This window comes from Manis javanica, chromosome X (genome assembly GCF_040802235.1).
Source record: "Manis javanica isolate MJ-LG chromosome X, MJ_LKY, whole genome shotgun sequence".
Lineage (NCBI taxonomy): Eukaryota > Metazoa > Chordata > Mammalia > Pholidota > Manidae > Manis > Manis javanica.
In genome coordinates, this window is record NC_133174.1 from 93,927,070 (window position 1) to 93,998,384 (window position 71,315).

At 43.8% G+C, this 71,315-nt stretch overlaps 1 long non-coding RNA gene across 1 annotated transcript; it reads right to left on the minus strand.

Moving 5' to 3' along the window:
- Window positions 1-15,898: 15,898 nt before the first annotated feature.
- On the minus strand, window positions 15,899-51,537 carry LOC118972976 (uncharacterized). Its single transcript, XR_005062151.2, has 3 exons — window positions 51,296-51,537; window positions 16,222-16,282; window positions 15,899-16,111 (listed from the first exon to the last, which is right to left on the minus strand). It is a non-coding gene; the product is annotated as an uncharacterized lncRNA (long non-coding RNA).
- Between the last annotated feature and the right edge of the window lie 19,778 nt (window positions 51,538-71,315).

The window sequence follows — 71,315 nt, forward strand, 5'->3', positions numbered from 1 at the left end:
CTAGTTCAACCATTGTGGAAAGCAATATGGAGCTTCCTCAAAAAACTAAAAATAGAAATACCATTTGACCCATGAATTCCACTCTAGGTATTTACCCAAAGAAAAAAACTTCTCAGATTCAAAAAGACATATACACCCTTATGTTTATCGCAGCACTATTTACAATAGCCAAGAAATGGGAGCAACCTAAGTGTCCATCAGTAGATGAATGGATAAAGAAGATGTGGTGTATACACACAATGAAATACTATTCATCCATAAGAAAGAAACAAATCCTTCCATTTGCAGCAATGTGGATGGGGCTAGAGGGTATTATACACAGTGAAATAAGCCAGGTGAAGACGGACAAGTACTAAGTGATATCACTCACTTGTGGAGTATAACAAAGTAAAACTGAAGGAGCAAGACACAAGCATGCTAACAGAATCCAAGAAGGAACTAGCATTTATTTACCAAAGGGAAGGTGGTGGGGAGGGTGGATGGGAAAGTAAGGATAAAGGGAAAAAGTGGCATTATGATTAGCACACATTATTTAGGGGGGTCATGGGGAAAGCAGTATGTCACTGAGAAGACAAGTAGTGACTATAACATCTTACTATGTTGATAGACAGTGACTGCAATGGGTTATGGGGGTACTTGATAATAAGGGTTAATGTAATAACCACATTATCTTTCTTGTGAAACCTTCATAAGCGTGTATATCAGTGATACCTTAAAAAAGAAAAAAAGGAAAAAAAAAGAATATAGGATTCCAGATTCAAAAAGGCATGCACCCCTATGTTTATCACAGCACTATTTACAAGAGCCAAGAAATGGAAGCAACCTAACTATCCATCAGTAGATGAATGGATGAAGAAGAGGTGGTACATATACACAATGGAATATTATTCAGCCATAAGAAGAAAAAATCCTACCATTTGCTACAACATGGATGGAGCTAGAGGGTATTATGCTCAGTGAAATAAGCCAGGTGGAGAAAGACAAGTAGCAAATGATTTCACTCATATGTAGAGCATAAGAACACAGCAAAAACTGAAGGAACAAAACAGCAGCAGAATCACAGAACCCAGGAATGGACTAATAGTTACCAAAGGGAAAGGGACTGGAGAGGGTGGGTGGAAGGGGAAGGTAAGGGACTAAGGGGCATTATGATTAGCACACATAATATAGGGGGGGTATGGGGAAAGAAGTATAGCACAGAGAAAACAAGTAGTAACTCTACAGCATCTGACTATGCTGATGGACAGTGACTGTAATGGGGTATGTGGTGTGGACTTGATAATGGGGGGGATATAACCACAATGTTGCTTATGTGATTGAATATTAATGATACCACAGTAAAAGAAAGGACATTACTGGGGAAAATGAAGAAACCTGAATGTGGAATGTACATTAGATACTATTATATCAGTATTAAATGTCTTGATTTTGACCAATAAAAAAAATATATGAGACCACTTAACAAGTCCACACCTCTAGCCCTTTGTCATTCCTGAAAAATCCTTAAAAGGGGGAACCTCCAACCTTTCAAGGCACTCTTCTCTCTCTGAGGTCACCTGCATTTTTTCTCTAAGTAACTTTAAATAAAACTACTCTGCTTCACTTCTGTGTCTCTGCCCTTCAATTTTCTGTTGCGGCAGGGACAAGAACCAAGGAAAATACAGAGTGCTCTACTTCTGTTTTGGGGCTTCATCAGGTCCTACTGTTACCAGGAGGTAGATTATGGAATTCCTCAGTTCTTTTCTGCTCAAAGGAAATAATTCAGTTGAGATACCAAGCACAGAGTTAAAGCCACAGGGTTTTTTGTTTTTTAGCAAAGCAAAAGGAAAGTAAGCTCCAGAGACAGAGGAGCAGATTGACCCTGAGTGTGGGTAGTTGCTCACTGGGTTTTACATTGTGTCTTCGGTGGGGGTTTATTTGATTTCCTCTCTCCCAATTTGTCATTCTCACACTACCTTTTGGATCACATTGCTCCCTCCCCTTCAAGCCTCTACACTAGTTTGTTTTCATCATTCTTCCCATGAGTGTCTATGAGAAACCCACAGTGGGGATGTTAGGCAGAAAGACAGAAACGAGAGGGATGAAAAGCAGACGGCGCCCCCCAAAAAATGACTGAGGAAGTTGACAAGATAGAGCCAGAGAGCCATAAATGACTCAGAGAGTTAATCAGATGAATCCACAGGGTCCAAGAGTGACTGAGGAAAAGTCCAGTGTCTCCCCAGACAAGAGACATCAGATGCACAGGCACAGCACAGCCCATATCCTCATTTCACCAATCAGAGCAAGCCTAGAGAGCTAAGAGCTGTCAATCAGGGACTTCTATGCCCTGCCAAAACCACATAAAAGAAGCCTCAGAATGAGCATATGGGCCTGTCTCACCTTAGGCAGGCCCACTCTGTTACTCTATGCAGAGTGCAGTAAAACTTACTTTGCTTTCTTGACTCTGGTTTTTGTCTCACTGTATCAGACTTCTTTGCAACACTGAGCCAAGTTCCTTCCTTCCTAACAGGGACAAAACCGTAATGTTAATGGTATAATAATGATATTATGATGGCCCCAGGGTCATTAGCAACAAGGTCTTTAAGTGCATATGCTCTAAAATCAGGAAGGTCTCAGTAATCCATATATTTTGCTTATCACTTTGTGCTGACCTGCAAACGGGGCTGGTCTAAGGGAGACAGGGCAGTGTCTTGGTGGAGACTGGGTGGTGTGCTATCCTTCTTTCTCCCCTCCTGCTCATATCTATCTAACTGCCTACTATAACACTACCAGCATATGTACAAGCTGATAAAGATCTGTCAGCCCAGGATTATAGGCCTTGATGAGGACTCTAAATTCTCCAGAAAACTTTTGGGGATCATCCTTGGGTTTAAGAAATTCTTTAACTATGGCCCTTAGTTTGGTCTTTGACCAAAGAGTAGAAGATACCTGAAGAAGATTTCCTGAATCAGTGGGTGGTCTTATTTTAAAAGGTAACTGTTTAGGGGGATTCTGGGAAGATGGAGTAGAGAGAGACTGAATTTACCTTCTCCCATCTATATACCTATGTACAGAGACTCTCACCCTGGAAAAGAACAGACTCAAGTGAACAGCATTTATACAAGGAGGGTCAGAAAGATCAAATTGTTTAGAAAGCCCAAAACTGCAAGAGAGGTAGAGACATGGTAACTGCAAGAAGCCCACCCCAGCAGAGCTGATGGCAGAGGGGTGTGGAGGGATATCACTGGGAGAGCCAGGCCTGGACTCCTTGTCCTGAGGTGCAGGAAAAAATCCCTGTGTTTTAAAGTGTACCTAAACCACGAATAAAAGAACCTAAGTTTCAAAACTAAACATCCACCACTTGGCAAGGGAACTGTTGGAGGAAATACAGAATTGGAGGAGTTAACCAGCACCATATTGTGCTCCTTCCCCACATCTTGGTGTGGCTGAGAGCAGGATCTTGGCACATCCCAGCAGTCCCACCTTATGGTCTGCTGTTATCCACCAACAAAGCCCCCATCAGCAGGACCGGAAGGCTCCCTGGGAGCCTGGGAGGTTCCTTGGCTCAGAGGGAGTGCATGAATCTGCAGGCTGGTGCCACCAAGGCAGCTCCCCAGAGCAAGTGGTGAACACATGTGCTGGACCTGGCCCCAGGTTGCAGGTGTTACCCCACAGGCCACAGGCACTGTTTCAGGAATTCCCTGAGGCAGCTCAGAGCACACAGGGGCCAAGGGAAATGTGTGCTCATGGTGCCTGAGCCCAGTGGCTGGCAGGACAGACAGGTCCCACCACAGTAGTGCACTTGGGCTGCAAGGAGATATGCACACATGGTGCCTAGATCCCACCACCTGGCATTGTAGGCTGGTGCTGATGCAGGAATTCACCTGAGCAGCCCAGCACACAAGAGTGCTAAATCCTACCAGTGGACTGGTTATTGCTGATGTGGGAATTCTCAGAAGTAGCCCAGGGCATGCAGTGGGGAAGCATGAACACACAGTACCTGATCCCAGCAAGCAGCAGGGTCCATGGGCACCTATGTGGGAATTCTTAGGAACAGTTCAAATCACTCAGTGACCAAGAAGGAATGTGCACAAAACCTGACTATACACAACGAGAAGATTCTGGTGGGCACCTAAGGCAGGAATTCCCCAGAGTGGTCCCAAGTGGCCCAGCATACATTTGGTTGAGGAAGCACAGGGAATTCAGCAGGAGTTATCAGGAATGTGCCCCCAGTGTTCTGCTGGCTCACCATCCTCCCTCCACCAGCATAGAATGCACCAATATCCACCAAGAAGCCCCTCAAAAAGGGGTCCCAAGGCTGCACCCCCAGGACCACACTCTGGGAACTCCAGCACCAGGAAAAACCCATATCACACTTACTTGGCCTCCAGTTGCCAAAATCATGAGGCACATGAAGCCTACACAGGAACTCTCCTACACAAGACCAGTCCTTTAAGACTGGGAGAGTGAGTGTTTCAACTAATTCATAGAACCAAGCACAGAAAGTCATACAAAATGAGGAGACAAAGGAATGCCCTGCAAATGACAGAACAAGAGAAAAACCAGTGAAAAAAGCTAAATGAAACAGAGTTAACCAATCTGCCTGATAGTTTAAATAGTGCCTATAAAAATACTCACTAGACTTGACAAAACAATAGCAGAACTCAAGGCAGTCCTTAACAAAGGGATTGAAAGTCTAAAAAAAAGAACCAATTGGAGATGAAGAATTCAATAAATGGAATAGGAGGGAATGAAGAGCAGACTAGAGGATGCAGAAGAATGGATCAGTGACTTAGAGCAATGGAAAACACTTAAGCTAAACAGAAGAGGGAAGAAAGAATTAAATAATAGACAAGATATCTCTGGTATAACATCAAACATCCTAATATCCATATTATAGGAGTCCGAGAAGGAGAAGGGGAGGAAAAGGAACAGAAAATTTGTTTGATGAGGTAACAGCTTAAAACTTCCTAAACTTGGGAAGGAAACAGTCTACCAGATCCAGGAAGCTTGGAGAGCTCCAAACCAGAAGAACCCAAGGAGATCCACATGAAGATACATCATAATCAAAATGTCAAAGATCAAAGACAAAGAGAGAATCTTAAAAAGAGCAAGAGAAAAGCAACAAATTACATAAAAGAGAAACCTCATAACATTATCAGCTGACTGTTCTGCAGAAACTCTACAGGCCAGAAAGGAATGGCATGGGATATTTAAAATGATGAACAGAAAAAAATCCAAACAAGAATATTCTACTTATGAATGTTATCACACAAAATTGAATGAGAAAGAAAGAGCTCTACAGATAAAACATAAGTTAAAAGAATTCAGTACTACTAAACCAGTCTTACAAGAAATGTTAAAGGCACTCCTTTAAGAGGAAAAGAAAAGGCCCTAAGTAGGAGCAAGAAATTTAAGAAAGGGAAAATTTTCTCCTGGTAAAGCAATCATATAGCAGAGGCAGTAGATCATTTACTTGAAAACTAGTATGAAGGTCAAGAAGTCAAAAATGACAAAAGCAATTTTATCTAAAAATTACTTAAAGGAATCTATACATAAAGGTGTAAAAGAAGCTATTATATACATCAAATGGGGAAGAGGGGGAGTAAAACGTATAGTGCTGTTAGAATGCGTTTGAATGTAAGTGACCATCAGCTTATTATAGATTGTTATATTCCTATGATGTCATATTAGAACCCTATGGTAACCACAAATCAAATACTTATAATAAATACACAAAAAAGAAAGAAGGGAACCCAATCACAACACTAAGAAACTCATAAAACACAAGAGAAGAGAGCAAGATATTAAAGCAACCTGTTTCCATCAATAGATGAATGGATAAAGATGTGTTACATATATACAGTGGAATACTATTCAGCCATAAAAAAAGAAATCCTGCCATCTACAACAACATGGATGGACCTAGAGGGCATTATGTTAAGTGAAATTATCCAGGTGGAGAAAGACAAATACCATATGGTTTCACTTATCAATGGAATATAATAACAAATCATAACAAAATGAACAAAATCAGTAGACTTACAGACACTTTGAAGTGAATGGTGGTTACTATGGGAGACAGGTTGTGTAGGTGTGTGCTCAGGTACCCCTCTACTGCCTCAGGCATCACCTCCACCTCCTCCCAGTCCTGGGGCAGGTCCCAGTCCTCTAGAAGGTAAGCCACCTCAGACCACATGCCTACTGGGGGATACTCGAATGTCTCTCCATCCATAGGGGCAGCCTGATGAAGCCCCCCTCCCATAAGGGCAGCCTGTTCCATTCTTTGGCTTACAATGAATCCTGCCTACCATGCCAATTGTCTTGCCTGAGGGTTTCAGCTCTGGGCAAGTTCACCATGGATTCAGTAAGACCAAGAAATGATAACAGAACGTTCTTGGGGTAAAAGGATTTATGCCTGGATTTGTTCTCCTGGTGGTAGGTCAAGCATGAGAATTATGTCTGCATTCATCTGTCTTCAGGTCTACAATCCAAGTCCATCTCTGCCTTCACCCAGAGTACTGGGAAGAGCTCTTCATATAGTGACTCAGTCAATAATAACTTATGGCCTATGAGTGTGGAAAGATTAGACTAGCATTAGGCCAGTTATATCATCAAGTAGTTTAGGGTCAGGTAAGGATCCTGGCCATAGGAACTTCCATTTTCCCCACATTCTGCAAAAATGATATAGGAGGGCAGTTGGTATCTCTAAAAGCAAGATACTTTTGCTCATATAAAATAAATAGATAACACAAAAGATAAAAACTGGGATCACAAAGCACATGAAACAAAAAGAAATAGGGGTATGATTTTAATCCTCAACCAATGGGTGATTAGAATATAAAAACCTGGTCATGCTTTTCCTAACAAAAGGCATCAGAATTGGCAATGACAGACACCAGTTTTACCCAAAAGGGGTAGAGACTTTTGCCTGTTCTACCCTGACTCATTTCCTGTGACCTCAAGCCCTGCCCAGTTTTGACTGAGTGGGTAGGTGATTTTTGACATAGAACATAGATACAGGGATTACAAAAGAAGCATGAGACATTAGGAGAGCCTGGTATGGTGGCTGTATGGCAATTATGTCCCTAAATAAGTGATATCTGAAATTCTTTCCCCAAGATCCCAGTACCCACATGCTCGTGTCTGAAAATCTGTCTCTTGCAGTATTTCTGTGGGTAAAAAGATAGTAAATACTACTCAAAAAATGACAGATGATTTCGTTTCAGCTGGTGCAAGGAACAGAGTTACCCTGCACAGAAAACAATAAGAAGATGACCTCTGTTGACTTCCCATAGGTAGTGAGCCCCAACTGATAGTGATGAAGATGGAGAATAGGGGTGAAGTAAGTAGATGTGTTGCATTTGGACCTTCTGTGGGTATCAGACCCTTTACCAACTTCTTCATGACACTTAGAATGTTCTTAATCAAGAGGATTCCTGGTTCTCACCTGCAGATATCAACAGCATGGAGGCTGTCCAGGAGGTGCTTATCTGAAGGATCTTTGTGGATGTAATTAAGATAGAGATCTTAAAATTATATCAGTCTGGATTAGGGTGGACCCTAAATCCAATAATAAGATTCCTTATAAGAAACAAAAAAGAAGACAGAGACAGGGAAGAAGGCCATGTGAAGATGGAGGCAGAGATTTGAGTTATGCTGTCACAAGGCAAGGAAACCTCAGAGCCACCAGAAGCTGAAAGAGGCAAGAGGGATGCTCCCCTAGAACTTTTAGAGAAATCATGGCTCTGCTGACACCTTGACTTTGGATTCCCAGCCGCCAGAAATGTGATAGAATTATTTTCTGTTCTTTAAGATATTTCATTTGTGGTACTTTGTTATAGTAGTCCTAGGAAGCTGTAACTCTGGGGGATGGGGGGAAATAAGTTCCCAGCCTGGGGCAAATTGCCTTTGAAGCCAAAATCAGTCAAAGGGAGAAATAAAGTGGGATAAACCCATTTATTGCTTCCTGGCAGTCGTCCACTTCTGTGTGAACTTGTGTCTCACAACCCAGCTGCCAAAAGGGACTCCACAAAAACTTTCTGGTCCAGATATACCCTGGCTCTCCCCACCCTTGTAATAACCTATTGATATGGATATGGACTACTTCTCTCCACCCCTGGAAGCACCTATTGATATGGAGATGCACTAAGGCGAGGCAAGAGATTCTGGAAATATTGCAATATTACCCACAGCCCACCCCTCCAGAAATCTCACCTCACAGTCTACTCACTCCCCATCTTCCACAATGGCCCCTGTGTGAGAAAACTGGAGCAAGGTAACCAGACTAATAACATACAATAACAACAGCAATAAAATCAGGATAATCCTCAAACTAGAGGATTCAGCTAGGTTCAAAGTCCTATGCAGATTAAGTCCATACCTCGCCCATTCCACAAGCACCAGTAGCTGAATGGATAGGGAGTTCACAATAATGAAAATGCAGCAGCTGCAGCCAGGGGAAGAGTCCAGGCCACAGAGACTGAAGATGAAAATAACCTTAAGGGCGATAAGATACACATTTTAATGACATCAGCATAGGAAAATCTTGTCCATCAGGAAGGATGCATGCAAGAAAGTGGTCCTATGATAGGAATGGATTCTCATCATGGTCCAGTAGACCAGACCTTCACCCCCTCCCTGTGGTATTTACAGATGGGTCAAAATATAGGGCTATGGGAGATACGTGTACTGGCCATAAAGATAGAACAAAACATCCCTGTAGGATGCTTTTACCTCCTGGATGTTTTGGGTAAACTACCGTGATCTTTAGGGGCCACTCTGCTGTTACTCCAGGAATACACATGAGGTCAGCTTCCAGGCCTTTTCCTCAAGGTGCCAAAAGGGCCAGCCATCACTGGTCCATGTGTCAAAATATCCATAGCCACGTCTACTCAATAGAGTCTCTTGGGTTTAATGCAGTTGGGGCTGGCAGCAGGATGTTGCTATATGGCCAAATCCTGGCTTCAATAACTCTTCTTTGGTTTGCACATACAGTTGTATAGGAGACGCAGTAATGTGTGCTGGCATGTTCACAGGGCTCAAGGATTCTTTTAGGGGCTTCTCATTCAAATGCCGTAGCACTGTCCATAAACAAACTGACCATCCCTGTAGACTATTGGTATCTGATTTCAGGCCAAATTGCAATAAACTGTCGTATATCTGTATCATGCCTGCACCAGCAGGGTTATAGGGTACATGAAATTTCCACTTTATTCCTAATTGCTGCACCCATTCTTATAATGCATGTCCAGTAGAGTGGGTGCCTTGATCACTCTCAATCACCTGTGGCCAGCCATAGGCTGCAAAGAGACACTCTAGTCCCTTTTGATGGTTTGTTGATCTGTACTATGTGCAGGAAAAGCAACAAACAGTTCAGTAGCTGTGTCCACACAAGTCATGGCATACTGATATCCTTCTGATATGGGCAGAGGCCCAATATAGTCTATCTTTCACTTGACAAGGAGTAATGGCCCCTTTACTGTTTTCCCATGTTGCTGTGGGACTTGGTGTATGCCCCTCTCAGAGCACACAAGGCACTCCTTCTGGGCTCTGCTGATTCCTTCAAAAGTTAACAGCAAGCCCCACTGACAGGCTACAGCCCACATTGTCTTTTGCCCCACGTGCAACAAATGCTGATGTAAACATTGGACTACATCAGAGGCAGATTTTCTTTCTAGCCAATGCATCTGGGCCAATGCGACTGCTTCATAATTTCCCGGGAATGCCAAAGGCAAATGGCCAGTGACATGATATATGGTAACTCTCTTAGTCTGACCAGAGGCCCATAGGTCTTGCTACAACTCTTGCCCCAAAAGGGGCTGGTAACCAACCATCCAGCTGGCATGGTACCATGTTGGTAGCCACAGGCTCAAGCCCTGAAAGATGGCCCAGTTGTCAGTGCAGACAACTATATGGGAGAGCTCCTACATGAGCACGAGCCATACTGCCCACAATTCAGCCCATTGACTGCTATTCCCCTCTCCATCCTCCATGCCTATTATTTCAGTCTGAGGATAGAAAGCCACAGATCTCCACTCTGTGGCCTTTGAGTCCAGTCTTGCACCCACCCCACAATGGGGCAGGTATTCATTACCTTTGCCACAACTATTTCAGTGATGGGCTCCGTAGCCAGCAAGGCATGGTACATGGAAGCTAGTTGCTTCTCTATCATGGTGTACTGGACCTCTGTTCCTTTCCATAATTGTGACCAGAATCTGAAAGGATGGCGGGTCTGTTCAAGCCACTGCCAAAGGTTCCATCTATAACCATCTACGGTTACATGAGCATCTAGCTCACAGGGCCTTAATGAGTCTATTACACTCAAGGCCTTTATGGCCTTTACTGCTCGCTTAGCAGCAGTAAAAGCAGCTATACATGTTTTATCCCAGTCCAACCAGTATAAGGGCTTCAGAATTTGTGCAAAGTTCAGGATAAACACTCTCCAGTAGCCCAAAAGACCCAAAAACTCTTGTGGTACTGCCACAGTGGTAGGGGTATGGAAAGCCTGAACTTTGTCTATTACTGCTTCTGGGATAACTTTAGTTTTACCCAACCAGAAAACCTCCAAGAACTTTTCTGACAAACTAGGTCCCTGAAGGTTGTTCATTCACAGCCCATCCTTTCTCCTGCAGATGTTGCAGCAGTCTAAGAACTGACCCGTCTAAATATGCAAGAGAACCAGACATGAACATGATATCCTCTATATAATGATACAGTCCATCATTGGCACTTTCTCCCATGCTGCCAAGTCCTGAGCTACAAATCCATGACAAATGGTGGGATTGCGAAGGTATCCCTATGGTAGGACAGCGAGTGTTCACTGCCATCCTTCCCATGTGAAGGCAAACTGTTACTGACTTTCCTGTGCTATATCAATAGAGAAGAAAGCATTAGCAAGGCCTACAACATAATGATATGTCCCTAGTTCATGACTGAGGGTGTCCATAATAGCTACTATAGAAGGGACAGCAGCATGCAAAGTGGATATGACTTTATTCAATTCCCTGTAATCCATGGTCATATGCCAGGAGCCATCTGGCTTTTTCAGTGGCCACACTGGAGAATTAAGAGGACTATGAGTAGGCTTTATGATGCCCAACTTCTCCAATTTCTGGACAGTGTCTCCAATTTCATTGTGCCCCCAGGCAATTTATACTGCTTAGTATTTGTCACCTGCCAAGGTACAGGAAGAGCTACAGGTGGGTGCTTAGGGTATCCCCTCAGAACTGCCTTTACCACATGTACCCTCAGTTTGAACTCACCTGCAGTGGTCTGTAGCCACAGGCCTTAAAGTATATCTATGCCCAAAATATATTCAGGGATGGGAGAAATATACATGGTGTACTCCTTTGGGGGTAAACGCCCTATCCCCAATGAGATTTGGGCTTTCTTCACTCTAATTGCCTTACTCCTGTGGCCAACTATCACAGCAGGGGTCCCGGTAAAATGCGCAGTGTTGCCATAAGTCAAAGAACACTCAGCTCCTGTGTCCACCAGTGCTAATTCTACATGTAGCCTATGGTCCCCACCATGTCCCACAAGGTGGGGGCCTTGATCCTCCCCTCAGTCAAACTGCAATGCCCAATCCTTTGTGAGGGTGGTGTGGGGGTGAGGGCCCAGAGTGGAGCCTGAGTAGTCTCTCAGGATGTCTTGCAGAGACACAGGCCAGACATGGAGCTTTGCCTCCGGCTTCCATGTCCTGGACCTCAGCAGCTAAAACTGTTGCTCTGGCTTTAATTGTTGCCACAGTGCTGACAAGATCCAATTGGGCTGCCCATTCAGGTTTTTCTTTCACAACCCCCACTTTTATCAAATCAACCCACATTTGGATCCTTGGGACCTTCACGGGGCCATTTGCACTTCTCCTTTCAGTTGTAGCCTATACTCTCTTCCATGCTCTAATTGTTTCAGCCTTCCCCAGATCTGCTAAATTATGAGTAACCTCACTTATAGGTCGCCCTATGTGGGGGGCAAGAATAGTCAGTAGGGACCTAAAGAGAGATGGGGTAGCTGTATGGAGCACCAGATTTCTCATTCCTATGGTGATCAGCTCCTCATCTGGGCCCTGGGCATCCATATGATAGATGATATTTTTCATTCCCAGCTCCCGTAACACCTCCTGGAGCTCTGCATTTGTTTTCGAGCTAGGGGGTAACTATGGTAAATCACCCTGATTAGGTCAAACTGCCCTGATGGCTGCTGTCAGCCATATAGAACCGCCTGATTCCCTGAGGTATGACGGGCACTGTTCAGCCTCTGCCAGAGGGAAGGGTGAGTCATCAGGGAAGCCATTCTACCCTTCTACCCATTTTAGAACAGGACATAACAATATTTTCACCCCCATATCGCAGAGACACAAAAGCCATGTAGGCAGAAGTTTCGGTGGCTCTGCCGAAACCAGAGGCTCATGTCCATCAGCTCATCCTGGGTATAGGGGTGAAGCATGGAGTGCTCTCCAACTTGGGGAGGGGACTGCACCTCCACTTGAGGAGCCCACTGTTATTGCATTTTTACTTTCTTAATTACAACCATGTGGGCCTTTCATATGTGAGGAGCTGGTGCCTCAGGCATTGGCCTCATCAACAGTTCTGCCCTCATCTCCACACCCTCATCCTTCTTCAACATCTCCTCTACCATCTCTGGGGCTGAAGGCACTGCTCTTTCCTTCCTCTCCCCAATGGCCTCCTGCAATGTGGATTTCCCTGCTGCCTCCTCCCTTGCTGCTAATGTATCTTCCAGGAGTGTAACCCATCTTCTCAATAACTGTCTCTCTTTCTTAAGGGCATCCCATAGGTGATGCAAAGTGTGTTTCCATCCTGCCACAGTGTGTTTCTCTCCTCAATAACACTTTTTACTTTCTCAAGAAACAAACATCCCACTCAGGGCCTCTAAGCAGTCTTCGTTTTCACAGAGGTAGATATTCCACAGCTTCTGGGGTCTCTAACCTTCCCCAATTCTTGGGAAAGGCCAACCCATCTAGGTGGTGCTTTACACTAGACCAATTTCTCACTAGGGGCTTCCAAATTGGAATCCCCACAGACAGTGGGCAACCTGAAGTTGCACCATCTACTGCTTCAGCCACCAGGGCCTCCCCACCATCCCTAGGGGCAACCTGCCCAAGCGTCACACCTGTGAAGACATATTTTGGGTTTAGGGATCCTGCTGACTATGCTAGCTGTTACTCCAGTGAGAAAATAAATTACCAGCCTGGGGCAAGTTACCTTTGAAGCCAAAATCAGTGAAAGGGAGAAGTAAAGTGGGAGAAAGCTGTTTATTGCTTACAAATAATCAACCACTTCTGCTCGCCCGTGTCTGTCATGACCTGGTGCAAAAAGTCACCCCACTAAACCTGTCTGGTTCAGATATACTCTCGTTCCCCCCACCCTTATAACCACCTATGATATAGAAATGGACTATTTCTCTCCACCCCTTGGAAACACCTATTGATATGGAGATGCACTAAGACCAGGTGAGAGATTCTGGAAATACTTCAATTTTACACACAGAAACTAATGCATATCTTGATAACAGGAATAGGGTGCTGTGTCAGCTAATGCCTAAGAATGTGAAAGTAGCTTTAGAATCTTGGAATGGTTAGAGAATGGAAGAATTTTGAAGTACATGATAGAAAAGACCTAGGTGGTTTTGAGGAGACTGTTGATGGAAATATGGAGATTAGAGGTGTTCTGGTGAGGTCTCAGAAATGAAGAATATATTGGAAAATTTAGCAAAGTCTATCCTTGTTATCAGATTGGAGAAAACTTTGCTGAATTATGTTTTGTTGGGTGGAAAGCAGAATTTATAAGCAATGGACTCGTATATTTAGCAGAGATTTTGAAGGAATAGGTTTCTTCTTGTTTATAGTAGACAGCCTGGTTTTATTTGCTGTTTGTAATAAAAGGTGAGAGGAAAGAGTTACATTGAGGAAAGAACTGTTCAGTAAAAAGGAACCAATGCTTGATGATTTGGAAATTTTTCAGCCTATTTAAGTTGCAGAATATTTTAAGTGTGCTCTGGATAAAGAGCCAAGAGTGTGGCTGGACACCATTTGCTGAATATATTATATGTGTGATGAATGACTCCAATCAACCCTCTCAGCAGAATCCAGGAACAGAGATGAGGTTATCTAGTTAATATCTGTGGAGAACCTGCTCATCTGATGGCATGGATCCCCTAGATATGTATGGGAGACCCAGAAGATTTTGGAGAATAATGTTATGCAATGAAAAACACTTCCAGCTTGCCTAGACTTCTAGGGTTCTAGGGTTCTAAGGGTAGGAAACAGGTTGATAGAACTACTTGGCTTTTAACATGTTTCATCCTTCATTTAAAAAAAAAAGGAAGAATGACCCTGAGGGCAAAGACACAGATAGAGAGGCAGAGTCCGGAGAGGGCAGGGCTGCTTCTTGTTCTCTGCCTATCCAAGTTATTCTTGGATGTTGATACCTAACAAAATTCTGCCTGCTGGGTTTCAAACTGGCCTGGTACCAGTGACTCCTTTAAATCCTTTCATACTTTCCCCTTCAGAGTAAGAATGTGTACCATATGCCTCTCCCACCATTGTACTTTGGAAACACATATCTTGTTTTCTAGTTTTACAGGTCCACAGATGGAGAGAAATTTTACCTGCACATGTATCATAGCCAGAGATTCACCTATACCTGATTTAGATGATGAGATTTAGGACATTTTGAGTCAATATTTAGATGAGATATTTGACTTAGAGTTGATATGGAATTCATTAAGACTTTTGGGGATGGTGAGATGAGGTGAATATATTTTCCCATGGGATGGATGTGAATTTTGGGGAGACATACAGAAGAATGGAGGAGGTTGAATAGTGGCATTCAAAAGATACATTTATCTGGATACTCAGAATGTGACTTTGCTTGGAATAAAGGTCTTTGCAGATAAAATTAAGGTAGAATTCTCAAGAAGAAATCAACCTGAATTAGAGTACACTGTAAGTCCAGAGATGGGTGATCTTATAAGACACAGAAAGGGAAATACATATAAACAGGGAAGAAGGCCATGTGAAGATGGAGACAGAGGTAAAAGTTATGTCTGCCATAAGCCAAAAAACAGCAGGAGCAACCAGATCTGAAAGAGGCAAGATTCTCCCCTAGAGCCTTTGAAAGAGTATGGCCCTGATGGCACCTTAGTTTTGGTGTCTAGCCTCCAGAACAGAGAGAGAACAAACTTCTGTTGTTTTAAGCTATCCACTTTTGTTATGTCAGCCCAAGGACACAAATGCATCAGTATAGAGACATATGCATGCATGCATGAGTTTTTCTGAAAATAAAATGTTTTCTTATTGAGTACCTTATCTCCAAGGTTGCAGTTGCGGCTTTGAAGGTTATTATGGTTGGATAGCTTTTCATATATATCTTGGGCATTCTTACTGCTTTTAATAACAGTTCTCAATTGATTTCGGTTTCCCTTTTCTCTACTGGTTTCTTTATATGTCAAGGATATTAATACAATGTTAGTCATATATGAGGACAATTTTTTCTTTCCAGGTTATCTTGTACTCTTTAATGTTGTTTTCCCCAAATGGATTATTTTAAAACTTGAATAGATTTGTATGGCTAAGAAAGTAATACTGTTTCCCACATAAAAACATATTTGACTAATACACTAGGGGAACAGAAACACCAAACCGAGGTTTACCAGGTTTAGAGAGCATCTCCTAGCTCACAGTCACATGGCCCTGGGGAGCACACCACACACAGCCTGGGCTGTGGTTGGAGGATTGGTCCAGGATTTGGGACTCTACCTCACAGTTCCTCAGGAGTCGCTGACCCTTTCTGAATTACCCTTTCTTCTTCTGAAGTACAAAAATGCCTGCCTCAAACGGATTTTGCATGGATTTGACATAACATGGAACATCATTCTTTATTATTGAAAGAATCAGGGATCCTGGGTGGGACAAGTGCATAGAACAACTTGTCCTTCCAGCTGGGACCAGACCTCCTGGCTCAGTCTCAGGGATGTACTCATAATGGAGGGAAAAGGCAATAGAGATGATGAGGATGAAGGTAAAGACACCCAAGAGTTTCTCGTCAGGGCTGTGTTGTCAGGATTCTGAATTAGTCTGTGTGTGAGCTTCCTCTGGGATCTTGTGCTTGGTCTGGAGGAAATGAAGGGGGATAGTTAGCAGATTAGTAGAGCCAGGAGCCCTGAGTTTTATCTCTTAGCCACCCAGTCTCCCCTTGTTTCTCCTGAGCATCTAGTACTCACCTTGGGCAGAGTGAGCACCTGTGTGGCCCTGGTGCAGTCCCAGTCGTTATCATGAAAGTACCTGGGGTGGAGGAAAGACAGGTGACACCCATTAGGACCAAAGTGGAGAGTTTCACACCAGACGGTGCCATTTCCTAATCTGTGTGACAGAAACATGCCTGCACATTTACTGGGATATATGCAGCAGAATGAGCCCCGTGACACAGTGTGTCATGGGAAGCTCTCCTAAAACCCAAATATTGTCAATAAATGAATGAGGTCCATGAAATTCACAAAAGTAATGCACACCTGTTCAAAACCACTGGGTAGCTTAGCATGCATGGACACGGAAATGTTCAGGCTGATAATGAGTGCAAGAAAGAAGCAAACAAGTCACCTGCAAGTTCCCATTATTCACTCCTCCCCGGCAGCTCCCTCATATCCCCGTGTACACCCAGCACTCACTTCTGAGACTACTGGATGTTCATCCCAGACTGGGTGGAGAAAGCCTGCACCATTTCCTGCTGCTCCTGGGAGAGGGTGGGCATGGTACTGCAGCAGGATGTGGGCACTAGGATGCAGAACACACTCCGAGTCTCAATGCCCCTGGCGTCCCTCACAAACAGCTCATCATTCACAATGTAGAGACTGCAGGACAAATGGGTCCTCAGACAACCAGACAGACAGACAACAGCACACCTCCAACAATGATCCTGTGCCCACTGCCACTGAGCAGTCAGATTCCCTCCATACTCCTGCTGTGCCTGCCCCCCAGATGCCTTGGCTGGTACCTTTGCCCGTCTCACTGATCCTACCTTTGGGGAGATTGTCTGCCAGTTTCACTAGATTTATAGGCTTATCCCCAAAGCAGGCACAGTTCTGCACCTGCATTTACACTTTACAACAACCCAATGAGGTGGATGGCTTAATCCTCCTTTTCTAAGGAAGACAGACCCACAGATAGGTCATGCAACTTAACCAAGGTCACACACCTAGTGAGTGTTAGGTTCAAACAAGAGGCCCATATTCTGATTCCAAAGCCCACACTCTAGGCCGCTAGGCTAACTGCTCCTTGGCTCTAGCTGTTGGTTTTCCACAATACTGAGAAAACCTCCAGGATATGCACCACCACATTCCCACACCCCTGGCCCCAGGCTGGACTAGATGTTCCCATGTTGCACCCACAACACAGCTCACCTGGAATAGCTGGCAAGGGTAGTGATGAATTCCAGGTGAAGGTACAAACAGATAAATGTACAAATGTTATATGTTATTTATATCTCAATAAAGCTGGGGGTGGGGGAAGAAGGTACAAACAGGACCCTGAGAATTTCCTTTCACTTCAGCAACAATAAACAGCAACACACTCTAAGAGTTTCAGATGTTTTACATGCTCCTAAGCTATTTTCCTGATTCGATATTCATGCTGAAGGGGACACTTGTTCCCTGGGAGTCAGAGTATTGGGAATGGGGAGGACAACAAAATAGGAGCAATCTTCTCCCAGTGACAGGGCCTCTACTATGTGCTATGACAACCACTGCACAATTTTATTGGACTAATTTTTTGCAGGTGCTCAAGAGATGGGTACTATTAGCCACATTTTGCAAATGAAGAGAATGAGAAGTTAAGTAACAGGCCCAAAGCCACACCTTAAGGACCTACTGTGTGAACCATCAAACTCCACACCCTAACACCAAGGGTGTGCAGGGCAGAAGGCATGGGAACAAAGGCAGGTCTCTGCCCTAGTATTACTGCTGTCAGCTATGTCTAGGTTAAAGGGGAGTATCTAGAGGGGAGTATTTAGAGTATCTAAAGAGCTTTCTGGGAGACTTCATAGCATTGCTCATGGTCACCTGCAGAGAGAGATGGAGTGAGCCACCCTGATGGTGTGGTAGTGATCAGCAGTTGGGGGCGGGGAGGGAAAGAGGTGGGTCTGGTTGTGGGCATCCAATGTGCCTGGAGTTAGCATTATGTTTAGTTGCTCCATTTCTCCTGGCTCCAACTTATTCTACACAGGGTGGGGTTCAGCAGGACTGGCAAGAATAGGTATCTTCAGGAGGGACTGAGGCAAGTAGCAAGCCTCCTGCCATTGTCCTAGATGTGCCCCTGATGCACACCTTTTGGGTCTGGTCACAGATCTTGTTGCTGATACTCTTCAATGCAGAGGCAGTGCTAACATCCTGGATGAAACACTGGGCCTACATTATCACGTAGTGGAACTACAGGGAGCAGAAGCAACAGCAAAGTGTTGGAAGACAAGCTCCCACTTTCTCTGTGTCCACTAACCTGGGTTCACCATCCTCTCCTACATGAACTAGGATGCAACAGTGGTGCAGTACTGAATTCAGTAAACATTTTTATTCATACTTTGTGCCATAATGAACCTAGGGGTGAAAGAAAGGTTGGAAGAGAAGAGTGATAACACGGAATTAGGACTTGAGAACACATCCTTTTCCAACCATCTGCTAAGCTTTAAAGAAACTTCTAAAAAATGGACCATTGACATAATTTATTATTTTATGCCAAATATGGATTTCCTAAATCCCCTTTCTTTCTATTCAAGTCTCTCCTCCAAATAATCAACTTAAGATTTTATACATGATATCCTTTTTATAAAGTTCCAGGATATCTTACCTAATGTAGCCCTGACTGCCCCTTCGACAAGCTCCAGAGACATGACCCCCATCTACCACACTCAGCTTCAGCCAAACTGAGGCATCCAGTGTGCAGATGCTCCATCTCCTTGGATGTAGTTTCTATGTTTGTCTTTAGACAGTCTTCCCCATTCTCCCTGTATATCAGCTCTCTGAACCTGCCCTTAGATGACTAATGTTGGTAACTCCTAATTTTAAAGAAGTTACATTTCCTTTCCCCAGCAAAGTAACCTTGAGTCTCTATACAAGTAAGTTGCCCTTGACCTGCCTCTCATGCACACTCTAGTATTTTACTAGAACAATCACCATGATTTTGAACCAGGTCTCCACAGTTTCAGCCTGCTAGTTCACCCTCATTTCTCCCTCTGGAGGAATTCTCTCTTTCTACACATCTACATTAGGATGGACATGGCCTTGATATGCTACTGACCTGTCCTATGGTAGGGGTAGTTGACTTAATGGGTACTATGGATAAGTGGAGAGAAGGAAGGAGTCAGTTAATTCTGAAAAAGTCTTCTACACTTGTTTGCTCTACCAATACCAGGGCTACAGTTAGGATTGCCCAACCATTTGATCTAGTTCCTCAAACTGTCATGTTGTAGAAAAAAAAGAATGATATAGTTAACTACAGGGCTACATATTCCACTGCCTAGTCCATGCCAACTGTGCTGACTTGTCACTTACTATCTTATTTAAGGCCCATGTGAGTATCACTCATTGGTGCTTCTCCATCTTGTTCATGAATGCATGAAGGATAAATGCCAGAAATACCTTGTTTATAGCAATTTTCACACTTCAAGGGAAAAACCCAGGTATCTAGCTCTTCTTTGAAAGGAGGTGTGACTGTCATATTCTGAAATTAAGAACAGAATAAAGCAAAAAAACTACAACTAAGTCAAGGTGAAAAACCATCAGTGGCCTGAATAACAAAATCCTGTGATGACTATTATGGCTAATGAAAATATACCACTGACTATTTAAATCTAAAAAGAAATACAACTTTAAAAGTGCTTGAAAAGTTGGAAGACTCCACTGTAGACACCTCCTGGGAGATTAGAGGTGGGGAGCATTCTCATCCTAAGAAAGAGCAAACACAGGAATTGTGTTGGGCAGATCCTGAATAACATCCTGAGATGTTATTCCTACTCTGCTGTTTCAGGCTGGGTGACCTGGGACAAATTAATTAATGTCTAACCCTCACTTACTCATTGAAATCTAGGCCAATAATACCATCTGCCTTGAGTGTGTAGTGTCTGTTTCAAGATTCAAAGGCAAATTCCCACCTGGATATAAATGGAAAACAAGTCAGAAGAAATATCTAGAATTAAGCCTGGTTAGACAAAATGAATGATCCTGAAAGAAAGAGGGCAAAAGTTAAAGATGATACAGGGAATAACACTAACAGGTGTCTAGTTGGTCCCAGAAAGAAGGAGGGAGAACAATGCGGCAGAAGTATTTTTAAAAATGGCAGTTGGGAAGTTTCCAAAAGTGACAAAAGATATTACATCACAAATTCATGTTTGTCAAGTCTAGAGGGGTATGAGGAAAACCAAACCTAGGCCTAGCCTAGTAATACTGTTGACACCCAAAGGAGAAAGCAGATACTCAAAGCTGAGAAAGGAAGGCAAGACAGATCACCCTCAAAGAAGCAACACTCAGACTGGCATCTAATCTCTCAGAAGAGATAATGGTACCTTGAAATGAGTGAATGCATATCTTCCCAGTGCAAAAGGAAACCTAGAATTCCATATTTAGAAAGAAGTATCTTTCAAAAATGGAAAAGAGTCATTTTAATGAAACAAACTGTTAGACAGAAAGGCAGAGATGAGCAGAATGAAAAAGAGAGAAGGGCCCATCAAAAATGACTGAAAGAGTTTATTAGATGAAGCCAGAGAGCCAGAAATGACTCAGAGAGTTAATCAGATGAAGTGTCAGGGTCCAAGAGTGAGTCAACAAATGTCCAGGATCTCTCCAAATAAGAAACATCAGAAGTACAGGCACAACCTGAAGGGCCCCCACCAGTAAGATGGCAAACTTCCGGCTTCTTTTCGGGGTCCTCGGTTCCCGCCGGTGCCACATGAAGCCCAATCACCTCTCGCCCCCCTCCCAATCCCAGCACCTAGCCAACAGCCACCAGCCCCATAGAAGTAACACCACAATTACCCCATGCCCCTTCCTATATAACCCAGCACCTTTCCCTAATAAAGCGGAATTCTCCGGTGAATTGCTGCTGTGTGTCACTCCTTTCCTTTCATTGGTGCCGAAACCCGGGGGACAGGACACCCCAACTGGTCCCCGTCTTCCCCCTGACACCAGCAGCAGCTTGCCCTCGTCCTCTTTGTCTGGCGCTGGCTCATCACACTCACCACTCCTCTCTGGCCTTTAGGTAAGTTTTCCCCCCGGAGTGGGCCACTCTTCCCCGAGCTATCACAGTGCCATTGACTGTGATCGTCCGGCAAGGCCCTGATGCTCGGGGATGAGGAGGGAACTCTCCCTGCCTCAGGCCTTCACGGCTGCGGCGGACCCTCAGGCCCCTCCTCCAACAGTCATAAATGCACTCACCGTACCTTCCATCAGTGCCAAAACTTTTTAAGCAAAATTTCCCCGGGGTGGGCCACTCTTCCACGAGCTATTGCAGTGCCATTGACCGTGATCATCCGGCAAGGCCCTGACGCTCGGGGACGAGGAGGAAACTCTCCCCACCTCAGGCCTTCACGGCTGCGGCAGACCCTCAGGCCCTTCCTCCAACAGCCATAAACGAGGAGACTCCTTTGCAGATGAGAACGCTCCCTTTTCCCCACCTCCTCCTTCTGTTCCGTCCACCGAAATCTGTTCTGTCTGCCGAAAATTCCTAGTGCTAGGTACCTCGTGACTCCGGCAAACTGCCTTCTTAGGGAAGTCTGGGTGACGACCCACACTTCCTAAGAAATTCCGACTTCTATACGAGTTTCCGCAGACCACCAAGGATCACCGGGGACGCCCTTTGTCTCCTTGTGGTCTGCTTCCAGTCCGAGGATCTCCGTTCGTCTTCCCCTGTTTGTCTCCTTCTCTGTCCTTTAGCCATGGGAGCCTCCTCATCTCTCCCTGAAAGTTCACCTCTTGAATGCCTGCTTAAGCATCTGGCTACCCTCTCCATGACGCCTGATATAAAACCAAAACTTCTCCGTAAATATTGCTCCCAAGATTGGCCAACATACCCCCTAGACAATAACAACCAATGGCCCGCAGGGGGAACTCTTGATCCTAACATCACTCATGATCTTTTTAACTACTGCCAGCGCCTGAAAAAATGGAAGGAGATTCCCTATATCGAAGCTTTCTGTCTCCTCCTACCGCCGCCGCCTCACAAGTTCTCCTAGCCTGCAAGCCGCCACCCCTGCAGAAGCCTCCCATTCACTCCCTTCCCCTTCTTCTCCTACAACAGCCCTTCTCCCTTCCTCCCCCACCATGTCCTCCCACATCTCACCTCCTCTGCATTCGTCCACCGCAGATTAAGCCTGAGACTTTCAGCCCCCCCTTTAACTAGGTCTCGGAAGCCTCCTCCGTTTTTGCCCTCATCACCTGTTTCTCCCCTGTTAGGGACCACCTTTGTCTTCTCACATGTTTGTAGGGAGAATGGGAATGCACCTTCCCCCATGTCTGAACGCAGCATGGGAAAGCACAAGCTAGAGAACAAACAGTGCAGTCCTTGGAAGTTATCTGTCCACAAAAACATATCTTGTCCTCGAAGATGAGCCAAGACTCCTCACTCTGAAAATAGGGAGACCTTGAAGATGTGTAGAAACACTGCCCCTGCTTCTAGCTATGCCCTTCCCCCACTTGCCGATGTGGCAGGAATGGAGAACAAAGAACATTCTATTTACACATTCCATAAGCAATTAACTGGAGCCCTGCTGTAGCTCAGTTAGTAGAGCATGGGACTCTTAACCTCAGAGTCATGAGTTCAAGCCCAACCAGAGTAGCAGAGGCAAGCAGCTGGGCTGCTGGCTGGCAACACGAGGGTCCAATTCTTTCTTTATTTTCTTTGCCCCCCTTCCTCACTTCAGGACCTGCTTGACTAGGCACGACTAGACCGCATCACTCCCCCACAGACTGAGCCAGAACCCTTCAGTCCCCCTCAGACTCGGTCCCGAGGGCCTCCCAAAATTATCGCCCCCTTCCGGGAGGTAGCAGGATCCGAAGGCATTGTACGCGTTCACGTCCCTTTCTCCATAGGAGATTTAGCCCAACTAGAGAAACGCCTAGGTTCCTTTTCCACTGATCCCATGACATACATCAGAGAGTTTCAATGGACTCTCCAGTCTTACAGCCTCACGCATCATGACATTTTCATGCTCCTGGCCAATACTCTCCTCCCTGAAGAGCATAGACGAGTTTGGGACCTTGCCCAAACGCACGCTACCGAAACCCACAGGACTGACCCCACCTATCCCCGTGGCCCCACTGCTGTCCCTGAACAAGACCCACACTGAGATTATAACACCGCCATGGGTCTCCGCTCTCGAGATATTTTTGCCTCCTGCTTAATAGCAGGTCTGAAAAAGGCAGCTCGTAAAGTAGTCAATTTTCAAAAGCTCCAAGACATAATTCAAAAGAGAGACGAAACCCCCTCTGAGTTCTTAGACAGACTCACTCAAGCCCTATTACTGTATTCCAACCTGGACCCAGAAACACCTGAAGGAAGACATGTCCTTATGACACACTTCCTAGCTCAAAGCTACCCCGACATTAAAGCTAAACTCAAAAAGTTAGAACAGGGCCCCGCTACCCCACAGACTGAGATCCTAACAGTAGCCTTTAAAGTCTTCCATAACCGGGAGGAGGAGAAAGAATGCCATAAACAAAAGGCTGATCAGGCCAATTTCCAAATGTTGGCCCAGCTGATAAAACCACAACCTGGGCACCCCTCTACAAACAAGCCCCCCCCAGGAGCTTGTTTCAAGTGCGGAAAAGAGGGACATTGGTCAAGGGTGTGCCCCTCCCCCAGATCTCCTACCACCCCATGCCCCAGATGCCACAAAAAGGGCCACTGGGGGTCTGATTGCCCAACCACCCGAAGGGGAGGCTGGACGAACAACCCCTATCCTAAGCCCGCCGTAGTGGGGCTGGCAGAAGAAGATTGATGGGGCCCGGGGGCTTCTCGCCCGACCATTTCCATCACCAAACAGGAGCCCAGGGTTACTTTAACAGTAGACAGTCGCCCCATCTCCTTCCTCCTAGATACAGGAGCCACCTTCTCAGTCTTGCGAGAATACCGGGGCCCTACCACGCCAGCCATTACTCCTATAGTCGGGGTAGGAGGTAAACAGATTTTCCATTAAACTCCCCCCAACTTTTATGCACAATCCTAGACAATCCCATACCTTTCTCCCACTACTTCCTGGTTATGCCCCAGTGTCCCATCCCTTTACTAGGACGAGACATCCTTTCCCTCCTCCATGTTTCCATAACTATATCCACTCCCACAGCCCCCAGTACTCCCTTTCTGATGGCCCTCATAGCTGATGACCCCCCTATACCCAATGAAAGCTCCGGTTCCTCCCTCATGCACCCTGTAAATCCCAAAGTTTAGGACATTACAAGCCCCTCCGTGGCCCTATGTCCCCCTGCCTCTATCAAATTACGATGTAGATGATCTTCTACTCTGCAGTCCCTCGTGGGAACAGTCTCAACTTCACACTGCCTCTCTACTTAACCTTCTAGCTTCCAGAAGTTACCAGGTATCCCCTGTCAAAGCTCTAATCTCTTCCCCTCCTGTCACTTACCTTGGATTCCTTCTGTCTCAACAAAGAAAGTCCATTACCTTAGACAGAAAACTACTCCTCTCTGACCTGCCCGTTCCCAAAACCAAGACAGAGATCCTTTCCTTTCTAGGACTGGCTGGGTATTTTAGAGCGTGGATCCCTAACTTCTCCATGTTGGCAAGACCCCTACACGATCTCAGCAAAGGCGCCCCTAAAGAACCATTATCCTCCTCACCCCGACACTCCTTCATTAAGCTCCGTCAAGCCCTTGTGGAAGCCCCAGCTCTCCATCTTCCTGATTTGTTGAAGCCCTTCTCATTATACATTCATGAGAGGTCCAGTCAAGCTCTAGGAGTCCTAGGCCAATATTATGGCCCATCCTTTGCCCCAGTAGCTTATCTCTCCAAGCAATTAGACCCCACAGTTTGGGGATGGGCCCCCTGCCTACGACCATTAGCCGCTAGACAGCTCTTGCTGAAGGAAGCTCATAAACTGACATTCAGGGAACCCCTTACCATTCTGTCCCCACATCCCCTAAAAGATCTCTTAACCTACAAAAGTTTACAGACTCTCCCTCCCTCCAGACTACTGACCTTACTGTCCTCTTTCCTCCAAAATCCCGTTCAGCCCCTTTGCCATCCATACCCAAATCATGACTTTTTCCTCCTTTCCTGCTCTCTCGCTTTTTTTCCTCATTCCTATTGTCTTCCCCGCCACCCCAGCCTCCTTTGTATGGCGATTCAAAGTCAGACAGACTTACACACAGCATCAAACAAAAGTTACTGCCCTCATTGCCACACCAGACTGCCCTCTGAAAAGCTGCTCTGAGCCTTTATACCTCCACTTTCCTCCCTCCACTGAAGTGTTCACTAGCAGCTACCCTTATTCTCCCTACCTCTGCTTCCTCTATGACCAAAAACAAGCCTATTGCAGGCGATGGCCAGACACCTACAGGAGATGTCCCTACTGGTCTTGCGCCATTCACTACATGAGTAACTTCCAGTACCCACAATATTACTCCTCCAACCGTTTCATGAAATATCCCAACGGCTCATTCTCCTTATCAATCCCAGATCCCTGGGACTCTCGATGGGCTGCCAGAGTCACAGCCTCAGTTTACTACGTGGGGTCCTCAACCCCCCACGGTACCCTTCTTATCTCTCAAAAGTATGTTCCCTCTCATTCCCAGATCTCTCAAGTTGCATCAGATAGCAGACATTCCGAAAAAGTCATTATCCAAACTCTTGAAGGTGCCTCTTCATCTTCTTATCCCCACCCCTCTTCCCATTTCTCCTACTCTTTGTTACAGCTCATTCAGGACACCACCATCTTTCTCAACCACACCCTTAACACTGCCAATTGTTTCTTGTGCGCATCACTACAGCGCCCACTGCTGGCCACCGTGCCCCTTAATATTTCCAACTACTCCTTCCATGCAGAAAGACAACCCCTCTGCCCCCTGGCAGACATACCCCTATGGGAACCAGAATACGCAGATAACCTCACCATCCACCACTGTGTAGGCCCAACTCCACCCCCTCAAGTGCACTTCACTGCCTCTCTATCTACACCCCTACCTTCAGCTCTAAGACTTATACGCAACCGGGACACTTCTTTTGGTGTAATGGCAGTCTTTTCAACTCACTGCCTCTCAACTCCGATATACCCTGCATTCTCGTCACCCTAATCCCACAGCTTACACTTTACAGCATGGCAGAATTTCTTGAGCTACAACCTCCCTTGCCCTCGTGCATAAAAAGAGCTGCTTTCCTTCCCATCATGGTCGGTATCACTTTGATCACCTCAGCCATTGGGGCAGGGTTTTCGGGAGAAGCCTTGGGTCACTCTCTATGGGCAGTTAGAGATCTCAACGCCAAACTTGAGGGAGCCCTGACATCCACTGCCGATTCCCTAGCCTCTCTCCAAAGATAGGTCACTTCTCTAGCTAAGGTCACCCTTCAAAACCGGCAGGCCCTAGATCTGCTTACAGCCGAGAAGGGCGGCACCTGCATCTTCCTCCGGGAAGAGTGCTGCTATTACATCAACGAATGTGGCATTGTAGAAACTGACATCACCAAACTCACTGACCTTGCCTCCAGCCTCCACTCTGCTTCCAATTCCAACCCATTCTCTTCAATACTAACAAACCCCCTCCTCACCTAGCTCTGGCCCATTGCAGGCCCCATAATAATCATTCTTCTCGCCTGTCTCTTCTTACCCTGTATAATAAAGTTCATCAAATCCCAAGTCGGAAAAATCTCTAATCAAGCTTTCAACCAGCTTTTACTCAGGAACTACCAGCTTCTGGCCACAGAAGATCCCTCACCCTCACGTGACCTCCTCACCACACGCTGAGATGGACCCCTCTCTCCACTGGAGACTGTTCCTGGAAACAATGGCCACAGACGCCTGGCTCCTGACACCCATATCCTCTTGGCACCATTGGAATCAGCAGGTCCTCGACCTATGGTTATAGAGAACCTTCATTGATTTCCAAACCTGAAGAAGTCCACATCTACTCATCCTTACTGTGGAGAGTCCTATCAACCCTTTCCTCCCAATCCTCAAGCCCTCACTCCCTTCTCCGCCCCTGTTCAGCAGGAAGTAGCCAGAGAGAAAGCAACGTCCACAACCCCATAGAGGAGAAAGGGGGAATGAAGGGCCCCCACCAGTAAGATGGCAAACTTCCGGCTTCTCTTTGGCGGTCCTCGGTTCCCGCCGGCGCCACCTGAAGCCCAATCACCTCTCACCCCCCCCCCCACAATCCCAGCACCTAGCCACCAGCCACCAGCCCTGTAGAAGTAACACCACAATTACCCCATGCCCCTTCCTATATAACCCAGCACCTTTCCCTAATAAAGCAGAATTCTCCAGTGAATTGCTGCTGTGTGTCGCTCCTTTCCTTTCACAACACAGCCCACGTCCTCATTTCACCAATCAGAACAGGCCTACAGGAATAAGAGCTGTCAATCAAGGTCTTCTCTTGCCTCCAAAACGTTATACAAGAAGCCTCAGAATAAGCAGCCGGGGCTAACTTTAGGCAGTCATGCTGTTACTCTGTGCAGGGTGCAGTAAAACTTACTTTGCTTTCTTGACTTTGGTCTCATGCCTAACTCTATCTGACTACCCTGAGACACCGAACTGAGTTCCTTTCTTCCTAACAAAACCAGGCAAATTAATCACTAAAAGTCTCAAAGTAAAGGAAATATGAAGGTTTCTTCTGCAAGCAGAAGAAATATGACTCCAGGTGGAAAGACAGATGAGGAAAAGAAAGAAGAATGACACTGGTGAATATGTAGACATATCCAAATGAGTATTAACTATATAGCACAGTGAAAATGATTTCTTCTGGGGATTTATATATATATATATATATATATATATATATATATATATATAGAGAGAGAGAGAGAGAGAGAGAGAGAGAGAGAGAATTAAAATACAGAACAGTAACTTGGGAAAAGTAAAATGCAGTCAAAGTTCTATGTCCCTCGTGTTTTCTGATAATATGTAAATAAAGCAATTTACACATAACAGTGTATATTGTAATCTCAAGGGTAAACAGTACAATAATGACAATGACAAAAGAATGTGTCACTAACTTGCCAAATTAGGTAAAAATCAAATAGTTAAAACTGATTATTTCAAAAAAGAGGAAAGGAAAAGGTAATAAGAGCAGGTAAAATAAGTGTGAATAAAATGTTAGGATGGCATGTTTAAACCAAATTATATCTGTAATTACATATAAACAGAAAAAATATTCCAACTAGAAAGGCAAAAGTTATCAGACTAGATAAAAAACATTCCATCAAATGGGCCTTAAGAGTCTCATGTAAACTTAAAGATACATAAAATTTTTTAAAATGGCATTTTAAACATTAACCAACTAAAATATAGAATACCCTTATAAATAACATAAAAATACACTTTGAAAGAAAAACATTACTAGAGATAAGAGGGAGATTTCATAATGATAAAAGGTTCAATTAAAGAAGATATTAATAAAACAATTCTAAATTTATTTGCACCTCTATGTAGAGCCAAAATATACCAACCTGTGATATTGTGATTTATGGTAAGAAATGTAAATTTGGTCTTTGTTCCTCCTGGCACAAAGCTCCTAAAAGTCTTGGAATTTTCTGGAATGAGAATGGTTAATGTTCCTTTTGTTATGTTAATGAGGTGGCTTTTGGAAACCACCTAAGGTTGAGGGCTGGTTGGCAGAAGAATCACCATGTGGTTAGAGGGTTGAAACTTTCAGTCCAGGAATCCACTGACCTCCCAGGACGGGAGAGGAGCTGGAGACTGAGTTCAAATGCCAATGGTCAATGATTTAATCAACCATGGCCATGAATGAAGCCTCCACACAAACTGAATAGGACTGGGTTCAGAACTGCCAGGTTGGTAAACCAGAATGCATCCATGTGCCACCAAGTCGTACCCCAAACTCCATGAAGACCAAATCTTCTTTGTTTGGGGCCTCGCTGTATGTATTTCTTCATCTAGATGTTGATTCATATTCTTAATATGCTTTGTAATAAACCAGTAATCTAGTGAGTAAACAGGTTTCCCAAATTCTGTGAACCACTCAGGCAAATTAGCCAAACCCACAGGGTCATAGGAACCTCTAATTTATAGCCACTCAATCAGCAGCACAGGTAACAACCTGAACTTGTACTTGGCATTTAAAATGGAAGGCAGTCTTGTGGGACTGAGCCCTTAACCTGTGGAATCTCATGCTCTTTCTGGATAGACAGTGTCAGAATTTGAGTTAATTTGTGGGACACCCAGCTGGTATAGCAGAATTGCTTGGGTGTGTGTTGGGAAAACCCTACACATTGAAATTGGGTACAGAATATTAAAAGCCAAACCTAGCAGAAGTAAATGGAGAAGGGGACAAATCCACTCTCACACTGTGAAATTATAACACACCTCACTGAGTGATAGATATGACAGGAGGACAAAAATTCAGTTAGGTGGATTAGATATAAACAATGTTAGTAACAAATTTACTTAATTGACATGGAACAATGCAAATGACAACCACGCATGAAACACTTCAGAGTCAATGCTATGCTGGGCCATAAAGGAAACTTTTGAGAAATTTCCATGAGCATAATGCAATCTACCCTGAATGGTTGGTATGAAGATTCAAGGGTCATGCTGGGTTCTTGCCCCTCTCCTACCCTCACATGAATCCCAAGAATGTTAATTTCATCAAACTGCCAACTCTAGGTGATCTTCTCCATCCTCCAAACTCTGGACTGACAGGAGTACACCACTCAGACATACCCCTCAAATAGATATTTAAAAATATACCTGGGATTTGCTTCAATTCAAGTATGGTAAGATGACAGACACAGAGATAACTTCCTTTAAAAAGGAATTTATTACATACAGCCCCCAAGTGGAGGGGGCTATGGCACACAGGGCCACATGAGGAAGCACCTGGGTTGGACCAGAGACAGATGGAGTGAAAGGAAAACATGGACCAGAATCTTTACTCTGGCTTCATGAAAAGCAATGGGAGAGGCAGGATAACTATGCTGAGTAATCTTCAGATTGAATAGTTTGAATAATTTCGGTGGGCTCAGGCTAGAGGAGTTGTCCCTAGTTATTCATTATCTGGCCTTGGGCTAATTTAGGGCAGGGAGAATATTGGATTGTTCTGTGAAACTTTGAGAAAGGAAGTGGTGGTTGGGGTTATGTGGTTATGTGTTCTGCATTTGTTGGTTTGCATATCAAAGCCACACTCATAGGTAAGTTGATTGCTATCTCTAGGAATTATCTCACCCTGGCAGAAGCAGTCCCTCACGGGGTCTACAAGGTCTCTATGGTGTCAAAGCATTATAAGATGTAGTTAATAGAAAACATGATTAAAAAACCATGGGGAATTTTTCACCTCAGTCAAGCCACAGGAGGGGAGGTTTTCCACATAGAACCAGGATACATTTGTCGGGCCCCATTGTGGTCATGTCCTCAGAAGAATGGAAAACACTCAGCCTGGGCCCTCATAACCCTCCATCTAAAGGGGGCTTTTCTGGGTGTCCTGTTTGACAGGGTTGGAGAGGGGGTCCAGACCCCCTTCTGCCCTGTGGGGTCCTGAGACCAAAGGTTGGCAATGACTAATGCAACCATGTTACAGCCTGAAGACAGCAACCTGTCACCAGTGTCCTTACTGGGTACTCTTGGGGTGAACTGATGGGGTCTGCAGCTGAGGGTTTGGTGAAGATCCAGGAGGGCTGCTGAGGAAGGTGAGAACAGGCCCAAACTACTCTGTCAGGGCCATGCAAACAAGATGGAATCCTGGTAGGAAGACCTTTCTCCAAGGGCATAGAAGGGGAACCTTGGCCAAAGGAGGCTTAACTTTCCATTCTTACTGACCCCTGACTTTGTGACCAGCCTAATAATGCTCCAGGAGCCATTTCCAGCTGTACCACCCATGCAGAAGAGGCCAACTAGAGTCAGGAGACCTGGGATCTAGGTACTTAACAGCTGCAAAACCAGGAGACGCTGCACTTGTAGCTGCTCTACAGCCTACTGCATTACATGGTATTCCTTCACTTTTCCTCACAAAGGGCCTCTGATCACACAGTCACCAGCTCCTTGCCCTTTCTGAGATTGCAGTCTTAGTGAAGTGGTGGGAGCCTGTCTGGGGCTTTTCAAATGCTACCTGGAGAAAAAAAGGCTGGACTGAGCTCCATGGTGTAGGGATGACCCTACCATGCACTGCTTTAATTCTTCCTGCAATATATGGTTTTCTTAGGAAAGAGTAAAGTAACAAAAGATTTGGTATAGCTCTGGGAGTAAGGGGGCTCCCCTCCCAGAACATATTCCCCTATGAATCCAGTGAAACCAAAGTAAGCCAAGGAAAAGAGCAGGTTGGGAGAAACTGTTTATATTGTTCACAGCTTGCTTGAATTCACTAGCTAGCCTTGGCCTTCCTCCCCACCGACCCCAGAAGGAAACTCCATGGGCAGGTCCTTGGTGACTGGCAGATGCCAGACCGATTATATATCAGGAACAGAGGGGAGGAGAGAATGGCTGGCTGGTTTCCTTCTACCACTTGCCTGGATCCACCAGAGGCTCTGAAACATCTGTTGGTATGCAAATGGATTAAGGCTAGACGGGACATTTTGGAAACTCTGCCATTTACCCCATATTTGGAAATAGTCATATTGCAGGAAACAAGCCTTGTGCATGCCAGTGAAGTCATACTCAAAACAGTCCTGGAAGTGGAAAGGAAATAGCCAACAGCCAGTGGGTCACAACAGAAAAAGAAAGCTTGTTTTTCCTTTTAAAAATATAGTCAATGAGGACAGATGTCCTCTGGTGGTCAGATCCAGAATTGTAGCTCTGAAATTCTCAGGTCTGGGGCTCAGTCTCAGGTAAGAAGGGAGGGAGGAAACGTCATGGGCTGTGTATTAGCTAGTGTATCAGGCAGAACTCTCTGGCATTTCCCGTCCCCTGGCAGCAATCTTTCCTGAGTCTTCATGCCCTGAGAGGGGACATACAGACCCTGAGTGAGCTAAAAAGAAATCTGTACATGATAGAGGGTAAACATTTGGGGTGAGGGAAGTATAAGAGAGAAATGCATACACATACACAGATTAACCATCATGTCAAGAGTAAAAATTTTGTAATTTTATAAAACAGTATCATGTAAACACTTTTATAAACTGGTAAATATACATGAACTTTTTTGTCATTTGGTTATTAGATATTTAAGTGTTTCAACAAACTTACCTACTATCAAAATTTTAAACCCTAAAAATATATATTTAGAAAATGATATCATTCTGCACCGTCCATCTATATGATCCTCTCATCTTGACCCACAGATACCCATTATAAATAGATCAATGCACATTTTCCAGAAGTACTCCTCTTCAGGTAATGTGATTACATATCTTCTAACATTTGTATGTATTTTATATGAACAGATTACTTTAAATTTTAATCAATCATATAAGTAATTTTATGTAAATTGGTCTTTTCATTTCTTTTGCCTTCCCTAGATTATTCTTTCAGCTAATGCTTGGCATCTGTCCAAAGTTCAATAGCGAAGCATTTTGCTTTCTAGGTGAATTATTTATTCATAACTTTTGTCTCTCTTTCTCTATAGACTAATTAGCAACAATCTTCAATGTACACATATTAGTTGAAGTCCTGTAATATTGTTTGTACATATTTATTCTCAACTTTTCATATTTTTATTTTTTTCTTCTGATAATACATAACTAAATTGTTTTTAAACTTTCATTGATTTTATATTTTAAAAATAATACAGCAAAAATAAGTAATACACAGTGTTTCACCAAAGACCAGACCACTGGGGATGTCAACAGTCAAATCCTTGAAGTTGTCAGGACACAAAGGGAAAAGAGCTTTGTACCCAATTCTACATTTGTGAAAGATGGGAATCATACTTGAATACTTGTTTGACCTCAAGGAGCTATGTAATGTTCCTCTGGATAAAGTAATTCTGTAAATGATAATTTCTTCCTGACATGGAAGTTACTTTTCCTGTTCTTCTGCCTGGGCCCCACATACCAACTTCCAACAGACCAATTATTGGACCCCTGTATCCAAGCCTCTAAGCCCTGGGACTGGCATTGCATCTCCACCATCATCTTCACCAACAGGGATTCTTTGAGTACTCTGGGCTATGACATAGACACCAGAGAAGTTTAAAACCAGATGTACGACTCTGAAAATACTTTCAAATATGTTACAAATTTATTAGAAAAATTAAAGGGAAGTTGATAAAGGCATTGTCTTTCTCAAATAGAAAAGTTAAATATAAATAAATATAAAAGATTGGGTAAATATTCAGGATGTCTTTTATAAGCAAATATTATAATATATAAATAAATCTGATTACCAAGAAGTGTTGTTCAAAGTATACAGTGGTATATACATATTTTAAATCATTACACTGTACATTTTAAACTTTTACAATGTTATGTCAATTACATCTCAATAAAACTGGAAAAAATTAATCAGTCCAAAGTCTACAGTGAAATAATTTAAATTAAACTAACTACACATCACAAATATATAAAGATAAAAGTATAAACAATTATATGTATGTTTGTGTGTGTGTATAAAATATATTAAAGAACAGTATACATATATAATGCAATCCAATTTTGAGTAAATGTATAAGTTCATATAAATTTATTTATGTAGTACTATGAATTTACTTATATAGTACACACAGATATATAGCTGGAAAATATAAACTTCATTATGAAGGACAGATCTCGAGGTATACCAGGATGAGAAATACACAAGAAAAATTTCCTTCATAAATAAACATTTCTGCACTGAATTTATAATATATTACAAAAATATATTAATTTTGAAATCAGAAAAATCACATATAAAATTCTAAAAGATTACAGTAATTCCTTATTGGATATTTCATTATAAAAAATGTATGCATTTTAACTATGTATGTGTGCATATGTTTATATATGTGTGTATATACACATGCTTATGTATGTTTATATATATACATTTAATATTTCTGTGTGTGGAGATAGATATAGCTTTTTTTTTTAGTCTTTCTTATGTAATGCAGGTTTCTGGTAATCATTAGTGAAAGGGTCGAAGAAAACTTCCTGACAAGATTTAATGTGCATGGTCTCTGTCTGAGTCACTCTTAATGCCTCATTTGTCATAAACTTTCAGAAAGTTCTCTCTGATGGGGCCCCTCCTTCCCTCCCTCCAAGGCTTCCTGCTGTTGATGTCCGAGCTGCAATTCTGGATGTGGTCAATAGATGGCACTGACTTCTAATTTTTGAATTTTCTTCATTGAAGACTTAAAAATGACGCAAACATCTATCAAAAGTTATTTTGCACTGTGCATGGTGAAAGAGTATGTAAAACAAAACGATGACCAAATCCCTTTACTCAGCAGTTTTCTTCTTTGCTCTGGTTTCACAAGTGTCAATCATATTGCAGGCCTGGGGTCGGAGCAAAGACTGCAGAAGGCGTTCAAGTATTTCTACAAATGTGCTGTGCTGTTAAATTTCACACAGTTTTCTGGAAGTGCCCAACTGCCAGCTAGTGGACTTCCACACTGGATTTCCACAGAGATTAATCAAGTCCTAAAGTATTCCCTGACTGTTATCTCTGGTGAGGGTCTCAGATTAGCTCTGTACTTTATTCCTTTAGTTACTGCCTCCTTACCCGCCAGATCTCAGTTTCAACATCACTCCTCAGACACATCTTAATGGTTTGGTTAACCTTAGTCATATAGAAACTCTACCAGCTTCCCCACTGACAGATATTCTTTTTCATTTGCAAGGGGTCTGACGAGAGTGAGATCGAAATTACTCATGGACCATGGCCTCACTCAGTAGTCTGAAAACTCTAGTGCTTTCAAACCTCTTATCTGAAGATTTGCTCTAGGATTTGCCTCTTCCACTTTTGAGGGGGATGCCTGGCACACAAGCCGATTCAGCAATGGAACCCCAGAGTTGTTTCATGGAGGGCCCTGGGGGCTTGGACTTCAGGGAATCTGTGGAGGCTGTGGACTGACACTTACTCCTCTAAAAGATCCTACCAGAGCTCTGAAATGACAGCCTCTTCTTTTCAGCAGTTTTCTGTGACAATGACCACATGAACTGTCTAGAGGTAGAACTGCAGATTTAAAAGTTTTAAATGATTTACTTTGTAGAATATGCTTTTAAATATATTTCTGAAATACTAAAATGAATTTGAAAAAGAGGAAAAAGTAAAGAAGCAAGCCAAAATCTCCATTAACTGTTGATTAGATAGCATCATTCTTTATGTTCTCATTAACTGTGTGCATAATAGGACACTGGCCTATCTTTTAGTGAACATAACATTAAATCCCTTGACATAACTGCAAGGTCAACATGGTGTTTCCCTCTTCACATATGAGGAAGCTGAGCTCCACTTCCCAGGCATGAGGCCAAAGCTCTCGTGTGACCTTTGCTGCCTTGTGGTTTCATCAAATTCCAACAAGGACCTTTAGGGAGGATCCTCTGTTGAACCCCTGGATGTAGAGCCTGAAGCTCAGGACTTAGTGCCCCATCCTGACATATGTCATTGGCAGAACCCAGACTGCACTCCATCTTCCTGACCCCAGAGCCCTTTCCCTTCCCATTGAGTATACTGTTATGGGCTTTGCTTCTGACCATAATAGGAATTCCCATTCAGTTTAGACAGTGTGAAAAATATGTTCAAGGATGGAAGGGGAAAAATAAATAGCAACCCCACAACCCACTGACAGTTAACTTTTGGAGCTCTCTTCCTGACACTTGAACACTAGCTAAAATCTAATTTCTAACTTACTGTGACTATTTTGGGCAACACTTATGTCTTCATTTCTACTGGTTTAAACCATATCACACAGATATTGTTTCTAAGAAGAAAAACTATGTGCTACCTTTGAAAATGAATTAACTTTGCAAGAATAGTCAAAATCAGACAGAAACACTCAAGGAATATAATTACTTGTTTCTCAAATTAAGAGCTTCATTTTAAAGCCAATTAAAGTGAACTTCTGTATAACAACATATTTGCTTATAGATAATGGAAATTCCAGACTATAGAAATTGAAGCCATAATTGTCACCTTCATATACATCCATAGGAATATTGAAAGAAGCCCTTAAATGTGCCTAAATTGGTCATCTACCAAAACTCAGTTTAAACACCTTATTCTCCCTAATAATGTAGATAACTGTCGAATCACTATGTTGCTACTTGAAACCAATATAATAGCGTATATCAACTATACTTCAATAAAAAATAAACAATAAAAAATAAATACTTTATTCTCTCAAAATAAATGTGGTTGGATACCAAGCAATCCTTGTTCTATTGAGACAACCCACTTTTAGGAGCCAGGAAAAGTACAGAAATGAATATCCACAATGGAAAGGAAATCGACTTTTTACTGACAAAAAAGTATGATGTACTCATTCTTTAGTATATTGAGCACTAAACTAAGCATGAGAAGGAAATGGTTGCAAATTTGATCATGACAAGCTGTCCTCTGTAGCAATCCCAGGCGTGTGTGATGGTGCACTGTATAAGCATCAACAGCCACACCTCACTCTAAAATTAGGCCATCAGCCTTAACTGGCTGCAATCTCGGATCCACCTCCTGTCTCGCTTCCTTATGCAAAAGCAACACCCACCCAGAGATAAACTGCATCCCTCCCCCTGTACTGGTCTCATCCTTAAATGAAAAATCTCAGTGGTTAAGAGTGTGTGCATGGGAAGTGAAGCAGATCTGGGTTTGAGCCCTGATTCCATTTCCTTCTATCAGTGGTGCCCACGTTTGCTCACCACGCACTCAACTCAGAGCGGGAAAACTATGTAGGGTCTCTATCTCTTCATAAGTGGTCTGGTCATCCTCACTGGCTCCACGTGCACCTGGCTTTGCTCCAGCAGTCTCTGTCCTCTTGAGAATGCACAAGGTCTCAGGTTTGCCTTGTCCTCCCTCCAATCACTCACTGTCATGAAGTGACCTGGTGTTCACGGTTGGGTCACGGTGTTCTATGGACATAAACCATCTCACAGAGCACCAGCATCAGACAAAGTCACCTAGGCCATGATGAAGTGAGACAAAAAAACAAGATCACTGCACTGTTAGGGTGCAGGCTTCCGAGGCTTCCCCAGAGAACAAACTAAACAGGCATAGAGATGTAAATTCAAGCAAAGTCTTTATTCAGCCAACTAGTTGGGGTCCAAGTCAGCCCGATGCAGCGGGTCTCAACAAGGACCCCGAGCACTCAGAGCCAAGGGTTTATATAGCAATTTCAAAGCACTTAACTCATAGCAATTTTCTATAACTATACATTATTCTTGCAAGACATATATCCTGGGGTTAAGCAAGGGCAGGGTAAGACTACTCCTCAATGGTTAGGGAGGTTCTGCACGATAAGCTTGGTATGTAAGATTAACTGACCAAGGTTAGCTGACCAAGGGTCACAGCTGCCCACCACCCGGTGCTCATGATTAACTTGTTTTTCAAGGCCTTACCCAGTTCCAGTTTTTCTTTCTAAGTCACATACTCAGAAAATGGCTTCTAGGCCTTTAAGATGGCTATGCTTATGCTAACCTATTTCTATTCTTACATGCACAAAGCACAAAAATGGCCAAACACCCTCTTCTCAAGGCTAAGAGGAGGAACTGCTGCTTCTTTAGCCTTGGTCTGGTCTCTCCTTCTAGAAAAAAAAATGTATTAATATACCTGTGGATAAAATTGTAACATTTCCAGAGTATCTCCCCCGGCTTTAGTACATTTGCATATCCTCAGTGGTGGAGAGAAGTTCATTTCCATGTCAATGGGCAATTACCTGGGCAACCGAGGGCAGGTCTGAACCTGAGAGTTCAGAGAGGGTCTGGCTTGTTTGCTTGCTTTGCTTCCTTCTGGAGCAGGGGAGGGAGACAGTGCTGGACTGCAGTTTGTAAGCAATAAACAAGTTTTAAACTTTACTTCTCCCTTTGACTGATTTCAGTTTTTAGAGGTATTTTGCCCTGGGATTTCCTCTCCCTGGATATACAATACCCAATCAGGGAATTATTCTTTTTTCCTGACAGCACATAATCCAGAGCAATATCCCATTTCCTTGAACACTCTCCAAACTCATCTAAAACAAGCCCAAATCCTATGTTTCATTCTTAATGCCCTCTTATTGAGGCACCCCATGGGTCTCCATGGTACACTTTCTCCCTAACAGTAATAAGGATAAAGCTCAACTTTGGTTAAAAGTGTGCTCCTGGTGTGTAACATCATTATAATTTTGAAGAATATATGAATGTGAATACATATCTATTCATCTGTAATGCAAGTTAATATTCCACCTACAGATAACCATATCTGAAGAGTATGTACCAATCCATTGACAGAGGTCACTTTTGTTCAGAGGCTGAGGGTTAAAAGGTGAGAGATACATACCAGATAATTTTCTTCTGTAAGTACACATTCACTTATTTGAAATTCTATAAGCAGGAAATCATCAAGGTAACAATTTGGACAGAATAAATTTGTAAATGACAAAAAATATACATATAAACTTAATATTATTGAACTATGTACAAAATATAGTGCTTGTAAGGGGAAAAGCAAGTTAAACTAGTTATTTAGACATAGTGTTTGTGTGTGTGTTTACATGGTGGAAACATAAATTTATGTGTCTGTGTTTTTATGTCACAAGTTCTGAAGGGCCCCCACTAGTAAGATGGCAAACTTCCGGCTTCTCTTCGGGGTCCTCGGTTCCTGCCGGTGCCACCTGAAGCCCAATCACCTCTCGCTCCCCTCCCAATCCCAGCACCTAGCCAACAGCCACCAGCCCCATAGAAGTAACACCTCAATCAATTCATACCCCTTCCTATATAACCCAGCACCTTTCCCTAATAAAGGGGAACTCTCCGGTGAATTGCTGCTATGTGTCGCTCCTTTCCTTTCATTGGTGCCGAAACCCGGGAGACGGGACACCCCAACTGGGCCCCGTCTTCCCCCCGACACCAGCAGCAGCTTGCCCTCGTCCTCTTTTTCCGGCGCTGGCTCATCACACTCACCACTCCTCTCTGGCCTTTAGGTAAGTTTTTCCCCCCGGAGTGGGCCACTCTTCCCCGAGCTATCGCAGTGCCATTGACCGTGATCGTCCAGCAAGGCCCTGACGCTCGGGGATGAGGAGGGAACTCTCCCCACCTCAGGCCTTCACGGCTGCGGCGGACCCTCAGGCCCCTCCTTTGACAGCCATAAATCCCCACCTCAAGCCTTGACAGCTGCGGCGGACGCTCAGGCCCCTCCTCCAACAGCCATAAATGCATTCACTGTCCCTTCCATCAGTGCTGAAACTTTTTAAGCAAAATTTCCCCGGGGTGGGCCACTCTTCTCCGAGCTATCGCAGTGCCATTGACCGTGATCGTCCGGCAAGGCCCTGAAGCTCAGGGATGAGGAGGGAACTCTCCCTGCCTCAGGCCTTCACGGCTGTGGTGGACCCTCAGGCCCCTCCTCCGAAAGCCATAAATCCCCGCCTCAGGCCTTCACAGCTGCGGCAGACTCTCAGGCACCCCCTCCAACAGCCATAAACGAGGTGACTCCTTTGTGGATGAGAATGCTCCCTTTTCCCCCCCTCCTCCTTCTGCTCCGTCCACCGAAAACTCCTAGCGCTAGGTACCTCGAGACTCCGGCAAACTGCCTTCTTAGGGAAGTCTGGGTGACGACCCACACTTCCTAAGAAATTCCGACTTCTATACGAGTTTCCGCAGACCACCAAGGATCATCGGGGACGCCCTTTGTCTCCTTGTGGTCTGCTTCCAGTCCGAGGATCTCCGTTCATCTTCCCCTGTTTGTCTCCTTCTCTGTCCTTTAGCCATGGGAGCCTCCTCATCCCTCCCTGAAAGTTCACCTCTTGAATGCCTGCTTAAGCATCTGGCTACCCTCTCCCTGACGCCTGATATAAAACCAAAACTTCTCCGTAAATATTGCTCCCAAGATTGGCCAACATACCCCCTAGACAATAACAACCAATGGCCCGCAGGGGGAACTCTTGATCCTAACATCACTCATGATCTTTTTAACTACTGCCAGCGCCTGAAAAAATGGAAGGAGATTCCCTATATCGAAGCTTTCCGCCTCCTCCTCCCCCTCACCCCCTCCCAAGTTCTCCTAGCCTGCAAGCCGCTGCCCCCACAGAAGCCTCCCGTTCACTCCCTTCCCCTTCTTCTCCTACAACAGCCTTTCTCCCTTCCTTCCCCACTATATCCTCCCCCATCTCACCTCCTCCGCCTTTGTCCCCCTCAGATTAAGCCTGAGCCTTTCAGCCCCACCTTTAACTAGGTCCCAGGGGCCTCCTCCGTCTTTGCCCTCATCACCTGTTTCTCCCCTGTTAGGGACCGCCTTTGTCTTCTCACATGTTTGTAGGGAGAATGGGAAAGCACCTTCCCCCATGTCTGAACGCAGCACGGGAAAGCACAAGCTAAACAAAAACCGGTGCAGTCCTTAGAAGTTATCTGTCCATAAAAACATATCTTGCCAAGACACCTCACTCTGAAAATAGGGAGACCTTGAAGATGTGTAGAAACACCGCCCCTGCTTCTAGCTATGCCCTTCCCCCACTTGCTGATGTGGCAGGAATGGAGAACGAAGAACATTCTGTTTACACATTCCATAAGCAATTAACTAGAGCCCTGCTGTAGCTCAGTTAGTAGAGCCTGGGTCTCTTAACCTCAGACTCATGAGTTCAAGCCCAACTAAAGCGGCAGAGGCAAGCAGCTGGGCTGCTAGCTGGTGACACATGGGTCTCATTCTATCTTTCTTTATTTTCTTTGCCCCCCCTTCTGCACTTCAAGACCTGCTCGACTAGGCATGGCTAGACCACATCACTTCCCCACAGACTGAGCCAGAACCCTTCAGTCCCCCTCAGACTCGGTCCTGAGGGCCTCCCAAAATTATCGCCCCCCTCTGGGAAGTAGCAAGATCCGAAGGCATCGTGCACATTCACATTCCTTTCTCCTTAGGAGATTTAGCCCAACTAGAGAAATGCCTAAGTTCCTTTTCCACTAATCCCACGACATACATCAGGGAGTTTCAATGGATCCTCCAGTCTTACAGCCTCACGCATCATGACATTTTCATGCTCCTGGCCAATACTCTCCTCCCTGAAGAGCATAGACGAGTTTGAGACTTCGCCCAAACGCAGGCTACTGAAACCCACAAGACTGACCCCACCTATCCCCCTGGCCCCACTGCTATCCCCGAACAAGACCCACACTGAGATTATAACACCGCCATGAGTCTCTGCTCTTGAAATATTTTTGCCTCATGCTTAATAGCAGGTCTGAAAACGGCAACTCGTAAAGTAGTCAATTTTCAAAAGCTCCAAGACATAATTCAAAAGAGAGATGAAACCCCCTCCGAGTTCTTAGACAGACTCACTCAAGCCCTATTACAGTATACCAGCCTAGACCCAGAAACACCTAAAAGAAGACATGTCCTTATGACATACTTCCTAGCTCAAAGCTACCCCGACATTAAAGCTAAACTCAAAAAGTTAGAACAGGGTCCCGCTACCCCACAGACTGAGATCCTAACAGTAGCCTTTAAAGTCTTCCATAACCGGGAGGAGGAGAAAGAACGCGGTAAACAAAAGGCTGATCAGGCCAATTTCCAGATGTTGGCCCAGCTGATAAAACCACAACCTGGGCGCCCCTCTACAAACAAGCCCCCCCCAGGAGCTTGTTTCAAGTGCAGAAAAGAGGGACATTGGTCAAGGGCATGCCCCTCCCCCAAATCTCCTACCACCCCATGCCCCAGATGCCACAAAAAGGGTCACTGGGGGTCTGATTGCCCAACTACCCGAAGGGGAGACTGGACGAACAACCCCCATCCTAAGCCCGCCATAGTGGGGCTGGCAGAAGATTGACAGGGCCCGGGGGCTTCTCACCCGACCATTTCCATCACCAAACAGGAGCCAAGGGTTAGTTTAACAGTAGACGGTCGCCCCATGTCCTTCCTCCTAGACACAAGAGCCACCTTCTCAGTCTTGCGAGAATACCGGGGCCCTACCACGCCAGCCATTACTCCTATAGTCAGGGTAGGAGGTAAACAGATTTTCCCATTAAACCTCCCACCCACCCTTTTATGCACAATCCAAGACAATTCCATACCTTTCTCCCACTCCTTCTTGGTTATGCCCCAGTGTCCCATCCCTTTACTAGGACGAGACATCCTTTCAATCCTCCATGTTTCCATAACTATATCCACTCCCACAGCCCCCAGTGCTCCCTTGACACTGCTTCCCTACTTAACCTTCTAGTTTCCAGAAGTTACCGAGTATCCCCCGTCAAAGCTCAAATCTCTTCCCCTCCTATCACTTACCACAGATTCCTTCTATCTCAACAAAGAAAGTCGATTACCTTAGACAGAAAATAGCTCCTCTCTGACCTGCCCATTCCCAAAACCAAGACAGAAATCCTTTCCTTTCTAAGCCTAGCTAGATATTTTAGAGCATAGATCCCTAACTTCTCCCTGCTCCCTGTTGGCAAGACCCCTATATGACCTCAGCAAGAGCCCCCCTAAAAAACCATTATCCTCCTCACCCCGACACTCCTTCATTAAGCTCCGTCAAGCCCTTGTAGAAGCCCCAGCTCTCCATCTTCCTGATTTGTCGAAGCCCTTCTCATTATACATTCATGAGAGGTCCAGTCAAGCTCTAGGAGTCCTAAGCCAAAATTATGGCCCATCCTTTGCCCCAGTAGCTTATCTCTCCAAGCAATTAGACCCCACAGTTCAGGGATGGGCCCCCTGCCTACGAGCATTAGCCGCTAGACAGCTCTTGCAGAAGGAAGCTCATAAACTGACATTCAGGGCGCCCCTTACCATTCTGTCCCCACATCACCTAAAAGATCTCTTAACCTACAAAAGTTTACAGACTCTCCCTCCCTCCAGACTCCTGACCTTACTGTCCTCTTTCCTCCAAAATCCTGTTCACCCCCTTTGCCATCCATACCCGAATCATGATTTTTTCCTCCTTTACTGCGCTCTAGCTTTTTTTTCCCTCATTCCTATTGTCTTCCCCTCCACCCCAGCCTCCTTTGTATGGCGATTCAAAGTTAGACAGACTTACACACAGCATCAAACAAAAGTTACTGCCCTCATTGCCACATCAGACTGCCCTCTGAAAGGCTGCTCTGAGCCTTTATACCTCCACTTTCCTCCCTCCACTGAAGTGTTCACTAGCAGCTACCCTTATTCTCCCTACCTCTGCTTCCTCTATGACCAAAAACAAGCCTATTGCAGGCGATGGCCAGACACCTACAGGAGATGTCCCTACTAGTCTTGCACCATTCACTACATGGGTAACTTCCAGTACCCACAGTATTACTCCTCCAACCATTTCATGAAATATCCCAACGGCTCATTCTCCTTATCAATCCCATATCCCTGGGACTCTCGATGGGCTGCCAGAGTCACAGCCTCAGTTTACTACGGGGGTTCCTCGACCCCCCATGGTACCCTTCATATCTCTCAAAAGTATGTTCCCTCTCATTCCCAGATCTCTCAAGTTGCATCAGATATCAGACATTCCGAAAAAGTCATTATCCGAACTCTTGACGGTGCCTCTTCATCTTCTTATCCCCACCCCTCTTCCCATTTCTCCTACTCTTCGTTACAGCTCATTCAGGACACCACCATCTTTCTCAACCACACCCTTAACACCGCCAATTCTTTCTTGTGTGCATCACTACAGCGCCCACTGCTGGCCGCCGTGCCCCTTAATATTTCCAACTACTCCTTCCATGCAGAAAGACAACCCCTCTGCCCCCTGGCAGACATACCCCTATGAGAACCAGAATACGCAGATAATCTCACCATCCACCACTGTGTAGGCCCAACTCCACCCCCCTCCTGTGCACTTCACTGCCTCTCTATCTACACCCCTACCTCCGGCTCTAAGACTTTTACGCAACCGGGGACACTTCTTTTAGTGTAATGGCAGTCTTTTCAACTCACTGCCTCTCAACTCTGATACACCCTGCATTCTCGTCACCCTAATCCCACAGTTAACACTTTACAGCATGGCAGAATTTCTTGAGCTCCAACCTCCCTTGCCCTCGTGCACAAAAAGAGCTGCTTTCCTTCGCATCATGGTCAGTAGCTCTTTGATCACCTCAGCCATTGGGGCAGGGTTTTCGAGAGAAGCCTTGGGTCCCTCTCTATAGGCAGTTAGAGATCTCAACGCCAAACTTGAGGGAGCCCTGACATCCACTGCCGATTCCCTAGCCTCTCTCCAAAGACAGGTTACTTCGCTAGCTAAAGTCACCCTTCAAAACCGGCGGGCCCTAGATCTGCTTACAGCCGAGAAGGGCGGCACCTGCGTCTTCCTCTGGGAATAGTGCTGCTATTACATCAACGAATCCGGCATTGTAGAAACTGACATTACCAAACTCACCGACCTTGCCTCCAGCCTCCACTCTGCTTCCAATTCCAACCCATTCTCTTCAATACTAACAAACCCCCTCCTCACCTGGCTCTGGCCCATTGCAGGCCCCATAATAATCATTCTTCTCGCCTGTCTCTTCTTACCCTGTATAATAAAGTTCATCAAATCCCAAGTCGGAAAAATCTCTAATCAAGCTTTCAACCAGCTTTTACTCAGGAACTACCAGCTTCTGGCCACAGAAGATCCCTCACCCTCACGTGACCTCCTCACCACACGCTGAGATGGACCCCTCTCTCCACTGGAAACTGTTCCTGGAAACAATAGCCGCAGACACCTGGCTCCTGACACCCATATCCTCTTGGCCAACCTATGGTTACAGGGAACCTTTATTGATTTCCAAACCTGAAGAAGTCCACATCTACTCATCCTTACTGTGGGGAGTCCTATCAACCCTTTCCTCCCAATCCTCAAGCCCTCACTCCCTTCTCCGCCCCTGTTCAGCAGGAAGCAGCCAGAGAGAAGCAACGTCCACAACCCCATAGAGGAGAAAGGGGGGGAATGAAGGGCCCTCACCAGTAAGATGGCAAACTGCCGGCTTCTCTTCGGGGTCCTCGGTTCCCGCCGGCGCCACCTGAAGCCCAATCACCTCTCGCTCCCCTCCCAATCCCACCACCTAGCCAACAGCCACCAGCCCCGTAGAAGTAACACCTCAATCAATTTATACCCCTTCCTATATAACCCAGCACCTTTCCCTAATAAAGCGGAACTCTCCGGTGAATTGCTGCTATGTGTCGCTCCTTTCCTTTCAAGTTCTATCACACACACACCCCTAACACACACACACACACTCAATGGTGCACTTTCCATCTCAGACAGGGGCTGGGCTTCCAGTCTTGGGACTTACAGATGCCAAAATTGGTATATAGAGGGACATCTGCCGGTGGGTAGAAATTTCCAGAAGTCTTTATCTGGTCCTATGAAGCTCAGGTCCTTGCCTCCCTCCCTACACTCTGGTTGTGTCCCCCTCTGCAATTTTAGAGTTGCCTTGAGAGCACATGGATCAGAGCATATCACTTCCACACTCTATCCGCCTCTGCCCTCAGAATGAACTCGACTTTGTACATGGCTCAGTCCATGGGGCTGCTGTCTGCCTTCCAACCTTCTCTTCTGCCCTCTGCATTTTGTCTGCCAGACTCCGGCCACTCGAGCTCATTGTTGTCTGTTCCAGGAAAATCTGGTAACAAGCATATCACTGGGCAACTCATAAAACGTCTTCCTCTTGTCATTGAAGACTCAGTGCAAGTGTCACTTCTTGAGAAAGAGCTTCCGTGACAGCTTCTCCCATAATAATCCCTGCCCTCATCTTTTCTACTCCATTTATATGTTCATTTTTTTCAAAGCACTCATATCCATATAAATTCACTCTGGCTACTGATTTATTTACCTATTTATGGCGAGTTTTGTCAAACTAGAAAGTTCGCTCCAGGGACCCTGCCTGTCCTGTACTCCATGCTGTTCAGTGCCTTGTATAAAATCATTGAAGAAATATTGCTTATATGAAGGAATTGTTACTCACCTGAGATACTACAGAAGAACAGCTATTTAAAGCTTTGAGGTACAAATAAAAATGAAATTAAACATTAAAAGATTAAAAACTTTAGAACACCTTGTTGCAAATCTACAGCAGTGCTTTCCAAACTTAGATGGGTACCAGAACTAACTGGAGATGTTACTCAAAATGTGGACACCTCCCATCCTACATCCTTGTTTTTGACTCAGCATATCTAGGGTGGGCCCCTTAACCTGCTGTTTTAACAGGCACTCCTGATGATTTTAATGTGATCTCAGGAACACACTTGGACAAATCCTGACCTAAACAGCTGACATTTATGTAGCACTAATTTAATCTCTACCATGCAGTATTTTATGGTACCTGGGATGTCTCAGTAATATAATTACTGGAAAGGGCACTGGTCCTTCCCTCCCACCCAGGACCACAGATTGCTTTCCCACATGGGATCAAACTTGAACTCCACAATATTCTAGGAGTGGTGAAGAGAATTAGGTGTTGGTATCTTGTTGTATACAGATGCTGGAGGAAAGGGTAGTGACTTACCTAATGTCCCAACGATGGGACCCTATCTTTTCATTCCTGCTCCAGGAACCTATCTAGCAGACTTGACATCACACTTGGTTTTCTATCAGCTCCTGTTTCTGGGGCTCAGAGTCCACAGCTCCTTTGCTGCCCCACTAGAAGGGAGAGTCAGGGGAAGAGACAGCATGTGGAACAGAGAGGTACATGAGAGGAAGGGAAAGCTTAGGAATAAAGGGGACAGGGTGAGGATATCCTTGCCTGTCCCCACAGCTGTGCAGGGATGCGGGGCATCTTCCCCAGCACCATCACACAGCCCCCTCCCCACACAGCAGTGACCCTGAAACTCATATCATGGACATGTGGGCTCATCCCTGCTTCTGTTATAAGGCCACATATTCTCTCTGGTACTCAGGCTGTTATGTTAATGTCAGACAGATTGCATTGATAGCATGAAGGAGGCAAAGTTGGAATGGGGAACTAGCATTGCTGAGGGCCTCTAGATGCAACACAGACTTTCTCTTCAAATCCTCAAGGCAGTGCTCTTTGGTGGGCATCATTACTTCCTTTCTACACATGGGGAGATACTCAGGCCCAGGATGCAAAGCACAGGCTCTAGGAATTCTAAGGAGGCATCAAATGGATATAGAGAACAACCTAAGGGATCTAACACTAACCAACTCTGGGACAGTTTGAGCATCAAAATGTAGAATAATAAAAACAATATAACTTTATGGTCATAATAGGAATCTGTGAGTCACAGTGGTATAAAGACTTAAATAACTGATTAAATAATAAAGAAGAAGGGAAGGCTCTATCCTAAGCTGAATGCCCACTAATAAACCTAGAAGGAATGAGAAATAAGAAAAGCAACACTTAACAACATAACATAGTCACAAATGAATCAGGTAAGAGTTCTGAATGGATGCTCAGTCTGTACCAACTCCCACAGCAGACAGTCACCATGGTAACCATGCTGGACAAGGAAAGCTGGAAAAAGCAAACAATGACCACCCTGACTGGATCCTAACGTGCTGAAACTGAATAGGACTAACATAATGCACAATAATTAACCTCAAGTATTCGTCTCGATAAATATTCCTGGCAGCTTAAGAAATATGCAAACACACACATACATACCCACGTACATACTCTCTCCCTCTCCCTCTCTCTCACCAACCAAAATCCCAGGTATACACAGAGAGAGATTTACTGTGGACAAAAGAAGAAAAACCTCATAATTCAATAGACTCAACTGTATCCACACAAATAAATTTGAAAGCTACTAAACAATGTTCTTACAGTGACAGACTTCTCGGAAGATGCCCTGTAGAATTGTATCTGGACATTTTTCTCCCTAGTTTCAGTACAATCTCCAATAACATGTAAAATGTGATCTGGAAATACAGGCAAATACATGTCATGTATCAAATGCCTTTTCCATCCTAGAGTAGCCTGTGCTTCCAAACAAAAAGATTCATCACTTATTGTTATGCATTTAGCCACTGACAGCCCAGTGAAAATATAATAGCTGTTGTAATTAAAAATAATGCCAATTACAGTAGCATCAAAAGACTGAAACATTTAGAGATAATATGTCCAAAGATGTGTAACATCTACACACTGAATACTACAAAACACTGCTGGGAGAAATTTAAAAAGTTTTTGAATTAAAAACTAATAGGAGTAGAGATACCTCGTATTCATGGGTCAGAAGATTTTGTATTGTTAAGATACCAATTCTTCTCAAAATCTATAGTTTCAGTGCAGTCCCAATAAAAATTGTAGTACACTTATTAAAAGAAATTGATAGGATGATTCTAAAATTCATGTGCAAATGAAAAGGGCCTAGAATATGATAAACAACTTTGTAAAAGAACAGAATTGGTGGAAGAATACAGCCCAATCTCAAGACTTATTACAAACCTTTAGTAAACAAGACAGTGTGGTTTGGGCATCAAGGCAGACAAGTAGATCAAAAAAACAGAATAAGAACTCAAGAAATAGACTCACATACATACAGACAACTGATATTTTACATAGGAGCAAAGGCAGTTCAGTAGAGCAGAGATAGTCTTTTCACCAAATGGTGCTGAACAAATGGAACAAATTGTCTATATGCAAAAAATTAACTGATCCATACGTGCTTCATACACAAAATTCAACTCAAATGGTTCTTAGGCCTAACTATAAAACCTAAAGCTATAAAATTTCTAGGAGGAAATTCTTGTGGTTTTGGGTTAGGTAAACATTTCTTAGATGTGACACCAAAGCAAAATCTAAAGTTATAAGAACATATTTATAAATAGGACTTCCTCAAAATTAGACATATTTGCTCTTCCAAGGCAATATTGGTAGAATGAGAAGGTAAACCAGTGATTGGGAAAATATTTGCAAATCATGTATCTGGCCGGGAGCTTGCATCCAGAGTATAGAAAATCTCTCAAAAGTCAGTATGAAACCAACAAACACTCCACCAATAAATGGGCAAATGATTTGAACAGACACTTCACCAATGAATATATACAAATATACAGGCAAACACAAGAGAAGATGTACCTATCCTCAGTCATTAAGAAAATGTAAATGAAAACTACAATAAGATACAACTACACCCTGGTGAGAATGCCTAACATTACAAACACTCACCATACCAAGCACTGGCAAGATTGTGGAAGATGGAACTCTCCTACACTACTGGTGGGTAAGAAAAATGGCACAATCATTTTGGCAGTTTCTTTAACAATGTTAATCTTACATATACCATATGACCTGGCTATTGTGTTGCAGAAACCATGAGAACTACAAACAAGGAGTGGGGACACCAAGATGTTTGGCGAGAAGCAGAGTTTATTAGTGCCGGCACTGGCTCAGCAGATTCATATCCAAAGGCTGAGCCCCAAGCACAGGGGGGCCATGCATTTTATACGTTCACTACAAGGGTAAAGGAGAGTCGGCCCCCAGGAATGTTGTACTGGGAGCTGTTAGTGTACTATAGGTTCAGCCAGAATGCTAGTTAGGTTTTAACCCATCTCAGTAAAGGTTACCCAGATACCCTATTGTAAACTAATGGACCTACATGACTATGATCAACAAGCTGTTCCATATCACTGAGTCCCAGTGGGGGATACATTGTTACAGAGCTTCAACCTCAAGCACCCTGGTATTCCCCTATATTCCTAAAACCTTAAAGAAATATTGTCCTTTTTTTTGGCTTGGCTTCCTACCACAATTGTACTCATAGTATTTACCCAAGAGAAAGAAAGCACATGTCTATACAAAGACCTACACACAAATGTTTATAACATTGTAACTTACAAGTACCCTAAACTGAAAACACTCAACTTCCCATAAAAATCTGGATGGATAAAACAAATTGTGGGATATCCATATAATGGAATACTACTTAGCAATAAAAAATACAATCATACAACAATATGGATAAATCTAAAAGTAGGCTGAATGTAAGACTTCTGTATTATTCAATTTACAGGAAATTGTAGGTAATGAAAATTAATTTACTGTCACAGAAGTTCAGTGGTTTCCTGGAAACAAGCACAGGTCAAAGAGACAGGAAGGCTGGACACAGGTAGATGGGAAGATGACAAAGGGGCAGGAAAAGGCTTCCTGGGGTAATGGATATGTTCATTACCTCGACTGTAACCTTGGTTTCACAATGTGTATGTATGTCATAACTTACTAAAGCAAATACTTGAAATATGTGCAGAATATTGGGTGCCAATCATATACCTCAGTAAAGCGTTTGAAGCAGATTTGTTATTTGTTAAGTCTTTGATGAAGTTAAATAACTCAGGAGAACAATTCCCACTAAAATGCTCCTGTTATATTAACAGAGCCATACTATGTCTCATCAAGATGGCCCACACTACATTTATTCAAATAGAAATGATCTCTACTTCATGGATATTGAAACATCAATCTATTGATTTATACAATCAGAAAAAGATATGTAAATTTGTTGAACCTGCATTTTAAATATCAAGATCCTTCCTCAATCTAGATTGTCCACCTCATTCAGACAAAGGCATCGAACATGGGCCTCAAGGGCTAGTACACATTATGTAGCTGCCAAAAAGATGAATTTCTCCTGCTAACCTCTTCTCCCAGGATGAGACCCAGGTAGGTCCCCTACTTTTAGGCCAGTTTGTGAACCTCACAGGAGCTATACCACAACATGCTCTTCTCATATCTATGAACTCACTTGAGTGTCAGGCATCACATCCTACCAAAGATGTGACCTCCTGGCATCTCCTGAGGTCTGCTGCCCTTGAACCTGGAGTAGAAGCTTCAGCTGTCAACAGGACACAGATCCTCAGAATCCACTTCTTCAGACACTTAATATGAGCTCAACCACTGGAATGCAGAGCTGCACAGGCAAAGACACATCCAGCCATCACTACACTTTACTGGACTAACTATGTGCCTCCACCATGCTAGGCACTGGGCTAACGACCATAACAGGTAAGACTGGGGAGTGATCCTAACAACTACATGTTATGTTACAATGACCTTCTCCCCAGGGCCTTTCTCTTCGGCTTTCCTTGACTATGCACTATTTAAAAACTTCGAAAGCAAAACCAAGTGGCCTGACTTCATGCAGGCATTCATGATCCCGCCATGAGCACAGGGCCATGGGCTGCTCACCTGCATCCCTGTATGTTCCCAGCCACGCTGGGGGTGAAGCACGCTCTTCCCCATTTCGCCGAGGCGGAAGCTGGGCTCAGAGAGGCATGACCTGTCTTAGCTCCCGCGCGCCCCTGACTTCAGTAGTGACGTGGCTCCTGGACAGCCCCGGAGCGGGACCCACACTCCCTGGGGCCAGCGCGGGGGCGCCCCCTAGTGGCCAGCCGGGAGACTGAGTCCCAAAGCGGGAGGAGACGCTTTTGATCTGGGTCCCCCTTGTCTCTCCCTCCCCGAGGGCGGTCAGCCCGCACCGCGGAGACCCGCACCCTCAGCTCAGTCCCAAACACCTGAAACTGGCACCTGTGTTCCCTGCCAAGGTACATCTGACTCTAAAAACGCCGCCACAATCTCCATGGCAACTTCCGGTTTCTGTGGCAACCTCTATGCGCAACCAGATCCTCCACACCAGAAATGCCCTGCACATCCTCCACCAACTGGCCTTTTGCTGAAAGCAAAACACCTTTGCTTTTCAGATCACCGCGTGAGAAAGTCTGCCAAGTAAAGGCATTAACTGTGACCCAGGTAATTGGTGGAACTCTGCCCAGGTTTTTGGACCAAAGAATGTCCCCGCCCTCTCAGGATTTTGTTTGCTTTAAAGATACAGTAGGAGAGTATTAGCAGTACACACAGACCTGGGGGAGTATCCTAGGGTTCTTGGAGCTGAGCTGTCCCTGAGAGGGTGAACACGTAGGAAATCGTATGCCATGCTAAGCAGCTCGCCACCTGTGGCAGAAAACTAAGAGACTGTCTATAATCATGTAACTGAATGATCTAGGAACACAGGAAAACGTCATTTAAGCAATTTGGGAATTATTTCAAGGAATCAGGTCTAGAATATTACCTACTAGGCAGAGATCTAGTCGACTGAACCTTATGCTGGTTTACCCTGGGGAGTCCTTAGCCACAATTTCTGGTATTTTCTTCCATGTGGAGAGACATCCTTAACCAACACACTTCTGGCCCATCTATACACTCATACTTCCTCTCCAGCAGTAATAACTTGCCCGATTAGTGATTTTGGAAGAAAAAATGAGGGTTGTGCAGCCCAGGCTTTCTCCTTGCAAAACATTTGGTAATGTTAAAAAGGAAAGCCATGGGCCAAAGTGCAAGTGCTGGGCTAGGTCACCAAACTAGGGCTTATTGACTAGCCTAGCTGCAGTTTAACCTCCCCCAGAAATAAATGTAGTCTTAGTCAATCAGGGATTTTGTGGCCAGAACCCATGAGGTAATTTGTCACTTGAGCACTCTCGATTCACCACCACCACCACCACCAAAAGATGAGGTAAGTAACCTGCATGGTTAATACCCCCAGCACTTCATCTCAAGGGAGGGTGATCTTGCCTGCAACAATCCCTTATTTTCTTTTGCTAACAACTTTTTTCCCTACTCTCCAGTCTAGGAAAACTTTCCACGTTGTATAACACTTCAGAACATTCCTCTGCTTGCTGGATGGGATGCTGCCCCAGTCGTGAATCGCTCAATAAAGCCAATTAGATCTTCCAGTTCACTTGGTGGAATTCTGTTTTGTTCAAAAGAAGAACACAGGTGCCCCACATAGTGTCACTGCTGCTAGGCCAAGTCACCTAACCTAACTGTAGTTTCAACGTCTCCCAGAATGTAGTCAGTCAGGAATTTTCTGGTCAGCATCCCTAAGATAACGTCACATATACCCTCTCCATGCCCAAAGGAAGATGAGCTAATCCACGTAATGAGACCCTCATCCATGCCTCCTCTCACACACATAGATAGCATTGGAATTTGAATAGCATGATCCTTTAGGACACGAGATGTGTCCATGCTACACAGCTTAATGTATTGATAAATGTAGCCTCTTTATTGCATGGATCCCCTGCTGTAGAGAAAGTAAGAAATTTCCAAATGAAGTCACTTCAGAGCAGTTTATCAGAGCACACTGAAGGGCTGCGCTTGGGCCATGGTCCTCAGCAAGACTATGAACCACCTCTTTCTTAAACATAACAATCACGTTGACTTCACCTGACAGTTTTTAACAGTAGTAGTCTGTGCTGGGGAGCATGTGTTCTGCTCTGGCCCTCAGGGATAGGTCTTACAACGGGCTCACGGCTCCTCCCTTTTCTGTGTCTGGCTCAATGCACTTACTACTCCTAAGGTCTCTGTGGGATAAACTGCAATATTTCCAGAATCTCTCACCTGCCTTAGGCCATTTACAGATACTGCTCAGCTTCTCCTAGCCTCCGGGACAAGGCGTGGGGAGAGGCTGTTGTCTCCCACCCTCCGTTGCGTAATTGGTTTGGCGCCTGTGAGTTGCCTGGGATCTACCTGCGCTGTGGAGTTTCTCCCAGAAGGTGCGGGTGGAGAGGAGAGCGCGCACTGTGACTGCGCAGATGGAGTCCAGTGAGAGCAGCTGCCAAGGGGAATGAAGGGAGCCGGGCCTCATTGTGAACAATAAAGGGTTTCCCCCAGGCTAGCCTTTCCTTAGAGTGCTTTCAGTCACACCGGTTTCTGTGCCCCGGCCTGGGAACAGGACACTCCACTCCCACCCCCAGCCCCCGCAGCTACACTCCCCAAAATACTTGAGTTCCAACATGAAGGAGAAGTTGATCCAAACTTCACCCCCAAGTGCATTACAGACCCATTAACATAGTAAAAAAATCACACCCTCCCAAGCCATGAGAACAAAGTGTAGCCAAAAACTCCCCTGCCCAACCTGAGGGTGGAGCAAGCTCCAAACTCCAAGAAGACACTGCCAGTTCCTTTTGAAGCATACCTCCACTTGATAAATGTTCCTCTCCCTTTACATAAAAAGGCTCCTTATTGTTTCCTCAGCGTGACTCCCTCTGGGTCTCCCTGCACCCGTCTCTCTGGTGTGTATTTTCCCTTTCCTCTAAACTCTTATTCTCCAAATAAATTCCTAAAGCTCAACTGCTTTTTGCATCCATTCTTGAATTCTTTCTTGTGGCAAGACCAAGAACCCATCTCTGGTAACACTGTCATCTGCTGGGGGCTCAGCTGGGGCTATTGACCAGAGCACCTTGGTTCTCTTCCATACAGTCTACCAGGTGTAAGGTTGTAGGATAAAATATAGGACACCCAGTTAAATCTGAATTCCATATAAAGAATAAATAATTTTTAGTACATATATATATGACATGAAATATAATTTTCTTTACTCAAAAATTCAAATTCAACAGGTACCTGTATTTTTCTTTGCTAAGTCTGACAACCCTAAGAGAGGAGCCTGTCAATCTGTAAATTTAATGACCATCTGTAGGGAAAATGGAAGTTACCATGGCCAGAATCCCCACCTGACGCTAATCTACTTGTGCAATGCTCACAGGCATATGCTTGCACACCTGTCAGCAGTGAGCCATTAGTTGTCTGTGTTGCTATATAAGGAGCTCCGCCCAGGGGTGGGGCGGCAGTGACAGTGACAGCCATGGATTGTGAACTTGCCAGAGGGAGATGTGATTCTAGCACTCGACCTGCTGCCGTGAGAATAAAGCTTGGTATAAAGTCTTTTACCCTCAATGTTCCGTTGTTGTGTTATTCGGTCTCAGTGAATCCAGAATGAACTTGCCCAGGGCTGAAATCCCTCACAGGTGAGACACCATCTGAGATGACTCTCCAATGGAGCAGGTCTGAGGAAAACAAGCAGATCAGATGAGAAATAAAGACAAACGCTAGTAATAACACGGAAAAGCTGGCAATAGAGACAAATCTGCTTGGTGGAATGAAGGGGAAGTGGATTCTCCCAAACACTGTTTGGTGCCACATGGGCATATCCATTTTCTAGGGCCCATATTATTATGACTTGAAAACTTGAATGGTCTTTGATCCAGAAGTCCTATTTCTACCTACAAGGGAGTTTTGGGTGAGGGTTTAGAAAAAGAACATCAAGGTAATTATGACCTGTATCTAAGTTACAGGGCCCTGGCTGAGGGGGCAAGACAAGTTGACAGATGAGTTCCTTGTTCCAGGAAAGACAGCCTCTATTTGTGGAACAGATTGGTTAACCAGTCCCAGGTGCATGTTCCTCACTTTGTGGCTGGCTTTAATCTTCATGACAACCTGGACAGTGAGGTGTCACTAGCCTCTCTTCATGCATGTATGTCAGTACAAAGCATGTGCCCCTGAGCACAGAGATGGTTGTCAAAGCGGTTGTTCCCCATGCCTACTGCCAGAGCCAATGATGAAACCTGGCAACTATTGAGGATGGGCATCCAGCTCTGAGACAGATTTTCCTGTTTGATTGAGGGGTGGATGGAACAGTGCTGGGGACCTGAAGAGATTGAGGCAGTTAAGACAATGATCAGCTAAGCCCTGAACAGTGTGGACAGGTGAGGGTTGACAGTAAGGGCCTCCCATGGCTGCATCACAAGGATATATTCCTATGAGTGTGAACGCTTTGTCAAAGAGCCTAAGCATTACACTTCTGTCCAATTTAACTTTAAAATCTCTTTACTAATGTGTCTCAACAATTAAAATACGGGAGCACCTGTTTTTTCAGACCTGTCCAAATAATAGGTTTCAGAAAATTACTGATACCTGGTAATCTGATACACTTTTATTGGATGTTTGGTTTCCTTTCCTTTTCCCTGCATTTCTTCATAAATGGTATATTTCACATGTGCATTTATAAATACAAAGCTGATAGTCCCACTTAATGCCGCATAATATCTCCTGCAACAATTCTAATTTGAAAAAAACAAAAAAAGCCCAACCAGTGACTTTGTGTTTACCCTGCACCCTTTTTAACTGGGGCTATGAGAAATCCATACAGTGCTTGGAGGGAAAAATTTAGTACAACCTCTTTGCAGAGACATTTGGAAACGTCTACGAGAGAAGAAAGTAAGGCCTTCATCAGCAGTTAGGCACAGAATGAAGATAGTCTTGGACACATGTGCAAACATTTTCAGGGCAACATGGCTAAAAGTATCAAGAGAGAACTACAGTCAGCTTCTTAGAGGAATATAAGAAGTGCTATTTACAGAGAACAATGGGAAGCTGAAGGGCACTTACTCTATATCACTTATATATTTATAGCTGTAACATGTACAAAAAAAATATATATATAAACATGTGCAAATATAAACTATTATGTATGTGCATTATTCTCTCACAATAACTCAGAAACATTCCCACAATTATATACATATGTAAATAATTGTATATGTGCAAACATAAACAGTTACATCTGTGCATTATTCTCTCACAAGAGCTCTGTGAAGATGGTGTCATTCTTCCCAATTGACAGATGACAAACTCAGGGACTCACCAATGGAAAATCAATCTTCCAGAGTTACCTAGTGAGGAACAGGAAAAGGATTCTACCTTTTGCCTCCCCAAAGGCCAACCAACAATCTCCTTGATAGATGGTGACCTTCTAAGGACTTGAGAACTTGTAGTTTTACACATTTCTAGTATTGAGGCCACACTGGTGCTCACTCCTCATCCACCAACCCCTCTCTGAAGAAGCCAATGGTGCAGATGAAGTTGTGTACATGGTCCTGTAGTGGGTCTGGTGTCAGGGTCAAGGGCCTGTGATTCCTGCCTCCTCCTTATCTGCATGCTCTTCATTTGGGGTTCAATGGGAAACTGTTTTCCCAATAGCAATCAGAAGATAATATAAGGAGACAGAAAGTGATTGGGATTAAAGGACATGGTTTGGTGATCTTCTCTCCTCACCCCAGATACTTCAGCAAAGATATCCTGTGACATGGGTACTGGCCCAAAGCTTCATTTGTTATGCAAGTGTGAGTACAGGCTACTTCTTACTGCCCCATTTCCAGGGGGTCTCTAAAGCAGTTGTGCTGTTTGGTTCACATGTCTTAAACTCCTACCATATGCCATCTCCTTTGTACAGGGTTTCTCATTGCCCCTTCCCCCAGTTCTGTAAGGAAGGCATCGTGGGTCCCCTTTTATAGGTGACAAGGGTGGGCTAACAGGGACTAAGCAAGTATTTCAGACATGCTTACACATCAAGTAAGGATAGGAATTGGGTTCCAGCTTTTGTCCTCATCAGCAATATTCCATGAATTGTTAATTGCCGCCCACCACACCACACCAAAGGGCTGAAAGTAGTTTTTGAAGCTAAAGGAGTGGTAGACATTTGTGGTACATTAGAGTTATTGGTGTCACTCAAAGGATCATGATACAGAAACAGTTAATTCATGTGTGGTATTAAAATTTCACATTCTGGGAAGGAAGGGCATTATGAAGAAATAAAAATCTAAAGGACCTCCATAATGGGGACAATAATGAGAGGAGTTTGAGTAACACTGCCTATACCCAGTGACCTCTTATGTAGATGATGAATGACCGGATCTTGGACACTCCCCCATGCGTGCTCACTCAACAACCTCTCTTGGTGATGAGGATGATAATGATGGTCGTACAGTTGAAGTGAACTCCTCTACCTGGGGCCAAGAGACTTCAAAATGAGGAGTATGTAAATTGACTGTTTTTTAATGTGGTAGACTGACAGGGTCTGAGTCAGAAGAACATGCATTTACTCTGAGACAGATTATCTGAAGGGTAAAATATTAATGTTGACAAAATTCACATAAGCATGTGGTACTCTAAATTGTATCTGCTTTAATTTTAACATTAATTGGAGTAACCTATTATTAAGTCCATATTTTACTCAGGATACAGCAAGTTATGAGAGGTTAGATAAATTGGAGAAACAGTGACATTATTTCTGTGTGTGTTCGTGTGTGTGTATATTTCTGCGTCTCAACCTTCTTATATCACAGTCATTGACAAACTAACTTACGCAGCTTTCTATTCAGTTCACAAAGGTGCTGGACTTCCAGTCCCAGGACTTGAAGATCCCAGGATAGGAATGAATTTACCAGCTTGTTGCAAGGGTGTAGAAAATTCCAGAAAGCTTTGGCCTTATATAATGGAATCCATGCACCTCCCATAACTATCCCCTGTTCTTACCCTGCAAAGCCCCTTGACTTTCATGCCTACAATTCTAAGTCTGACCACCAGGTGGTGTCTTTCACCATTTTCTACAGGTTATTTTTCCCAAAGGAAAATAGTACTATATTTATAAACAGAAACATTTTTCTTCTCAAAGCAAATTACGAAAAAAATAAGTACTGGATAATCAAAACCCTGTATAAAAATTCATATGTTAATAAAAATACTGAGAGGATGTATATATAGTTTCCTTTCCTTCTTATTCCTGCAGTACATCTCATTAATACATTGATGTGTATTGGGTGTTTACTGTATGCCAAGCACTGGCAGTCCAGTTCCATTCATCTGCATCACACATCTTCCTCCTCTTGGTCTCTTGACCTGCATCAATGGAAATGTCCATGGGGAGAAACATGTATGTTAGTGCCCACCTACGGTGAATGATTCAAAGACTCCACTCCATGCAAATTTAGTCCACGTTTCTCCTTGAGCTCTAGAAACCCAGACTCTTAAGAGATAATGATACAGCTGAGTAGGTTGAACTAAAGGAATATAAGGCACCTGGTAACCCATCTTGTAATTCATCCTCTTGCATAGCACTTATGGGTTATTACATGCTCCCGGCCAGACTTCAAATGCAGAGAGGAAAGGAAAAGGCAAACTTTGTGTGGTTTTAGTCTTGGTTTACCTCAGGGGCAAGAACTAGAGATTTTACTTTCTCCATTTTCCCTTCACATCAGAATGATAAATTTCTGAACTAGTTTTGAGTTGACCTTATTTCTAAGAGGGTGGCTCCTCCCATTTAATTATCTGAGAGGTCCAGCTGAGGTGAAAGAGTTTCTGCTTTATGTAAAACCTCCTCTGCTCTCCTCTCCTCCTCTAGGGGGTCTAGACCCAGATCCACAGGAGAGAGAGGAATAGACACCTCTCTCTCAGAAAGTAAAAGAGATCAAGTTCTCGAAGTTAAGCACAGGAATAGGACCCCAGACCAAACATCTAACTCTGCTCACTTGGTAAAATGGTTTTCACAGATTTATCGCATGTTGTTCACCTCCCCAAAGCATTCCTCTTGGATTGCCTGTGAGAAAAGAGGCATTCTCATGCATTGTGGAAGGCAGTGTAAAATAGTACAAACCCTGTGGAGGGGATTTGATACTATTTAATAAAATTACATAGGTATTTACTCTTGAAATCAGCAAACTCTCATCTAAGAATTTTTTCCCAAAGGTACAATACACAAAGACACAAGCATGAGGCCATCCTGGAAGAACAAGCCATTATCAGGACACTAGAAACAAGACCTGTCCACCACAGGAGGCTGGTTGAAAGATATAAAGTATATCTACATCCTAGAGTACTACGTAGGTACAAAATATGATGAGGACTCCTTTTCTGTACTGCTATGAAGTGATTTACCAGATATTTTGTTAAGTGAAGAATGCAAGGTGCATAAAAATGTGCAGAATTAGTTTTGTCCAATATGGTATCCACTAAGCTACATGTGGCTATTTAACTTTGATAAATTATATAGACGTATTTATTTTAAACAACTTAATTACTTAATAAATTAAACCTCAATAAAATTATAAGGTATAAACTCAATTCTTCAGTAGCACTCACCATGTTTTAGATGCTCAATACACCCAGGAAGCTAGTGGCTACTGAGTTGGTCAGTGCAGATACAGAACATCTCCACCAGTGCAGAACCTTCACTTGGATAGTGATGGCCACTATCCACATTTTAACTGTGAATGAGGGAGGAATTTAATATATATCTTATGTTTGTTTTTGTTTTTAAAAACTGGAAGGCGAACATAAAAACTGATAAAAAATGTTTAGAAGTGGATACAAGAACAGCCCAGGATGGAAGGAGGTGATGTATATTGCCATAAAAAATAGAATAAATAATTACAAGGCTCCATGCACCGAAAAGGGTATGCAACAATAACCAGCAGGAGAAACTCTAGTCCCCAGATTGAATCCTCTAAAAACATTTTCCACTAACAGGGACCAGGCTTCCTTGGAGAAATGGCTGATTACAGGTCTAGGTAGGGATTTTGTACCAGATGGTACTGAACCAGATGGTACTGAACTAGGTAGGGATTTTGTACCAGATGGACTGAACTTTCACACCAGAAAACACACCAAAGATACAAAAGTCAACCTGAAGAGACTCCCATAGGCCAAAGATAGAAAAATTAGACATCAAATAAAATAATGATCTCAGTGAACTAAAACATGTCAAAAATACAGACATCTATGTCGTGATGACACTCTAAAAGAAAAGTAAAATACAAACAAAAAAAGCTCACTGCTCACTTTTGGAGGATCCCAGGTAAATAACTCATTATTTTGAAAAGTGGAAATACTGAAAAAGAATTTAATGTTCATCTTTCACTTCCTGTGTGTACCATACTTCAGTGAAGCCCAAAAGTTGATGGGGGGAAGTTTCCTTTATAGAAAATTTCCAGCCTATAACTGAAGAAGTAATTATAGATTTAGAACGTCACCATTTTTTCAACTTTCAATGGCATGCAGATACAGGCAATGATATTAAGAGACTGCAAAAAAGCTCAGGTGAAAAGCAGATGAAAACTTGTAGAATGGGTGGGTCAGGCTCACAACATTATAACCCACTGATCTATGTCAACATCACATAGGAGAGATAACCAGACACACTGAATTCCTGGTGTAATGTTACAGGAAGTGTGCAACACCACATATGAAGTACTCCTGCCAAAAACCTGAATTGACTCAATCCTCTAATTCTAACAGCCAATTTAAAGGAAATAGGTGGCATCAGAGAAACATAAAGTAGAACACAGTGGGGAGACAATCAGCAAAATCTAGAATGAAACTTCCCGTGGCCAAAGGTTCATACAATAAGCAAATAAATTCAAAAGTTAAAAACAAAAAGGAGCAAGAAAGGACCTTCTTTAGGCTGAAAGAGACTTGATACTACAGAGAAAGTTTAATTAAGAGAAATTAAAACAGAGAAAGTAAAATTCAAACTGCAATGCCCACCAAAACAAAACAGAAAAAGATAGAAAATACCAAATGAGTGAGAGGATGTAGAAGAGTGGCACTCTCACACATTGCTGGTGGGACTATAAACTGGAAGAACCACTTGGAAAAATTGATTGGCAGTATCTTACTAAGCTGAACATATGTATACCCTATGACTCAGAAATGCCACTCTTAGGTCTGTAGCACTTACATGTCCAAGAGAAATGAAAAGATTTCTCTTGCCAAAAGTTTATGTATATAACATTCACAACACCATAATTCATAAGACAAAAACTGGAAAATACCCAAATCCTCGTAATGGATACATTTGTTGTGAAATATCCAAACAGTGTAACACTACATACATATCAATAAGAATGAATGATTTACAACTATAGACAATAATAATGCAAATATCACACACAGTATTTTGACTGAATGGAGTCAGACACAAAAGACATGATACCTGATTTCAGAAAATTTTCTTGTAATCCTCCAATATGGTTAGGGGCTGAATAGGAAAATCAACATCCCATTTCCTTTTATTTGCAGATACTCAGTGCCTTCTTGTATTACCTAGAGAATAGTAACCTCAGAGAACCATGCATCCACTGAGCCCTTGAAAAGGGATTCGTTGCACACAGGAACGAGGCTGATGTGATGTGTGATGGATAGGAAACCAGGTCTGGGACAAGAGACATACTGGGTCCCAGCGCCAGACCTAGCCCACTAATTCTAGGTGGCCTTTGGTCAGTCACCTCCCTTCATCTGGTCTCACCTGTCAAAGGGGGTCTGAAAGCCCTGCCTCCCAAACAATGAAGCCTGGGGCCAGAACAATGTGATTTCCACCTGGAAAAGCACTCTGAGTTCCTCAAACAGAAAAGAATTCACCATGGAAGTCCAAGTAAAAGTTGTCCAATGCAATGTAATTTTGATGATGATTATTACCTCTTTTTTGTTTTCATAATTAAATCTTTTTACTTTTATTAAATAAATGCCCTCTGTCTATGGCAAAATACCTACTGAAGCATAGTTTCTACCCAAAGAGATACAGCCTTACCCTAATGTCAACCACCACGTACTCAGTTCAACAAATATCTGTTTCCTCTCCTAAGTGTACTGGTTAGGAGTGTGGGCTCTAGAGACAGACTGAGTCCAAACCCCTATTTCTACCAGCTCCAAACTGTGTGACTTTGAATACTACACTAAAAATATTCTTCACTAAAGAAGTCTTCACCTTACAGTGATTCAATAGTCTCATCTGTAAATCCAGGATTATGACTGTAGAAAGAAAAAGCCTTCAAAAATATTGTATTGTTTTTTTGGTTTACAAAAAGATACATGGTTAGATGCTCAGGGAGGAAGCCAAGATGGTGGCATAAGTAGAGCAGCAGAAATCTCCTCCCAAAACCACACATATTTTTGAAAATACAACAAATACAACTCTTCCTAAAAGAGAGACCAGAAGACACCGGAGAACAGACAGACCACATCCACACCTGCGAGAACCCAGCACCTTGCAAAGGGGGTAAGATACAAGCCGCAGCCCAGCGGGACCCAAGTGCCCCTCACCCCAGCTCCTGGCAGGAGGAGAGGAGTTTGAGCGGGGAGGGAGAGGGGTCCCAGGACTGCTAAATAGCCAGCCCTAGCCACCCGCACCAAAGCACAGACACAGTATGTGCATGGGGTGCTGGAAACTAGGGAAACAGGACAGTAAGACCTGTGAGTGGGTCTCCACAGCTGGCACCCCAGAGACAAAGAAAAGCAAGTGCTTTTTGAAAGTCTTAAAGGGACAGGGAGCCCACAGCTGGATGGAAGCATCCAGGGACACCTAGCCCAGCAGCTGGGAATCCCGGGGAACTCTGGGCACTCTAACGCTCTGGGCAGCAGGGCAGCTCAGAGGCCCCTCACAGAGATGAATAGCCTCCAAGCCATTTCCCCTCTGACTCGGCTCTGCCATATCAGAGCAGCAGCCCGAGGCAGACCACACCCACAGTAAACATGGAGCTAAACTCCACAGCGGCCAGGCAAGAATCAGAAGCCCCATCTGTGCACAGCTGCCCAGCACAAACCGCTAGCGGTCACTGTTCTCCCAGGAGAAGAAGGCCACAAACCAACAGGAAGGTACGTTCTCCCAGCCATCACTTGCACCAGCTCCACAAACTATCTCTATCACCATGAAAAGGCAGAAAAATTTGATACAGATCAAAACCACAGCCCCTGAGAAGGAGACAGACCTAACCAGTCTTCCTGAAAAAGAATTCAAAATAAAAATCATAAACATGCTGACGGAGGTGCAGAGAAATATACAAGAGCTAAGAGATGATGTCTGGAGGGAGATTACAGAAGTGAAACAATCTCTGGAAGGATTTATAAGCAGAATGGATAAGATGCAAGAGGTTATTGATGGAATAGAAACCAGAGACCAGGAACCCATAGAAGCTGATGCAGAGAGAGATTAAAGGATCTTCAGGAATGAAACAATATTAAGAGAACTGTGTGACCAATCCAAAAGGAACAATATCCACATTATAGGGGTACTAGAACAAGGAGAGAGAGAAAAAGGGACATAAAGTGTCTTTGAAGAAATAATTGCTGAGAACTTCCCCAAATTGGGGGAGGAAAAAGTTGCTCAGACTATGGAGGAACAAAGAACTCCCAAAAGAAGGGACCCAAAGAGAACAACACCAAGACACATAATAATTAAAATGGCAAAGATCAAGGACAAGGACAGAGTATGAAAGGCAGCCAGAGAGAGAAAAAAGGTCACCTACAAAGGAAAACCCATCAGGCTATCATTAGGCTTCCCAACAGAAACCTTACAGGCCAGAAGAGAACGGCATGATATATCCAATGCAATGAAACAGAAGGGCCTTGAACCAAGGATACTGTATCCAGCACGATTATCATTTAAATATGGAGGGATTAAACAGTTTCCAGACAAGCAACAGTTGAGGGAATTTGCCTCCCACAAACCACCTTTACAGGGTATTTTAGAGGGACTACTCTAGATGGGAGCACTCTGAAAAAGAGCACAAAACAAAACACCCAACATATGAAGAATGGAGCAGGAGGAATAAGAAGGGAGAGAAGTAATCATCAGACTGTGTTTGCAATAGCTCAATAAGTGAGTTAAGTTAGACAGTAAGGAAGTAAAGAAGCTAACCTTGAACATTTGGTAACTACGAATCTAAAGCCTGCAATGGCAATAAGTACATATCTTTCAATAATCACCCTAAATGTAAATGGACTGAATGCACCAATCAAAAGACACAGAGTAATAGAATGGATAAAAAAGCAAGACCCGTCTATATGCTGCCTACAAGAGACTCACCTCAAACCCAAAGACATGCACAGATTAAAAGTCAAGGGATGAAAAAACATATTTCATGCAAACAACAGAGAGAAAAAAGCAGGTGTCAAATACTAGTATCAGACAAAATAAGCTTCAAAAAAAAGAAAGTAACAAGAGATAAAGAAGGAAACTACATAATGATAAAGGCCTCAGTCAAACAAGAGGATATAACCATTATAAACATATATGCACACAATACAGGAGCACCTACATATGTGAAACAAATACTAAGAGAATTAAAGGAGGAAATAGAATGCAATGCATTCATTTTGGGAGACTTTAACACACCACTCACTCCAAAGGACAGATCCACCAGACAGAAAATAAATAAGGACACAGAGGCACTGAACAACACACTAGAACAGATGGACCTAATAGACATCTATAGAACTCTACATCCGAAAGCAACAGGATACACAATCTTCTCAAGTCCACATGGAACATTCTCCATAATACACCACATACTAGGCCACAAAAAGAGCCTCAGTAAATTAGAAAAGATTGAAATCCTACCAACCAACTTTTCAGATCACAAAGGTATAAAACTAGAAATAAATTGTACAAAGAAAGCAAAAAGGCTCACAAACACATGGAGGCCTAACAATATGCTCCTAAATAATCAATGGATCAATGAACAAATTAAAATGGAGATCCAGCAATATATGGAAACAAATGACAACAACAACACAAAGCCCCAACCTCTGTGGGACGCAGCAAAAGCAGTCTTAAGATACAATGGAATCCCTATCAAATTACCAACAGCATTCTTCAATGAACTGGAACAAATAGTTCTAATATTCATATGAACCACCAAAGACCCCAAATAGCCAATGCAATCCTGAGAAGGAAGAATAAAGTGGGGGGAATCTCACTCCTCAATTTTAAGCTCTACTACAAAGCCACAGTAATCAAGACAATTTGGTACTGGCACAAGAATAGAGCCACAGACCAGTGGGACAGATTAGAGACTCCAGACATTAACCCAAACATATATGGTCAATTAATATACGATAAAGGGGCCATGGACATACAATGGGGAAATGACAGTCTCTTCAACAGATGATGCTGGAAAAACTGGACAGCCACATGTAAGAGAATGAAACTGGATCACTGTCTAACCCCATACACAAAAGTAAATTCAAAATGGATCAAGGACCTGAATGTACATTATGAAACCATAAAACTCTTAGAAAAAAACTTAGGCAAAAATCTCATGGACATAAACATGAGTAATTTCTTCATGAACATATCTCCCTGGGCAAAAAAAACAAAAGCAAACGTGAACAAATGGGACCATATCAAGCTGAAAAGCTTCTGTACAGCAAAGGACACCATCAATACAACAAAAAGGTATCCTACAGTATGGGAGAATATATTCATAAATGACAGATCCAATAAAGGGTTGACATCTAAAATATATAAAGAGCTCACACACCTCAACAAACAGAAAGCAAATAATCCAGTTAAAAAATGGGCAGAGGAGCTGAATAGACAGTTCTCTAAAGAAGAAATTCAGATGGCCAACAGACACATGAAAAGATGCTTCACATTGCTTGTCATCAGAGAAATGCAAATGAAAACTACAATGAGATATCACCTCACACCAGTAAGAGTCGCCAACATCGAAAAGACAAACAACAAATGTTGGCGAGGTTCTGGAGAAAGGGGAACCCTCCAACACTGCTGGTGGGAATGTAAATTAGTTCAACCATTGTGGAAAGCAGTGTGGAGGTTCCTCAAAATGCTCAAAATAGAAATACCATTTGACCCAGGAATTTCACTTCTAGGAATTTACCCTAAGAATGCAGCACTGCAGTTTGAATAAGATAGATGCACCCCTATGTTTATCGCTGCACTATTTACAATAGCTGAGATATGGAAGCAACCTTAATGTCCATCAGTAGATAAATGGATAAAGAAGATGTGGTACATATACACAATGGAATATTACTCAGCCATAAGAAAAAAACAGATCCTACCATTCACAACAACATGGATGGAGCTCGAGGGTATTATGCTTAGTGAAATAAGCCAGGCAGAGAAAGACAAGTACCAAATGATTTCAGTCATATGTGGAGTATAAGAACAAAGGAAAACTGAAGGAAAAAAACAGCAGCAGAAGCACAGAACCCAAGAATGGACTAATAGTTATCAAAGGGAAAGGGACTGGGGAGGATGGGTGGGAAGGGAAGGACAAGGGCGGGGATAAAGAAATGGGGCATTACGATTATCATGTATAGTGTGGGGGGGGGCAAGGGGAAGGCTGTGCAACACAGAGAAGAGAAGTAGTGATTTTACAGCATCTTACTATGCTGATGGACAGTGACTGTGAAGGGGTATGTGGGGGGGACTTGGTGAAGGGGGGAGCCTAGTAAACATAATGTTCTTCATGTAATTGTAGATTAATGATACGAAAAAAAAAAGAATATTAGCTATAAGGAAGTTATAACCCTAAAAAAAAAAGCGGCAGTCGGGGGAGGAGAGAGAAATATGCCTTCAGCCCCAGAAATAGAGGAGGTGGGGACAGATGAAGGGGTGGTGCTGGAGGCACTGACCCCTTCTGTATTGAAAGCATGCCCCGTAGTTGTAAAGGAAATAAAGACCCAGCATCTTACAGTTCGCCAAGTAGAAGAGCAGCTCCTTTCCCAGGTCGCAGAGCACTCTATGCTCTGCCCCTATCCTCAGGCTGAACTGGTGGATTTGGGCTCCTGGTTCAGGCAGAAGCCCTCAGAATCAATATTAGCTTGGCTGCTGCATCTGTCAGACTTAGAGGTGGATGGAATTGTTCTGTCTGGATCAGAGATGTGAGAGCTGACTTCCCTGACAGTATAGCCCACTTGAAGCAGCAATTACAAATGCACATAAGACCCCAGGGAGTCACTCCCTCCTCCATTGGCTTATGGCTGCACTTCGTGCTGTGTGGCCCAATCAGGGTGATCTACCATCCTCTCCTGCTAGATGGCAGGTGTATGCTGAGCTCCAACAGGTGTGACAAGAGCTAGGCATAAGAAGTGCAATCAATAGTCCAGAGAATTATGGCCCAGATGAAGAGATTTCCACTACTGGGATGAGAAATACTGTGCTTCAAACGGCTCCACATCCCACTTTGGGTCTTTGGAGTCCATTCTTTCTCATCACTTAGGGCAGTCCATAAGTGAGGTGACATGTACAGTAGCAGACTTATGAGAGGCTTAAGCAATGAGAACTAGAAAGGAAATAATGTCTGGAACTTACAAGAATAATTTAAAGGGCCCCATGTAGGTTATGAGGACCCAGATGTGGTTTGAATATGGGCAGAAGAAGATGGAAGGAAATTAGATGGGAAGTCTAATAGGATCCTACTAGAACTATGGAACAACTGAAACCAGAACAGCAGTTCCAGCCATTATGACCATAGAGGCAGAAGTCAAAGACAGGGCCACAAGTATGGCCTGTTTGTTTGTAAGACTTCCTGATGGAAAGCGAGCCAATCTTACTCGAGCTCACACAAGAAGATGATTGTGGAACATGGTATTTCTGAGGAAAAGGATGAGATATCTGCCCTGAGGGACCAGCGGGGTACCAGAGGCCACATGTTGAAATACCTATCCATTGGTCTGTAGTGAACATACAACCTGTCCTGGCTTTGGTGGACACAGGGGCTGCATGTTCCTGATTCACGGTGACCCTGAGCAGCACCCCAGGATGCCCAGTATCATAGATGGATATGAGGGTAAAGCTATCAGAGTGAAACAAGCCCAAATCCCTTTGGAAATAGGGCACCTACCCCCAAAAGGGTATACTGTGTATATATTTCCTATTACTGAGTAAATTTGGGGGACTGATATTATGCAGGGTCTATGGTTGCAGACCACTGCAGGTGACTTCTGACTGAGAGTACATGCCAGAGTCCAGCTCCAGCCAAGGGGTGAGATGCCGGAAGGTGCAGGACGGTGTCAGCACATGGAGAGACAGGATGCGAAGTCAGTTGGAGGAGGTCTCTCAACAAAGTGCCAATGACATCTTTATTTATACCATTTTGTACAAGGATATGATTATTTTTTATTTGTTCTTTTGATTAATAAGTATAGGCAAGCTTTATCTTTCTGTTTTCTTCTAATCTATACATGGTTAGCCAAGTGTTAGACAGGTGGTCTTTTTCTGTTCCTTGACCTAAACTTTTCTTAGCAACATGTATTCTATTGTGTCTCTCATTTCTATGCAAAGTGTTTTCTAAATGATGCATGTGACTGCAGAAGCGTGCAGCATGTAGCAGTGACTATGGAGTCTATCAGCATAGGGTGAAATATAGGTCACCCACTACCACATTTAGCTAGGCAGGTATCATCATCTATATTTCTAATGCAATGGGTACATTTTATCCCCTCATAATATTTATTCTTTCATAGGTAGATAGATGCAAGATAAAGATAGAAAGCATGATTTAGAAGTGTAAGAAGGCAAGTGTAGATGATCAGGTCTGTGCCTATAGACTAGGTATTAATCCAAGTTAGACAAGGGCAACAAAACATCCATGGGTGCAGAAGATTTCTCTCAAAACCGGGGAGGGGGTGAGGTTCTGAGCCTCACCTCTGTTGGCCTCCATTTTCTCACCTGATAGCCCCCTTGCGACTGCCTGTCTTAGGTTGTTCCTCCCATGAGGAATCTTACCCGTCTCTGGCTAACCAGGCATCTTCTGGGGCCATACAGGGAGATGCAAAGCTGGTAAGTGAGAGAGAAGTAATATTCTTGGAAAAGGTTAGTTTTTCACTTCTTTGCAGATTTATGCCCCATGGCTTCTATGCCCAGCACTTGTCTTGAGGTATCTTTACCACTCGGAAGAATTATGGTACTTGGTAATTTCACATATGAGGCACAAATTCTAGTAAAGGGCTGAATTTAGGAAGGAAGAAGAAAAGCTATAGAAGTAGCAGATGGAAGAAAACATGAGAAGATTTATTAAGTGTCAGAAAGGGTTATTCTATTCAGTATTTCCCTATAACTCTATTTCTCTAATTTTCCTATAAAATTCTTCATCACTAATTTCATTAGCATTGTAAAACGGGGGGCATTCCCACTTAGGTGGAGATGGGGTAGTCAAAGTTTGACTAACTAACTGCAGGTTTTGGTATTCCATGCCAAGATTGCCATCTGGCCCCTGCATGTTCCATTCTTCAGGAGCACTGTCCTGAAAAGCTCCTGGGAAATTTATGTTCTCATCTTTTCCGTGCTGCTTATTAAAGGTTAGCTTATCCCTTGGCAAAAATGCAAGCAAAAGCAAAGCCAATAGTATAATGGAGAATCACAAAATCAAGGTGGGTAATAGGGGGAGCCAGCTGCGAAGGCCCCTGCTTTGCGGAGGTCTTCCTCCAGCCTGAGCTTGGCTACACAGCTTGAGTAGCATGGCTCCCGCCAAGTACGTGTGGTGAAGGCAGTTCTGAATGACATGCTAGGCACTTGCCCATAGCTTTGCCTGTGCCACAACAGGTGACCAATACCAAACATGCAAACTGCCTGGAGGGCATAAAGAGATTGGAGAAACTCTCCAGGAGATGGAAAAGGTGGGTATTATAAAGCCCACCCATAGTCCTTTCAATTCTCTAGTGTGACCAGTAAAAATCCAGATGGCTCCTAGTGTATAACTGTGGATTACAGAGAATTGAATAAGTCACACCCTCTATGCATGCTGCTGTCCCCTCTATTGCAGGCCTGACAGATACAGTCAGCCATGAACTAGGAAGATACCATTATGTGGTAGATCTTGCTAATGCCTCTTTTCCATTGACATAGAGCTGGAAAATCAGGAATAGTTTGCCTTCACATGACAAGGACGGCAATGGACTTTCACCATCCTTCCACAGGGATACCTCCACAGTCCTACCATCTATCATGGACTTGTAGCCCAGGACTTGGTTACATGGGAGAAACCACCAACCATGTGGCTGTACCATTATATTGATGATGTCATGCTCACATCTGATTTTCTTTCAGATCCAGTAGGTGCTACACCTAGACTGCTACAACATCTATAGGAGAAAGGATGGGATGTGAACAGTACCAAAGTTTCAGGGACCTGGTTTATCTCTCATGTTCTTGAGCTCATCTGATCAGGTAAGACCAAAGTTATTCCAGAAGCAGTTATAGATAATGTCCAGGCCTTTCCTTCCCATACAACTGTAGCACTGTTACAGGAGTATTTCGGTCTTCTAGGCTACTGGAGAGTGTTTCTCCTGAACTTGGCACAAATTCTGAAGCCCATATAATGGTTGGTATGAAAGTGCATCAGGGGGGATTGGGATGAGACATGTGCATCTGCCTTTACTACAGCAAAACGGACAGTCAAGTCCATGAAGGCCCTGAGTGTGTTAGACCCATTAAGGCCCTGTGAGCTGGATGTTCATGTGACTGAAGACGGTTATGGCTAGTGTCTCTTGCAGTGGCTTGAACAAACTTGCCAAATGATTGAATTTTGGTCACAAATCTGGAAAGGCACAGAGGTATGATACACTTTGATCACAAAACAACTGGCTGCCGTGTATCATGCCTTGCTAGCTACAGAACCCATCACTGGAAAGTACCCAATAAGGAAAATAACCACCTGCCCCATATTGGCCTGGGTAAGAGACTGGATCCAAAAGCCAAGTAGTGTTGTGGCACACACGCCCATACTAGCCAAATGGGGTGCTTACCTACATCAGTGTAGTGCCCTTTCTAGTAACCCCTTGAGTGAAGAAC